We start from the raw sequence: 72089 nt of genomic DNA on the forward strand, positions 1-72089 counted from the left end.
CTTTAGATCGAATAGCATTTCATGATAGATAGGAAGATGCTTACACAATGCCTAAGAGTTTGTTATGTGTCTACCGAGTTTATATTGCAGATTTTCTAACCAAATGGTTGTCTTCCGTGCGGTTTGACACTCTTTGACGGTTTGACCCAAGCTTAAGGTTGTTGTGTACATTTTTGAAAGCTTTAGAAATGCTTTTAAAATAATTGCCATTTCGAATAGAACACCAACTTCATTAACTCATTTTATGTTATGTGACCCATCTTACATGGACATCAAACCTATTTTCTCCAGTCTAGGTCTTCAATTTGGAGTTACCTAGTTGGCAAATTTCTAGTTTAACTTTTAAGTGCAAATCATGTGAATAACACAATTTTAGTTACACGATTTGATTACATAGCTATTTATGTTTGATAAATTTTTGTATATTCTTTAATGAGGGAAGCCATGTTTATTACCGGAATGATGACTAAATGACTTTGTGTTAAAAGAAGTCAACTAACTATTTTGATTATATAGAAAAGTTAGGAACAATTAGTCAATCTAATCAGTCAAAATAAAAATGATTTTGTGAATTTCTTTTTATTTCAAGTTATCAAAATTAGAACTATCTTAGATAAAAAAATCTATCATGCATGTAACAATCAAGAAAACTCCGCTAGAAAGGAGTAAAATTCCAATTGGAAATTTGCTGGAAATTTTTGTTGGAGAAAGTCGACCCCTCAAACCGTTCCCTGCCAAATTCACTAGCTTTTTGTTATAAAATTGTCGCAAATGGCTATTTTCTACGCATTTTGACAAAAACTGACGTAAGATACCGTCCAATTTCTAGTAGTGAAATATTCTCTTTAATAAAAATGTGTGTTTACATTGTGTTCGTGTTAGTTTCTCTTCCCGATCTTTTACATTATTGTTGCTAGTAACATCTATTTTATGTTAAAAGCTAAATATTTTAATACTTTTTTTATTTTCAAAATTAATTAGAGCTTCCGATGCGACAAAAGAAGATCAGTTAACATCACGAGACATGATTGAAGTTCATTCACTAAGTTGATTTTGGTAATATTCACCGGGTCCTTTTGCTTCTCATTTTGCTTGCGAGTCCAAAACTGAGGCATAAAATCACAAGGTTGATGGTGATATATGTCTACTTTCATGCATATGGGTAGACCTTTTGATTGAGCCCTTTCAACACATACAAGACAACACTAATCTTGAATTTAGCATACATATATTTATAATATGGATCTATTATTTGTATTCTATAAATTAACTTAAGTTAATGTTAATTTTTCTTTCTTTTATATGCTTAAAAAAGGGTTATGTTTAAAATCATATCCACTATTTTCACTGAAAATATATGTTCTATAAAAAGAACGAGAACCACATAATGCATGTAAACGTAAATAAGAAAACATGATCTCGAACCATCTGAAGATGAAATGCGAAACACAGCTCATTTGTGCATCATGCCAAAAAGGATCTAGCATTCCCATCTAGTTCCTCCGACTCTCACAAGGTAAAGTGTCCAATTATAACATATATGATCTTGAATTCCCATCCAAGATTGAAACCTTTTCTAAATGAACAAACTCATTAGTTTCGACAAATATGGATGAATCAAGATTGACATATGATGAATCTTCCTGACAAATTTAGACTACTAACTATTCATAATAATATTATGCATATTTTGACTTCAAAAGTCAACCTTGACATTTTCTTTTGCACCTGTATAAGCATAGAATGTGGATGGACCGGTTGTGTTAAACTGTTAATTGTTTATAACTTATATTATTATTATTATTATTATTATTATTATTATTATCTAAGTTTGAGTAAATTACAGATTGGTCACCTGATTAAAATAGAGTTAATTATATAAATGGTTCCTTTGGTTATAAGTACGTATTTTGGTTGTTTTACTTAGATTTAATAGAGAAGTAAACGAAAATAAAGATTAGACCCGTATACTTATTACATAACTTAATTACAACTACCATCTATCTTAGCCGAAACTTTAGAAATTAAACCATATGTATAGCTAAAAGTGCACAAGAATTGATCATATCTACACATTTACATATTTTTTTGGTTACTATTTATATGTGTGAACTATTATAAGTTATACAAACACATATATTATTCAAATAAAATACCATAAATTAAGTTCCTACGTTCTAGAGATTCAAATACAAGATTACAAGCACATGTCTACAAAACGACATAAGAAAAATTCTAACCTGATGTTCCTAATTCTTTTGGTAGGATAGGAAAAATCCAAGAATAAAACTGTAAGCTAATTAGCACGAACAACTACCCATATAAATTATGTATTTACATTGTACTAGTTTTCAGAAGGGAATTTGGACATCCCTTTTCATTGTTTGATCAATTTCTTTAATTTTTACCAATCGAACACTATACAACATGTATTTTTATATTACTGATACAACTAAATCAATGGTTTAAATAGATTTCTCGAACTTCTAGCATGATCATATATGTACGAATGCGATCATAATTTATGTGTTTTGATGTATAATTACATAAAAAAATCAGGATCAATAAATAAACAAAACATTTCTACCTATTAAGTGTAAATTCAAATTGAGAGAGAATTTTTTTTCAATAAGAACTATTATGCCGGGTTTTTATTTGTTAAAGTTAGGCATTTGGGCCTTAAATAAATTGAAGTACACCCTTACAAACTGATGGATTAAGTGGTGTAGCAGAAAACCAATACATAAACACAAATGAATCTCTCGCATAAAATATGAAGGAAACAAATTAATCAAGAACGCCACAATTTTGCGTGGTTAGGATTTAGTGTGAATGCGGTCCACGGGCTGCAAGTATTTTATTAAGCATGATATCTAGAAAGATTACGTTTGAAAATCATGTTATATAAGTAGATTAGATAAATAACTGTGGTTTGTAATTTTGGCCTTAAGGAAACATTCTTGGATCAAAATAGACCCAAAGTCTTCTAAGACTTCATCAATCCCAACATAACATTTTGTACATTGATGCTCAATATTTTTATAAAAGTGATAGATCGAAATTCGAATACACTGCTTTTATATTTTCTAGGAATATAATAATTTTTCCAAGAACTCTTCCTTGTACATGTATATATGTACGTATGGATGGATGTGTCATAAATATATTTTTAATATTCATGACATTATACATTGACAGCACATACTCCACAGAAACCATCTAAAACATTCCTTTCTGTGCTTTATTCAAGAACAGTGGAAAGTGAAAGGAGGACATCTCTCTCTCTTTCTCTCTCTATCAGCCATGGACAGTCCACACTGACCGCAGGTATATAACTGGATCTTTAACATTCTTCATCACCTCCACCAAATTCACAAAGAAAAAGAAAGATAAAAAAGGCTGAATTATTCATTTTCATTGAGTTTATGATCATATGAACAAAACCTAGTTATATAGTTTTCTTTCAGTATAGTTTCAAAAAGGATTATGATTATGATCCTATACAATTAATTAGTGTACATGTAAGTCTCCACTGATCATCAAGTGTCTTTTCTTCTTTTTCTCTCACTTGTCCATCTTATCAACATGTATATTACACTTTACTTTACCTAATTTATAAAAAAATGTATATCATCTTCACTTTGTTAATTTTGATGTGTTTCTTTTTCATCAAGATTGGATTTTTATGGATTCTGTAAAGCATAAAGTGATTGCCTTTGTTTTGTTCATTTGTCTGCAAATCTTGGAGCTTTTATGCATCTTTATCTTTTCTTTATCCAAATTATTTGTTGCTTTTTTACCTTTACCTTCTTTTTTGTGTTTAAATAGGCCATAGTGATGAATCCCATGGAAGAAATACTACTACCCAACACCACAAGTTCAAGTAATAATAATAATAACAACAACAACAATCTCTTAAGTTCTTCATCTTTTGAAAGAAGGGTTATAAGGCCACAAAAGGCAGCAGCTGTAAACTGTCCGAGATGCGATTCGACGAACACGAAATTCTGTTATTACAACAATTACAGTCTTTCACAACCAAGATACTTTTGCAAGACTTGTAGAAGATATTGGACTGAAGGTGGGACACTAAGAAACATTCCTGTTGGTGGTGGATCAAGAAAGAACAAGAGGTCTTCATCTTCTAGTACTTCATCTTACTCTTCCAAGTTATCTGATCTAGTTGTATCCTCCACATCTACAACACTACTGTCTCAAAACCCTAGGATCCATCATGATCAATATGGTCAAGATCTAAATTTAGGGTTTCCATCCACTAATAATAATTTCAAGAATGTTTCTGAATTTCTTCAAGTTCCCAACTTTGATGCAACCCGGATTGCAAATACTATGCCAGTCTCTATTCCGGACCCGAATTCGGTTTATACACCACAGGGACAGTTGATGATTCCCATGCCGGAATTCAAGATTCCATCTCTTAGTTTTTCTTTAGATGGAATCGGAACTGGTGGCGGTGGTGGTGATTATGGGAATAATATTCATGGTGGGAGGCTCTTGTTCCCATTTGAAGAAGTGAAAACAAGCACATCAACAACTCATGATGATGATACTCATGGTGGGCAAAGTAAAGATCAGAATTGTGATTCCAATGGGTTCTGGAATGGAATGATGGGTGGTGGCTCATGGTAAAGAAATTAATATATATATATATATATATTCTTATATTAATATATAATAGTTTTAAACTAAAGGTGTGGGAAAGTTTGAACCTTTTTTTTTCATTTCAAAATCTTGATTTTTCTAGTATCAAAATGGTGGCTTGTTTGGATTTCTTGAAAAAACTGACTTGTGTTTATATGTCCTATGTAATTAATTTGGGTTATTAATATAGGATCTTATTAGGAGATCCAAGATTATGAAGAACAGATTCATTGCATCAAGAAAGCTAAACACCAGGTTTTTCTTGGGTAGAAGATGGAAACCCTAATGTCATATTGTTATTGGTTAATTGGGCTATGGGGTACAAATTTAATTCATTATGTACAACTATTGTATGTATGTTGTCGAATCTCTTGATATATATTTGTATGCATTTCTCCTTAATTTCAAACCTTAATATCTCTCTCTCTCTCACTTCATATATATACGTATATAGGAGATGAGAGGGAGAGGCGATATTGTATATATGAATCAGTTAGGGCGGATCTAGGGGGTATCCGGCCAGGGGTGCTTGGATACCTCTCAACTTTCACGACGAGGTGTAAAATTAATGCATATTTTTTTCTTCTCCGCTTTATATATTTGGATGTTCCTCAGCAAATATTATGATACCGTTAGGTTCACTTTTGGGATACCAATGAAATTTTCTTCTAAATCCGTCCATGTGAATAAGTGTGCAGTGTTGCATACAATTATGTTTTAGCCATTTAGGTCTAGTTAGACCAGATAGATGGTGTTTGTGTGCATGAAAGCTGGCATTGTGAGAAAGTGTGCATTTGATGAAATCAAGATGAATTGAAGTGACACTGCTGTACACATACTTTGGTGTGTATGTGGGGTAGAGACAAACAGTAAGATATACATGATGATTCCCTTGAGAAATCACATGTAAATGAAGGAACAAAAGTCGAAACTGCGATAAACCTGCTACAACTGAAAGTTTCAACTGCTTTATTCATACATCATCCATCTTACTTTGCACGTTACCAGTACTACTATCACATTATAATATAGTTAAACATTCACCTACTTTTTAACTTGTATATGTTTTAAAAGAATGAGAGGTTGTTTGGTATTTTAGTGTCCGTAATAGTATAAATTCTGACTCATTATGTCTTTAAAACTTAACTATTAAGAGGTTTCTTTATAAAGTGTAACCAAACACATTTAACCTATGACTAATTCAAAGTCTGTCGTTCCCAGCAGTCTTTGAATCATGTTCGTCGACTCAACTATATATTATAAGCAACAACGATTTGCTTGCTCCAGCGAAATTAGCACGGAGGCAGCCCCATGGATAACCAAATGTTACAGATTGTCTAAAACCTAGAAATCGTAAACCAACTAAACCTTAAAGCATTTATCATTTCTTCCGTCCTGCCTCTTGCCTACTTTCACCGGAGCAAACTAATAACCGGAGACGAATCACTACCCAACGATTTGAGAACGTACGCCATCGCTTATCTAAATCGACATCTTGCTTATTGTAAGTCGTCATCGTCGGAGGCGACTGTTTTGGAATGAACCAAAAGGAATCAGTCTTGACGGATTTTGCTTCAGACTTTGATGGGAAGACAAGTTGTGAACACGTGACAGTTTATTATTGGATTGCAAATCTTGTCGGTGTGGATTACAATATGTTGCCTAAGACGAGTTTTGAAGAGATGTTTTGGAGATTTTAAACTGTAACATCCCGTTTTCTAGTTTCGGTTAATAAATGAAAGAGTTAAGTGCCATTTTAGTACATGTGGTTTGTTTAATTACGCAACTTTGGTACCTTTTTTAAATTTATTGCAAATGGCTACCCGACTTTTCTAAAACCTACAAATTTAGTACTTTTTGTAACCCCGTTTATATTAGTCCGTTAAGTCAGGGGCTCTTTTGTAATTTCATTTTTTATTTTATTTTTCCTTTTCTTTTAAACAACTCAATGTAATGTTTTTCCTTTTCTTTTAAACAAGTCCCGTATAAAAAAAAAACCCTAGAACGTTCCCACTTCTAATCCTTTATCACCACTTATGATTGATCAATGATAACCACTCGTCATCGCAAATAACATTATAATCTTGTTCAATCGATCGACAATAACCACTCTTCATCTCCGATTATGACCGAATTGTGGGTTATTAGGCATGAATCGTCTCACTTTGATCCTGTTGCTGAATACCGTTAGTAAAATATCAAATTCTTGTTAAATCATCTTGTTGTTTAATCCTCTGCTTTGATCCTAATATGTTTTTACTTTAAAATTTCAGCAAACAATCTGTACAACTTTACAATAGAGCTTCACCATGGTGGCAAGTTTAACAACAATCCAGGAGGCAGAAGATACAATCTGGGACATGTTGATTTTATCGATAAGGTTCATTCTGAATATTTTTCAGTGATTATTCTAAAAAATATGGTAGAAGAACTAGGTTATTTAGAAGAAGATGTGGTGGCATACCATTATAGGGTACCTGGACAAGACTTTGATGTTGGTTTAAGACCATTGGGTTTTCTAGATAGGGATGTTATTGAAATGCTTGAACATATTCAAAATACCAAAGTTATTGAAGTATATGTTGAACATTTCAAAACACATCCTAGGAAAAAGTTGAGTGTTAGAGGGGAAAGTAGTGATGATTTGAATGTTGGATATGAGGATTATCAGTTTAGCAGTGATGAGGGTATTGTTGAGAATGGTACTGATGGGGTGATGAAGGAGATGATGATTGGAGTGACGAGGGGTGTGATGATGGGAATGATAAGGGGGATGATGTTGGTAGTGATGAGAGGGCTGATGTTGGTAGTGATGAAAGAGGCGGTGAAAGTGAAGATTCTGATTATATGGTAGATGAAGATTACCTAGATGATGATATAAATGTAAATATGGATGATTTTAGGGCTGTTGTGGAATTTGACATGAGTGATGAAGGTGAAGAATATGAGAAAGATGATGACTTAGATGAGATTGATTTAGAGGAGTTTGATAGTATTAGTGGTGACGATACACCATTGCAACAAGCTCTTGGGCTCATTAGGAAAAAGAAAGGGGGTACACAAGACGTGGATTCCCCATTTTATGTTGGCCAAATTTTTGATGATAAAGATTCTATAAAGTGGTTAGTTAAACAACATGCAATTGACTCAAGAAGGCAATTACATGTTAAGTTGAATGATAACCGTAGATATAGGGTGATTTGTTTAGGTGTGGACCCAAGCCATGTTAGGCGTAAAAGTAAAGGGGATGAGACAAAAGAAATTGGGACTTCCAAAAAGGAGGGTACATCAAAGGGCAATTTTGTAAAATCCATTCCTAAAAAGAAGAACCAGGAGCCTACTTGACCTTGGGTTTTACATATATCAAATGTTAGACAACAAGGTAGTTGGACTGTCAAAACCTACTTCAAAGAGCACACTTGTTTGCAAACTAGAGATGTGAAGTTGTGTACCATAAGTTGGTTGGCCAAGGAGATTGAACCAACAATTAAAAGTAATTCAAGCAATAATCCAAAAGACCTGGCAGAAGACTTGACAAAGAAATTTCAGGTACAGGTTACCCCACATCAGATGTGCAGGGCTAAGGCCATGGATGAGAAGAAGGTACTTAAAGATTTTGAGGCTCAATATGGGAATCTAAGGGATTACACCGAAGTGCTTGTTAGATCTAATCCGGGTACAACAGTGAAATTAGACGTTGAACCTTGTTGTAACCCTAGCAGTGCAACTAGGCAGTTTCGAAGAATATATATATGTTTTGGTGCATTAAAGGAAGGGTTTAAGATTGCTGGAAGAGATCTACTTGGTCTTGATGGGTGTTTTATGAAAGGGCCCTTTCCAGGGCAGATTTTGACAGCTGTTGGAATAGATGCAAATAATGGGATTTATCCGGTTGCATACTCATTGGTGGAGGCTGAGACAACTACTAGTTGGACCTGGTTTTTGGAGTGTTTGGGTAATGATTTGGATCTTTATTCCAATAGCAATTTCACCTTCATAAGTGACAGGCAAAAGGTTAGTTTACATGCATATGATTGTTTGCTTAATTTATGTACATATAATAGTTTGCTTAGTTTACATACTTTTAATTGTTTTAGGGCATAATACCAGCTATACAAAATGTGTTTCCAAGTGCTGAACACAGGTTTTGTGTAAGGCATATACATGAGAACATGAAGCCAAGGTGGAGAGGTGTGATGTACAAAAACATGTTTCAGAAATGTGTTTTTGCAAACACACCACAAGAATTTGAAAGATGTATGAAAGCAATATTGACTACAGACAAATCACTCCATGATTGGTTGAAAGAGATTCCACCCAAACATTGGTCAAGAGCTTTTTTCAGTGGTATGTACTTTTTCATTAGCATTAGTGTTGAATGAGTTATACAAGTTGTCTGATGTTGTATTTCCTTGAATATATTACAGTTAGGCCAAGTTGTGATGTAGTATTGAACAATTTTTGTGAGGTGTTCAATAGGCAACTGGTTATTGCAAGGGATAAACCTATTATAACTTGTCTTGATTACATTAGGGAGTATATGATGAAAAGGATGGTTGCGGTGCATAAGGTCATTGCTAAGTGCCAAGGCCCATTAACACCGGTTGCAACAAGGTTATTTGAGAAAATCAAGACAGAAGCCAATCTATACACTGTAATTTGGAATGGAAATACCATATATCAAGTAACTGGTCCTACCAATGAGAAAAGATCTGTAGATATGGAGCAAAGGACTTGCTCATGTCGAAGATGGGAATTGACTGACATGCCATGTAGGCATGCGGTGGCTTGTATTTATAACATGGCCATGAATGGACAAGCTGATTGCATACCAGAGAGGTGGGTGGATGAAGCATATTGGTTAAAGACTTGGAAAAAGGTGTATCAAAAAGCCTTAGACCCAATTAACAGTAAGGACTTATGGCCAATCTCCGCATGCCCGACTACCTTAGCAGCCCCAAAATATCATAAGCAGATAGGTAGACCAAAGAAAAATTGAAAGAAGTCTGCCGAGGAGGTTTTTGAGTTAAGTCAAAACATTTCAAGAGGTGGTAAATTGACAAGGCAAGGTAATTCTGTAACATGTGATATTTGCAAACAGATTGGGCATAACAAGAGGTCTTGTGACAAGAGGCCTAATGTTGCTGGGAACAAAGACGGGACTACCAAGGCAAAGGGAAAACAAGTTGGGGCTGCTAAAGCAAAGGGAAAACAAGGTGGGTCTGTGAAGGCAAAGGGAACACAAGGTGGAGTTGTTAAGGCACAAAAGAGGGGTACAACACAAGATGGTAAGGCACAAAAGAGGGCTAGAACACAAGCTGCAGTTTAGTTTGTTTACTATTAAGTGTTTGAATGTATGGTATCAAACTTATGCTATTATATCTATGTTATTAGGTCTATGTTTTATGTTTTGGATGTGTTGTAGACACTTGACAAATGAATATTTTGATGGTAATATGGTATTATGTTTTGGTATGATGTAACTATGTTTTATGTTTTGGCAAATCTGAATTTGGTTTGATTTGTTTTGGTAAATTCATTATTTGGATGCTACTGGTTTGCATAAAACCATGTCAAAGTTGTTGTTGCTTGCTGGTTTGTATAAAACCATGATAAAGCTGCTGTTGATTTTTTTCACCACATTATCTCTTTATAATTATAGATATAAGATAAATAAACATTGCTACTTTTTAAATCTCTTGTCTACTTTTCTCTTTATAATTGTAGATATAAGTTGCAGGCCATTTTTGTTACGGTTGAAAAAGAAGTCTGCATTATTTGGGTGCAAGTAACCAAGCATTAATCATATTCTTCTATATTCTTAAATCTCTTGTCTACTTTTTAAATGCAATTTTGTTTTTCTTGAAAGCCAATGCTTTGGCTACATATATCTGTATGTAGCACTAACTTTGACTTTCTGAGGTCAAATTGACCATAATAAAGTGCATTTAAAATGCCAAACATTTGAGAAGTCAGTGTACATTATGCATATGCAGTCCATCATAAACAACCAAAAAAGTTAATACACAACCAAACAACACATTACAGTACTTGCATTAAAATACTTGCATTAGTTATTTAATACATAGACTACAAACAATACCATTACTTATGAGATAGATAATATAAAATGAAAAATAGCCAAGAAATGCATAACATTTGTTTCAGCCTCTTGTTCTCCATTTTCATTTTTCTTCCAATTGCTTCAAGGTTTGAGTTCGTCTTAGTCATGGTTCTTGCAGCTTCTTTATGTTCGTTAATCAACTTCAAAAGGCCTGGTATAATCGCAACCGCTCTTTGACACATTGGAGGATCGAGCCAAAGAACAAACCCATAGTTTCGTCCCTTTAAATATCACAAGAATTAGGTTAGAGATTAGGTTAGAGATTGAAGCAACATACATGAATTAGGTAAAAAAATTAACAAAATTTACCGGCCTAGCACAACAAAAGAATCGTCTACCAGGATTATAAGATGTCCAAGAGGTGCGAATGATGGTTGGCGAACCACATGAACAAACCACCATGATCGACGGATTTGGGGAGAAATGGTTTGATTTGTGGATTAGGGTTTTTATTGGTTTTATGATTTGGGGATTTAGCTTTTATGGATATAAAGGAGGGGAGTTGTTTAAAAGAAAAGGAAAAATAAAAAACGAAATTACAAAAGAGCCCCTGACTTAACGGACTAATATAAACGGGGTTACAAAAAGGTACTAAATTTGCAGGTTTTAGAAAAGTCAGGTAGCCATTTGCAATAAATTTAAAAAAGGTACCAAAGTTGCGTAATTAAACAAACCATAGGTACTAAAATGACACTTAACTCTAAATGAAATTATGAGTTATTATGAGTCGGGCTAGTGTTGGGTTAAATGGATATAGGTTATGGACTTGGGCTATAAAAGAATGAAGGAAAGACCATGGGCTTAAGCCCATGATCAATAATTATATAAGTCATAATTACCCATTTATTTCATTCATTCACACATGTTCCATACACCACCAAAACACACTTAAGCTCTCTCTAATTTCTCTCCTTTCTATAGCCGATCCAAGATAGAAAGCCGATCCCGATCCAAGGCAATAATAGTATGATGTTGTACGAACTTTAACCCGTTAGATTTAGTCACGAAACGACGAGCCGACACCGTTAAACCGTTAAAGTCACGAGACCCGGTGGAATCGGGTATAAACCGAACTTAAGATGAGCTTAGGGGTCGCCCTAGCTCAGATCTGGATCGAACGGGACGAAAAACGGTGAAACACGGTGGAAAACGAGCCAGATCTCGTTTTTCCGGTGAAACCACGTTTTTCCGGCGACGGCGCCGGAAAGGCGGCGGGTACAAGGAGTATTATGTCAGAGAATGTTTGACCTAACCCTAGTTCGTTAATGGAGAGTTAACGAATTAAGGGTAATTCGTCTGATGATTCGTTAAAAGAAGCCTAACGAACTAGACTTAATTCGTGTTCAAGTTCGTTAAGGATAAGATAACGAACTAGCTCCCAATTCGCGTTGATCATTCGTTAAGAGAGATAACGAATTAGAAGATCCAATTCGCTACATGGACTGGTTCGCTATATGGACCGATTCGTCAAGGGTCCAGTTCGTTATAAGGTCCAAATCGTTATAAGGACCAGTTCGTTATGATAAGTCGATTCGTTAAAAACCAAGCAACGAACTAGAAGTTTAATAAAATGACAGAACAGTCCCTGGACTAAGAAAAGAATGATTTAATTACAAAGAAGCCCTTGAACTTTTAAGCTAGCAAGCTCGACCCCAGCCACGGGCTCTGCACCTTGGACCCTGCTAGGGGCTGCTGCCCCTAGAACCCCGCTGCCCCCGGACCCCCGTTCGTTGAGGGTAATAATTAAACTAGAAGGACGATATGAGTAGTGATAGTTAATTGATACGTGTAATTGTTATACAGTTAGTCGTGCACAACTCAAGAAAGGAATAACCATAAACGGTGAACGTAACCGCATTCAGGTGAGTTTCTAGCCCCATTCTTTGTTATGTTTTCGGGGTTGTGTTCATACTCGATGTGATTAGTTAATACACTTATCCTAAGTGATAAGTGTATGCATATATGTATTATGTGTATGAATGATTTCTTGTCGGTACATGAACGATCTTCGGATATTACATGTACTGTCAGATAATGGTTTGATGTTATATGTATGTTGTAAGATGAAGAATGAATGATGTATGTACGTGTGAAACTTACGATTATGTATATAGAAACGTATGCTATGGAGGTATGGAAGAAAGGGTGACCGGACCCTAATAATATCCGAGGATGGAGGGTGACCGGACCCTAATAATATCCGAGGATGGAGGGTACCGAACCCTAATAATATCTGAGGATGAAAGGAGACCATACGCTAATAATATCCGAGGATGGAGGGTACCGGACCCTAATAATATCCGAGGATGGAGGGTACCGGACCCTAATAATATCCGAGGTATGTAGGGTGAAATGCCCTTTATAATGTAATGTTAGCTATGAATGTGTATGGACGAATGATGAACATGTTATGTATGTAATGCGTACCTTCAGGCACGTATATGTGTATGTAACGTAAGTTATGTGATTAACTAGAACTCACTCAGCGTAGCTGACTTTTAGTATGCACGCAGATTAACAGATTGAGACAGCTGGTTTGAGATGGACACATGGCATAATTAAAGAGGCTGACATCTGAAAATTGTCATGATGTTTGAATGTTATAATTTATGTTATGTTTTAAAAGACAAATTATGGATATTTGTAACGAATGGTTGATGTTTTATATTATTCTGTGAAAAATTTAATTAACTCTGATATTTAGAACTGCGTTTAGTAGTAAATCCAACGTCCAAAGTATGGCACCGGTAACGGAGCTTTACATAAACCATGAAGGGTTATAATAAGATTCTCTCTTCTCATTTGGGCTCTTTAAAAAATTTTCTATTAATAAAACAATGAGATTTTAGGGTTGAACCTTGTTGAGTTTAACTAGTCATTGAGATTTTAAAAACAAAAGTAATATATTTATTATGTTAGCTCAAATGCAAATACATCTAACGTGCTAAACAAATAACTTTTATTTTTTGAAATGACGACTTTCTAGCGTACTAAGCCACCGCACATTCTAATTTGGAGAGTTTCGTTGCTCCACTTTGGTCCGACTATGCTTTCTTAATCGGGTCCACGCTGGCTTTCAGAGTTTGGCTTGGGCGTTCATTCGGGAAACCATAATGCCGGCTGCCCCTTGACTGTCGTTGTGTCACTACAAGTAGGGGTGTTCAAAAGAATCCGAATCCGTATCCGAACTATCCGAAATTTCGGATATCCGAAAATTCGGATTCAGATAGCATTTTTGGGGTTTTTCGGATAGTTCGGATATCCGAATATTTAATTTAATATATTTTTATTTTTAATATATATTCCAACTTCTATTAGATATAATGTACATCTAACCCTAATTTCTAATCTGCAGCCACTTCTCTTCTTTGGTCTCTAAAACCCCATCTCCAATTCTTTATTCTACTATCTCTTTGACCAATCGACCACCTCCATCTCCAGTTCTCCACTCCATTGTTGTCATCTACTCGTCTGTCACCATCTCCAGTCGGCCCTCACCTGTCAACACCACCTTCACGGCTCCACCATTGTTTATACATTCTCCATCTCAATAATGGGTTGTGTTTTATTTGTATTTTGAACCATTTGAATTTAATTTGTTATCACGGGCTAGCCTTGAATTGCATGCTACCAGCAGCTGAGGCAAGTGAGGTGATCCAGAAGGTGTTTAACCAAGCACGCCAACAAGGTCAAGGTGGAACATAGCCGATAATGCTTTAGAAGAAGGCTCAGATGCTCTCAAATGTCTACATGTTGAAATTCCAGCAATGCTCAATCATGGTTTAGGATCTTTAATATAAGAATGAAGATAGTGTTATATAAAATAACTTCCACTATGAAATGGTAGCCTGCCTCTCAAAATCATTTTTTAGACAGAAGGGTACCTCAAACACATGCAAACTCGTAAAATAAGCTTAATATGTAACACATTAAGTAAATCTCATATTGTTATGTTATATTCTCTCTATAGATCAGATACTTGACAATGAGAAACAATCAGTCTCAAATATTTCCTCACACATTTTAGAGTAATGATTGTGTAGACCATGTAAATAACTACACATATGATCCACTTAATATATATCCTGGAGAAACAAATATAGAACAAATATATTGTAATGTATTACATATTTGTGGCAAGACCTACATTTATAAATACATATAAATGAAATTAATCCCAAGAACACAATTCAGTCCACCATTCTTATTAAGGGGGTGTTTGTTTGGCCTCTTAATGGGACCATTCAGATGTTAATATCTGAATCGGTCAGATTAAGTGTGTTTGGCTTGTTCAAGAGTTACATCTGAATGATTTTTCTAACCTCTTATTCGCTCAGACACAAAATAAGTCTGAATGAGAAAGAAGACCAAAGTACCCTAACCTAATTCTTCCCTCCCAAATCACGATTGCTCCTGCTGCCCATCATCATCTGCACATCGCTCCTGCTACCAGCCCTTTGAAGCAAGAAACCCACCCTTCGAATACATCTGCTACATCGATCTCAAGTCACTCGAGGTAAAATTTTTTCTCCAACAGCAATTTGCGAATGTTATTTCTAAAATTGATGAATCGTTTGGTTCGTTCTTTGTTCTCCCATCTTCTAAGCATAGGATTGGTCATAACTATTAAAGATTAGGGCTTATTCTGTGTTTATTTATTAAGTTTTTGAGATTAGGGCTTACATGTTTAATGTTCTTGAATTTGTTGAATTCTTGCACTTACATACTTACAGTTCTTTAATCTTGATGAATTCTTGCACAAGCCCATTTTAGAGGTTAAATATTGTTCCAAAACTATGTTTTTTCTAACTATTCTTTATCATAATCAAGCTATTTGATTGTTACTTTTGGATGGGCCAACACTTGAAAAATACCAAAAGATGAAATTAGTTATAGCAGAGTTATGATGTTCAAATCCAGATTGTGCAAATTTTCTACAAGTAACCATTTGGTATTGGTATGATTTCAAGTTTCTATGGTGCTTAGGTTTCAAGATACCAGTCGACCGAGCGAAAGTGAACAGCTCCGAGCAAATCTTCTAGAGAGCGTACCCTTTGTTTCTACTCTTTCTCTCTTCTAAAAATCACTCAAAAACGAAAAAAGAAAAAAGATTCTTTTTTTCTAACCATTATTAAAGTTTAGGGATGAGCAAATTCCACTACATGAATATCGACTTTTAACCACACATGTGGTCTGGGCGATTTGCCACACTTCGGCTTAAATGTGTGGCTAAAAGGTCTTTGACCATGTTTGAAAACCTTCCAGAATGTTTTGGCCACACATGTTATTCTTCATGTGATCATTCTATACCTACTCAGGTACTTTTCGCCACACTTTAAAAGAAACTGTGACAAAATCTAACTACATTATAAAAACGTGTGGCGAAATGTGACCTACAGTCATAGTTTGTTTGATCTTTGATACATGTGACCAAAAACACATGCATTAGCCACAAAATGTGACATTTAACTAGCCACATGTTTTAGTAGTGTGGCCAAATGTGACGAACGGCTACTGTATTGATAAGAGGTGTGTCTAAAAGGTAAAAGATATAGCCACTTATATTACGTTGTGTGGCCTAATGTCACATTTGTTAGCCACATTTTTAATAATGTGGCGAAATATGACGAACAACCATTGTATTTATTAGTAATGTGGCTAAAACGCTTAAAATATATGGCCACTTATACGAGGTTGTGTGACCAAAGAGTAGTTTAGTTTTATATGGCTAAAACGCTTTATTTTTCGTTTCATCACCTTCACCTCCTCCCAATTACAAACCTAATCCATAAACATCGATTGAAGCTCATTACTCTTCTTCATCACTTTGATTCTTGCTCCAAACTTCATCAACCATCCTGCGATCAAATCTAACGGGGGTTTTCAACATGATTAATTAGAACCCTAGAGATGTCAAAAAATGTTAGGGTTTGAGTTTTGTTGAGATCAGTTGGTTGACAGATTCGTTCTCGCTTATTGATTGGTCTGTAACTCGATGTTAAACAACAATTATGTAACATCCCAAATTTCAAGATTTTTATAAATATGGATTTTAAACCAAAGAGGGGTCAAAGAGAAAATAAAACAAAAGGGCGGGTGATGTATATTTTTGGATGTTCTGGATGTATGTGTGGACAGAAGAAGAAAACAAGCAAGAAGAAGAGAACGAGCAAGAAGGAGAACAGATGATTTCACTTCTCAAATCGATTATCAAATCGAGCATTAGAAAATATATAATCATCGTCTAGTAGATCGATTACTGGGTAAGTGTTTCTAACCCTAAAGTTGGGGCTTTGTTATCTACACTTCATGCATGATGATCTAGTACGTGTTTTATGTGATTATTGATGAACTGATAGTGATAATATTGATTATGTGATCTATTACTAGTTATAATTGTTGATTCTATCATAGTAGTGCCAAACTGTGTTCAAGAGTATACCATATTTGATGAACACAGTTGATAAATTAGAGATCTTTTATGGATGTGGTTATATGATTATAATCTGTACATATAAGTTGATTGTTGTAATGCATGAAACATAAGGGTCATTGTTAAAATGTGTTAGCAAATAGGCATTTCAGATCGTGCATAGAGATTTAAAGTAATGATTTCAAATGAATGCACACAAGGTGTTTGTGAAAATGTCTCAACCAACAAGGAATTAAAAGAGTTGTTAAGATGTGAAATTCATATTACTGCTGTCAATAAAATTCATATAAAATCATAGAAAAATCGGGTGAATGTGTATTATACATGTTTGAAAACCTCTTTTGATGTACTAGGTTTCATCTTTGAACACGATAAGCTAATTCAGATATAAAACGGATCAAAACAGTAGATTAAAATGATGACAGCATGCTGTTGAAGTTAAATTATGTTGCTGTCCTATTCTTTGAATAATCATATAAAATAGTATAAAAATCCCGAGAAAGATGTATTTTATATTCTTGAAAAGCTCCTTGAGTCTACTACGTTTTATATGTGAACATGAAAAGCTGTTTCGGATGAAATATTGTTCAAAACAGTTAGTTTCTAGAGCAATACAGCATATTCAGCATACTGTTTTGACAGAAAATAGGTTGCTGACCTGTTTTGCTAAAAATCACATATAATAAACCGTAGCTCTGATAAAGGTGAACTTTATATGCTTGGAAACCTCTGTGAGTTTACTACATTTTACTTTTGAGCATATTAAGTTAGTTCTGATTTTCAACTGGTCAAAAGTTTAGGTGAATAGGTGCTGCACAAAAGGTGCATTCCTGAAAATAGTTTTTTTCATAATAATAAATGGTATGCGCACTTGTTTAGAAGAGATTATGATATAACTGCTTTAATGTAAATTAATGCCATAATGTATGAAGTTGCTAAGTAGAGCCTAGTCGTATATGTACTGATTTAACCGTTAAAACGGGGGAAGTGGATAAATGACTTGAAAATGTTTAACTGATAACTTGATGAACACATTGATGATTCTTGGCTTGTTAATTATTCGGTATGAATGAGAGTGGTATGAAAATATAAAGAATACTAATGCCGAGTGTCCACATTATGTATTCTAACTTGTTGAAAGTTGACTTTAACAAGCTAGGTATGTTGAAGCTTGGAAGCCAACGAGTCAAATGGATGAAATGTAATCAAGCTCCTATGAACAAAGGTAAGTTTATCTTACATTTATTTTAACAAGTTACAACTCTTATTAGTATGTTTTGATTTATTATGAATATCAAATGGATACGGGCCGCCTTGACCCATTAATTGAAAGTTGATTCTTTTGACTATACTTAGTGCGTAGTGGTTGTTTTAACTCGTTACAGTTTGAAGTTTACCCTACCAAATGTCTAAGTGGGAATTACTCGTGTCTAGAATATAAATAGTACTAGCATTGTGTAGTACGGTTTGATTTGGGTTTTGGACCAGCTTGTCGATTATAATAATAATATAGTAACTAGATGAAGATTTGACTCGTTGGTGAATATTAAATTAGTAGCATGATTTAATTAGAGAAATGATTCGTTAAGTTGTTTAGACGGGTTGTAAATAATATGTTGAAAAATTGTAACCGTTTCTAAAGTTGAATTTTAGTTGAGACGTGAAATAGCATTAAGATTAATTTAAATGGGTTGTAATTATGTTGATGAGTTCTAATCATGCTGATTAGAAACAGGTACGCGAAGCTTATGATCAATCGGGCGAGTTAAGATACATAATAAATTGAATCTTTGGAGTTGCATAACGGTAGCCGACATAGACTACGTTGGACCTGGTTTGGCTTAATATTTTGACTAATGTTACTCCGGGTTTAATATCTTATTTATATACAATATTTAAATATTGGCAATAACTAATATTTGGTATTGGATTACTTTAGGCGAAGCCAACAAATGGAAGCGAAAAGCCGAAGATCAAGTGCTCGGATTTGGACACCAATACACATCAAAGTGCAAGTTTCTAATATTGATAATGAATTATGAATAAGTTTTAAAATATGTACTATCTTTGATTAAAAGACAAGTTCCTACGGATATTATACGTGATGTTCGGATATTATATGTGATGTGTGGATACATGTTAGGAGTTTTGGTACTGTTGACATTACTTATTATCACTAACGATTTTTTTTAATTGAGTCGTTCCGACCCTGACCTGTTTCGACCCTGACCCGTTCCGACCCATAACCCATTTCGACCCAACCCAACCCATTTCGACCCAACCCAGCCCATTTGCCACCCCTACATTTAATGTATATTGACGGGTTAGGCGAGTTGTACCTCTTAAGACACAATTTAAAAAAATATTCAAAAATATTAATAAAAAAAATCATAAGTCAAATTATAAATAAAAAACGGAAAAAGTAAAAAAACTAAACATTTCCTCCGTTGTCCTTGTTCAAAAAAAAAATCGACCCGAAACCCGTTTCGACCCGTTCCGACCTTGACCCATTTTGACCCGGACCCGTTATGACCAGAACCTTATGATAACCCATTCTGACCCGAACCATAACAACCCCTTTTTTTTAATTGACCCGTTTGGACCTTACCCGTTTCGACCCATAACCCGCTCCGACCCATAACCCGTTTCGACCCAACCCAACCCATTTGCCACCCCTATGTTTAATGTATATTGACAGGTTATGCGAGTTGTACTTCTTAAGACACATTTTAAAATTATATGCATAATGGTCCATTAGAGATTTCAAGGCCCAATATGATCCATTAGGACATGCATGAGTTGTTTTTGTCTATTATGGTCTAATATGACTCCCTATAACACGATATAACCCTTAAATATCTAATGTTACATATCACATGCCATAATAGACCACTAAGAGATTTCAAGCCCTAATATGACCCATTAGAGCGACTATGACATGAGAAAGGCTATAATGGGCCACTAACACCAACAAGGCCCAATAAGACCTATGATGAAAGTATCACATGTTATCTGCCATTAACATCTAACTATGACTAATGATATTCCTATGCAACCTTCTTAGAGCAACTATGATGTGATAAATGCTATAATGGGCCACAAACACCAGTTAAGGTCCAATAAGGCCCATTGATGAAAGTAAGACATTTTGTTGGGCGTTAACTAAACTATGACTCACTAAACTCATATTCAACCCTTTTAGAGCAACTATGATATGATAGAGACTACAATGGGTCACTAACAACAATCAAGGCCCAAGACGTCTCATTAATGCAAAGTATGACGACCAACTATGCCTATGGCTCACTACACTCATATACAACCCTCTTGTAGCAACGGGGACATGATAGATGCTATAATGGCCACTAGTACCATTCAAGGCCCATTGATGAATGTATGACATGTTTTGGGCATTAACATCTAACTATGACTAATGATAGTCATATACAAACTTCTTAAAGCAACTATGACGTAACCAAGGGACACTAACATCTAACTATGAGTCTATGACTAATGATAGCCAAATAAGGCATATTGACGAAAGTATGGTGTGTTTCGGGCGTTAACACCTAACCATGACTAATGATACTCCTATACAACTCTTTTAGAGCAACTGTGACATGATAGATGCTATAATGAGACACTAACACCGATCAAGAACTAGTATGACCCACTAATAAGCGTATGATTTATTATTGGGCGTTAACACTGATTACTACACTCTTATACAACTCTTTTAGAGCAACTACAAATATCACTTGTATTTATTTTATATGTTTTTATATTTAAAATACAATTTGTTATATTATTTAAGGTTTAATTAGTTGTTATACACACACACACACACTAACAACTCTTTATTTTAATTAAAAATAAAAATATTTAATTCTATTTATTTCTTATTAATTTTGCTTCCCTCAAAATTTCAAATTAAATTCACCTATCTTTTCTTCAAAAAATTTTAAATTACCCTCTCATTCTTAAATCTAATTTCATATTAACCTACATTTTTGTCTTTCTCTTCATTACTTCTTATTCTTCTTCTTCTTCTTCTTCATCTCTCTACATCCACCATCTTTCATCTTTAATTCTCCAACTCACTCAATTTTTAACCAAATCCTTTGATTCTGGGCTCTACTCTTATTATTTTTGCGAGAGAAATTCACGTATGGTGTCGGTTTCCATCAATTCTATCTCGATTTTTGCCGGATTCATGTTGAGTGTGAAGAACCCTAAAAACCAAGTTTGGGTATTTTCAATTTTAAGTGCTATTCTTGTAATTGAAGCTTAGTACATCTTTTTTCATCACTAAAAAGGTATGTATTTCACTTGTAATTGAAGCTTAGTACATCTTCTTTCATTGCTGACAGATTCGTTTTTGTTTATTTATTGGTATGTAACTTAATGTTAAACGATTATTATTGAACGGTTGTTGATTCTAGGATGTAGTACTATGAGTCTAGTTTCCAGAAAGGTAAAGTTTGTAATTTTTGGACGAGTTTTGAATAGTTTATATAATTTTACAAAAACACTGGTCAAAGCTAATTTGGTGAGTTATATTCTGGTCTGTCTTTCCGACACCATAACTCCCTAATGACAAAACCAAACGGGTTGGTTCCAGTTCTGAAAATTAGTATTATGAGCTTTGAAGACAACCCAATTGGTCTTGCACAATTTGGATTAATGAGTTGATAGAACCATTAAACAAGTGTTTGTTGTGCAATCTGCTGAATTGTTGGTACATATCTTTAATGCTTGAATTATTGTGAGTTTTGTATGCATGAGAAAAATATAATAAAAATTGTTTGAGAAACCTAATTCAAATATTCTACTATGGTAAATTTTGTAGAATTTATACTTCATCTTGTTATAGTGAATAAAATAAGTTTGTACATGTTATAATCTGTCTCGTGAACTAAGTGATCATAAGTTAAGTTGTATGATGAATGTTTGGTTGATTTGCCATGATACGATGTGTGAATACATGTTAGGACTTTTTAGTACAGTTGTCTAACGTGATTGTGCGTGAAGGTCGTTGTGCTATGCGTAGATTCAAGTTTTTATTTTTATATTTTTTACCCTATATATGTATCATATATTTTTCTCTCTTTATAGGGTTGGAACACAGAAAAATGGCTAAAGAAGTCCGCGAGTGGGAGAGACAACCGCACAAAAGAGGGTAATGATGGCTGTATATCTCAGCATACGGGTGGTTCAATAGGGCTTGATGAGCATCATATCCGCTTGGTAAGCTAGTTTTATTTGTAAATTCAATCTTAAAAAATTAGGTCAAAAATTATAATTGTTTGTGCTTTAAAGTTTATTACATTACTTCTTATTAGGAAAAAGAACATGGTCGAAAAGTTAAGTGGATTGAAGTATTCTTAGATGCCCACCTCAGCAAAGAAAGCAAGAAAAAGTATTGGGTGGGCGAGCTCAACATTAATAGCCTTGTTGGATTTGACTTTTGTACGGAAAAGTCAGAACACGCATTTGTAAGTTATCTTTATCATTTTTCGTTTTGTTATATAATTAGGTATAACATATCAACCAGGGGCGAGCAAATGAAATAGACCGTTTCATATTTCATATACATGTGGTAACATAAAAACTGCTAACACTATAATTTACTATACATGTGGTATACTCATAAACGGGTTGGTTCGGTTTAGGGTTTAGCCACACAATACCTCACTATGTGTGACGATAACCTCCAGTGTCTATACTCACAATACTAGCAAGTTCACATTTTTTGCCACATTGACAATAGCCTCCGGTGTCTATAAGATATGATTAGCCACACAATACCTCACTATGTGTGACGAAAAGTTTGACAATAACCACACTTTAAATTAAGAAAAACATTATGTGTTACAAACGGTAAGACAATAGCCACACTATAATCTACAAAGGAGTGTTTTAATGGCAAGTAAACATATTTAGCCACTTTTAATGTAATATCTAGTGTCTATATAATATAATTAGCCACACTATTATTAAATTTAAGTGGCCATTGCTTTGCTATATCCACACGATATATGTCACAATGCACACTTAACACAACCCTATTGGCCACATTATTATAAAATTCATGTGGCTGAAACATTAATTCATGTGGCTCTATACGTGCAATGGTCACTCATAGTAAATAGTCATGTGGCCATTTTCTACCGTTTAGCCGCACTTATTGGAGAGGCTTCTTTATGGCCAACAACTAATGCCTGTACCCTTTAGCCACACTTATTACCACATAAGGCCACTAAAAACTGTGTGTGGCCATATCATACCCACGGTGTCGCGGCCTTTGGCCACATATGACCTGAACCAAATGTGTGTGGCTAAAGGCCTACGAACACACTTTTTTCGTGTGGCTGAAGGTCAATATTCACGTAGTGTTCAGTATTGGTACCGGTACCGAATCGGTACAAAAGTTTTGAGTTTTGGTATCGGTTCCAAGAATTTGCGATTTCAGGATCGGAATTTTTGGTACCGATCTCATCCCTAGTAAAGTTGTAATCACTATAAACCAAAATGAAATTATTGACAGCTGAAATTGAACAAAACCGAACTGTTACTAAATATTTGATTACGATTATGCGTCATGCATAATCTTTTATACTCCAAATTATGCATTTTCGTAAGAAACCTGAGAAAGTATGTTATTATTGATAAAGATAGTTTTAAAAACCTGATCTTAAAAAATTTACTCAAGTTTTTATGCTCGATCTTGAACAAAGTTTACGCACTTGGAAGAAGAAAATCTTTAAAGCTCCTACTGTATTTATATGATAATTAGATGACATTATACTATGTTTTATAGCCTTTGGCTCTAAACAACTCCACACATTATTTGAAGCTGCTTATGAAAAGATGATAGTTGTATAGCATACAAATTAATGAATGACGAAAAATTGTATTAATATGCTGCTGGTAAAGAAGTGATAAGACTGGTGACCCGTTAATACATGTGCAGGTATGACTTATGAGTATGTATTGAGATGTGCTAACTTATATTGTTTTAGCAACTAATTTTTCTATTACAGGAAGTCAAGATGGTAATATTACTTCTATGTGTGAACACTTATATTAGTTTGACGGGGATTGAAGTGATTCAAATCTCGCACAAATGACCATATGGGTTCATTACACATCCTTATCAACTTCAAGGTACTTTTTTCATCGATGTATTTACTGTTGCTTTTATGTTTAAAATCTAGTTTTTTTAATCCTAATATGCAGGTAAGCAGGTTATATTGGTCAATCATCTTACTATGTTTTTTTAATAATGTGAGTTTGATGTCTCTTGGTTTGTTGTCAAAGATATCAAGACCTGTGTGCTTAGGGTAAGCAATTATTGTTTTTATATTTTAAAAAAGTTTGGTTATAACATGCTTTGTTTTATAAAAGAATGGTAGGGTCAAGTCTGGTTACTCTGGTAATTCAGGTGGCTAAATCAGGTTTTAGTTATAAGACTGCTGACTACATATGATAATTGATGCGTATTACAAATGCGATAGCTGTTACCAGTTAGTTTCGGGCGGTTAAAACGGGTTTTAGTTATGAGATATACATATAATATATAATTGATGCGTATTACGAATGTGTTAGCTGTTACCAGTTAGTTGAGGCAGTTTAATAGGGTTTTAGTTATGGGATTACATAACCAAATCGGGGTGCGCCACATCGGACGCATCACGCATCACAAGCAATAAACCATCTAAATTTTGAAACATGTCAAATTCACTTCGGGTTTTGGTAGCAAATGGATTAAAAATACCCTTTATTATGAGGGTAGATGGTCGGGTTAGATAATTTGAAACGGGTCAGCAGTTAGCTTCACTACAGGTTTTGTGATTTAATATAAGACGTGTAACTGGCTGATTAGAATCCATGGCCACATTTGACAATGTGCCATTATTTGTCATAACCTTTTGTCGTGTATCATTGTTTGTAGATTTCGTTTGGTCTAATTGAAAGGTTGGTCGAAAGCTTATAAATTTGTGGGTGTTGTGGGCGACTTTGATCAAAGAGTGTCAAAGGTGGGGACATGAAAACCAAGATAGCTTGAAGAGCAGTGAATCACGTATGGTTATGAGATTTTAGTATTTAGTTCACTCTTTTCGCAAGATGATGAGAGGAAGAAAATAACCAAGAAAACCTGGACGAAAAAGTGTTGTTAACTGAAATATTGGCATTTTGAATGATGAAAACAAAAGAAAAACATGTTACCTATGATCAAAGGTTTCCGCTTTAGCACATTTATGGTTTTTAACAAGCATATATAGCTTAAGACATATTTGATGTTTAGGGGTTTTGTTTACTTGTAAGTGTACTGTAAAGTTATTTGTGTTAGTGCTTTGTGAACTATTTTAAGATGTATTTGGGTTGATTATAATAAAAGTTGTTTTAAGATGTATTTTAGTTGGCTATAATGATTGTTTAGTCATTTAGTACAATTATTATGCTCTCTGACTAAACAGCTATATTTCATTCAGCACGAAATAGTTCAGATGGGTAAAATAGTCATTCTGCACAGTCATTCAGAGGTTCAACCAAACAACAATTACTGGTTCAGCACTTACTGGCTCAGAGCCTCTTAATCATTCAGACCTCTTAATGATTCAGTATTTAATGGTTCAGCACTTGCCAAACAGCCCCTAACACTAGAAGGAATTCACAAAATCCCGAAACAAGTCTAATATCTGTTGGAAATATGAATTATCAAGCATCCCTTTTATTCTTTCAATTTGATTCCAAATATATGTTGGATTCATGTGTATTTATTTATTTTATTATGTATTTTGCATATGGGCTTAATTGATGGTTCATGGGCTTGGATGCAAGTGAGTGGGCTATGGGCTTGTAGGTTGTTAAGGTGCTTATCTATACATACTATTAAAGTAGGACACAATTTCCATATGACACCATTCTAGGGTGTCCACATAGGATGCCACCTCACCTCCATGTCATCCATTTCCTTACTTAATCATTCCAACTCAGCAATTAAACCACATTTAACCCATTAACCCATATTAGCTTAATTTCTCACGGGTCTTCATTATCCATTAACCCATTAACCCGTAAATTCAAATACTGTATTTAAGTCTAAATTCTTCTGCTTACACTTTTCACAAACCCTAATGGCCGCTCTTAGCCTCTTATTTCTGCTTAATATTTCCGATCCAAGGTAAATTACAATAAATTAATTTCCGTCAACCTTATTATTTTTTCCGGTTATTCTTTCTTATAAGTTTTATATGTTTATTTTCAGATATAACTGATTTCAAAAAAATCAGTTTAGGTTGGTGACATGATACACGGTCATGAAGGTGATATGTGGACGTTTTAAGTTTTTCCAGTAAGTGTTGCCGGTTTATTTTTCCTATCATGTTTATAACGATGATTTTTTTATATTTGTTTCAATACTTCATTTAACTTTGTTAATTAATCAAAATATGAACTTTCATGATTAATAGAAGTTTCTTTCTCTTTTCCGGTATACCATGGTCATTCTTACAATATCGTTTTTCCGGTAACACCTTTTAAATTTTCCTTCTTTTTAATTATTGTTTAAAACTCCATAATATATATATTAATTGTCTAATTTATTATTTCAGGATATTGTTCGACTCATCTATACTAATATCGCTTTTCCGGTATACCATGGTCATTATGACAATATCGTTTTCCCGGTAACACCTTTTTAATTTTTTGTTTTTTAATTATTGTTTAAAAGTCCATAATATAATTATTAATTTTCATTTTTATCATTTCAGGTTATTGTTCGACTCATCTATACTATTATCGCTTTTCCGGTATACCATGGCTATTCTGACAATATCGTTTTTTCGGTAACACGTTTTAAATTTTCCGTTTTATAATTATTTTTTAAAAGTCCACAATATAATGATTAATTCTCATTTTTATTATTTCAGGTTGTTGTTCGAGTCATTTATACTAATATCACTATGGATGAAGACCGAAGTATTTGTATTTTTATTAAACAATCATGTATAGATTTATTTTATTCATGTATTACAATATTTCAATTTCAAATATCATAGTTAAAAGTTAATAGTATTTGTTTTCGTTTTTATAATAAATTACACCATTAACTATTTCATTAATTCTAATTATTTAGTATGATTTTCCTAATTTGTGGACATAACCGAATTCGGTTTTATACGTTGACTTTTCTCAATTAATTATTTCCTAATTTCCGTCACTACCATCTATAATAAAATTCTAATTATAGAATTTAAACCCTAATAAAATAATATTATACATTAACTTTCCTCAATTAAGTATTTCCTAATTTGTAATTATAACGAAATAAAAATTAAATTAAAATTAGGTTAAAATTATTACTCTTTTTTCAAATTTAATCTATAAATCTATAAATAATAAATTCCATAATTCAAATCATAATAATTTATTTAAAATTAAATGTTCTTAATCTATAAATAATAATACATAATACGGACTAACAACTTTACCAATTATAAATAAGTAAATCAGGTTATAGAATGTATCTATTGTATCTCTATACATTTTTGGTATATGATTTGAATTATAATTTTAATTCATAATAAATATGAATATTAATTGTTTGACTAACAGGTTTTCTTTGTATTCGTTTAATATACCGTCAAAAATGAATTGTTTCCTATTTAACATGTTTCCTTTTTTTTGTTTCTAACTAACAATTCAAGGACATTAATTCCTAAAATCAATTCCACGAAACATCATAAGTTAGTCAAAACTGATTCAAATTACATTAATTCTGGTTCTAAATGTTTAAACTTATATTATTCTATGCAATTCAAATTTTACATATTATTTAATATATTTTATTTGATTTAAACAATATATGTGAAATCAAGTTTAAATTTAGTCCAAAACACATTAGTCAAAATAATAATGTCCTTGAATTGTTATATCATATCAAGAATTATATTTTCCCATTATTCGAAATCCTTTCTATTTATATTCAATTTAACATAAATAACTCAATAATTTACACTATATATTCGTTCATTTCTTAAGCTTTCTAATCACCTAGAACAATTATAACCTCCATTGTTTTTCTTCATACAAGTTAATGTCAGTTTTCTTTTAATATTTTTTGATTTATCTTTCACATTTTTCATTCATTATACGTTACTAATTCATTGTGTTCTTATTTCTTAAGGTAAATGGAGTCCCAGAAGTTTACTATGTTACACGAGATTGATGTTCTTAGATCTACTCCATCTACCATTAAGGTAAAAGTGTTGAAGGTTTGGAGTGTCAAGGATAACATTAAACCTAATGAAGATTTCTTGATTGAGATGGTTTTTATGGATGAATCGGTAATGTTTAGTTTTACCATTTATGTTTATTATTTTTTATCCCTTTTGTTATTATTTCATAATTTGTTGTTTGTTTTTAAAAATCCAAGGTAACCGAATGCAGTCTACAGTATTTAAACAAGATATATTCCGTTTTAAACGTTATTTAAACGAGAATGCTACACTAACTATAGTCAACCCTAGCCTTGGATCTAATGCGTCTAATTACAAGGTTATCGACTGCCCTAATAAGTTAGTGTTAAACTCCAGTACCCATGTTAATCCTTGTAGCCAGTTTGATGGTCCTACATTTGGTTTTAAGTTTTACTCATTCAAGTCAGTTATTGATAAAGAGATCCCGTTGAAAGCAACTATAGGTATTATTTAAGTAGTTTATTTATTTTTATTTATCAACATTTTTTGTAATTCTAATTTTTTAATCCCATGTCTTCCAGACATAATTGGACATGTTGTTCATGTTTTTAAAGATAACAATTCTAATCTGAGAGATGCAAAAAGAAATGCAAGATTAACTATGGAGGTTTCTGATATCAGGTAGATGTATTTCATTAATTTATATGTCAGTTTGTATTAATATTTCTTAATTGTGGAACACTATAAAATTTTTGTTATAATATTTGTGATATTTACAGCGGTGACAGTGTTTACGTTACTCTTTGGGGTGATTACGTATCACAGTTCTCTAAGTATGTTGTTGACCATTTTGATGAATCACATATGATTATTCTCATGCAATTTGGTAGAGTTAAATACCATAAAGGTTTGCTTTTTATTTTTAATATCTAATTAATTTTTATTGGAGACTTTCTTATTTTAATATCATAATGACTATCTTGTGTTTAAATTTTTAGAGAAACCGTATGTGTCTAATTCCTACGGTTCTGATGTTACTCGTGTGTTCCTCAATGATAGTATTTCTGAGATTGAAGATTATAAAACATGGTAATATTATTAATATATTTCTTTATTTGTTTATTCAATAATTATTTCCTTTACATTTCTAAATCCTTATAAATTTGTTTTGCAGTTTGTTTGAATTTTTAGAGTTCAATGTTGATGGTGTTGTTCGTAGGCCGATTCTTGTAAAGTTGATGTCTACTCTTGATGAAGAGTTTTTGATGGCTACATCATTTTTCAACATTTGTAAAATTTGCACTATATTGCAGGTATATTTTTATAATAATATCTAATTATAATTTATATCTTTTAACATAACGTTATGTTATCTTTTTTTATTGATTTATTTCAGCCAAAGAGTATTATAGTACTCGAGACCATAAAGGCGGTTTGTCCGAATTCAGAATGGTACTATGTCGGTTGCAATAGTTGTAGTCGTAAGGTGATCATTACTGTGGTGGAAGGCGAAGATGTTTATGAATGCAAGAATCAGAGATGTAACAATTTGGGTGTTACACCTACTCCTAGGTATATTTTATATTGTATATGTAAATATTTTTTAATAATAAATGTTGCTATGTTGTTGATTAAAAAAAATATTTCAGGTTTAAGATTAAGCTAAGAGTTCAAGATGGCAGTGGTGTTGTTTCGTTGACCCTTTTTGATCGGGATGCCAAACTTATTATCAACAAAACAACATCTGAATTGCTTGCTACTAAAGATGAGGTTATGTTTTTATGTATTCATATTCTACTGCTTAATGTTTTATTTATATAAAACACTGTTTATGTAACACATGTTTATATTATAAATTTTTAGGATGATGTTGGGCATAGTGGATTTCCCACAGAGTTGAACTGTTTGTTAGAAAAGAAGTTTGCTTTTAAAGTTGAGATTGCCGATTTCAATTTTAGGAATAATGTTGAGGTATACGGTATATCAAAGCTAACAGACGATCAAGAAATAATTTCTGCTATTGAGAAAAGACTAATGCCAGAGTTTATAGTGATAAATTCATATTCCTTTAACTTGTATCACCTACATTATTGCGTTATGTTTTAATTCTTTTTATTATATTTTGTAGCCTTCTGATTCTGGATCCCTAACTTTTGTATATTATAAACTTAAAATTATATATATATATGGAAAGTATATGCAGAAACCCACTCCAATTGCGAAAACCCTGAAAATTCAATTGTATGGTTCTAGAGTGTGCTGTAACAACTCGGATTTCCCAAATCTATAATTAGTAGTCTTAACCCGACCCATTTCGATGTTCGGAAAATTTTATTGTGTTTATCGAGAAGATTAATTATTAATATTTCATTTCATAATTATTTATATAATATATATTATTAACTTTCAAATTATAGCAATTTCTACCCTAAATTAAACTTATACCCAATTATGTCTCCATCTTTAAACTTCAGGGGTTAAACTGTAAATTCAATTAATTAATATTATTTACTTTAAAACTCTAAACCATCTTGGTTCAACCAGCACCCCAAACCCGTACCCGTTTGTGTGAACCCGTAGACCAATGTTTACTTTGAACCGCAATTCTCGTATTCAATATGGAAATTTAATCAAGACGCGTGTTATATACTCTATATTCGGCCAACTGACGTTTGTAATTAGGAAACACGAATCAAATTGTTAATACAATTACTGTCGCATCGAAGCCGTCCTATATAATTCCTAAATTGATAATTTAACAGCATAACAATCCAATTAATTGAGTTCGCAACAACCTCATAGCATCGCAGACGAAAGCCCCATAAGAGATTGTGTTATCATAGCTTCTTGTATCCTATTTTGATCGTTTTTGATGTTGTCTGATGTTCGGCTTCGTTACCCTATCACCAATCGTGTTTTGAGGTAATTAATTACATCAACGTGTTCGCCGTTCTTCGTTCTGCAATAACCCTAGTTGAGGTAGATTGATTCGGCATTGCTTGGAAAACTAGAGCTTGGACGGTTTGCAAGAGAGTTGTTTGGTGGAAATATGTCTGGTAAACTTGAGCTTGTGGTTGCGAGATTTGGTAGTGTTGGGTTAAGTAAGGTTGATCTTGATTGACGGGAGGAGCTTGAGGGACATGAGGTTGATGAGTTTGAGCTTGGTAAGCATGGGTCAAGTAGTAGGGTGTAGTTGTAGATTGGGTTTGATGGGCTTGGGTAAGTTGAGGGCACGCATTACGAAGATGACTTGGGTCCTTACAATGGTAGCAAGCACGGGTATTAGGAACACTGGGTTGAGCAAGAGGGGTAGGTTGTTGCGGGACAGCTTGTGAAGTAGGTGGGATAAGACAGGTGTTAGCAAGATGGTTTGTAGTCACAAGCAGAGGAATTAGTTGGAAAAGTTGAATCAGTTACATTAATGTTTTGAATTTGGGTTACTATCCTAAGGATCGCAACAGCTATCTCCTTGGCGATACAGGCGACCATATGGTGGTCATGAGAATTAGACGATTGATGTTGAGGATGACGGTGGTTTCTTAGATGAGACATTCTATGAGAACCAAAAATGAGGATTTATAAGATGAAGGATAAACTGAGGAATCATAAGAATAATAAAATGCTTAATTATGTGACAATAATAATGTTGTCTAAAGAAGTGAGGAATTGCGTCATGAGGATTAAAAGTAAAAGTTTATAAGATGAGGGGGGGGGGGGTACATTGCGTAAATAGATGTTAAACGATGTAGTCAATAAGATTAATGTGTGATGACTATATGAGGAGTTAAGTCAGTTTAAAAATTTATTTGTTTAAGTTAAATTTAAATTAAACCAACGAAATATAAATTGTGTGTTGGCCTCCCATGAGCTTTCCATGGCAATTTGAATGGCCCAACGAAACTAACGAATAAAAGCAACTGAGTTGGACATCCCATGAGCGTTACATGGCAATTTGATTGTCCCAACTAATTAACGAATTAACAATGCAATGAAGTTTGTCGGCCCAATGAGCGTTACATGGCGTTTTAACATACCAAACTAAATAACGAACTATCGAAATAAATATGGGTAGTCGGAATATCTTGTGAATCACCACGTTTGTGTAACACCCCGGCCTCTCGTACCACCAATATTGTCCGCTCTGCCCACGAAGAGCTCACGGATTTGTTTTTGGTTACCCAAAACGCGTTGGTGATGTTAAGAGGCAGGACATTACTTATGAACCAAGGATCTCTCTTGTCCACGCCCGATGTGGGATAGCCTAAGAGTGGGACGATGTTGTGTTTGCCAACGGTGTTACAAACAACCCCCCTTTGGACTCATCATCCTCGATGAGGCATGTCCCATCATCCCGAGCGGCACAAGAGTGGCTTTGATACCACCTGTAACACCCCGGCCTCTTGTACCACCAATATTGTCCGCTCTGCCCACGAAGAGCTCACGGATTTGTTTTTGGTTGCCCAAAATGCGTTGGTGATGTTAAGAGGCAGGACATTACTTATGAACCAATGATCTCTCTTGTCCACGGCCGATGCGGGATAGCCTAAGAGTGGGACGATGTTGTGTTTGCCAAGGGTGTTACATGTGCCACGTACACCCAGATTATATTGATTATTTTTTAATCAAAGGGGTAGTTAGGTAAATTCATCATATGTCCTTACATCATTTATGTCTCATCTTTCTCTTTCATCATTTTGACTTTCTCCCTCCTCTATCATTTTCTTCAAATCTTATATCTTTTCATCTTTATTTCTCTCTCAAGAACAACCATGGATGCTCATATTCTTTTTTTCATCTTTCTTTCTTATGCTCTCAAACGGATCAACAAATCATTGACCATAACACAAGTTTGTTTTTCCGACCACTATCAAACTTGTTTTAGATCTACGATGAACAAGGATGTCATATGCAAGTTTTGATTTTCAGATCTCCCGGCTTAGATGGAGGTTCGTATCGAGTTGCGGCTAGGGTGTTCCAATGGTACTTGAAGGTGCTTTGAGATGAAGGAGATGGAGGCTAGGGTTCCGATTTCTACATCTTATACCATCTTTAAAGCTTTTCGGATTCCAATTTCCACATCTTCTGCCATAGTCAAAGTTATAAGAGCACCTTTTATAATATATGATTTGTTAAATAAAAAGGTTAGTTATATATATTTTTTTTCTTTCTTTCATTTTCAGATCTAAGGGATTGTATTTTGTGTTTTTTCTTTATTATTTATTTCTTTTTATCAATAAGAATCCATATAAGTGTGTATTTTGGTATTGATTTGTTTATAACATATGTTTTTTTTGTATTGATTTGGTATTGATTTGTATTTTGGTATTGATTTGTTGTATTTGACTTATGAATATTGGTTATGTGACATTTTCGATGTTGTGCAATGAAATGAGTTTGTTAAATATTGTCGCTTTAAATAGTGTCATGCGCTTATGGGCAATCGTTACACCCCGGCATGTTCCGCCGCCTTTAGTCGGGGTGTGACATGCGGTTTTAGTCCAATAGTTTTAAATCTAAGATTTCCGTCCCTGTGATTTCATTTCACTTGCCATTAAACCCGAACCCACTAACCATGTTAAGTCTGGTCATTAAACTCATCAACATGACCCTCATGTTCTCCTCAAATAAAACCCTAACCCTAAATCGCAAGCCTCCTCATGTGAGGGGCTGGGGTGTATTTGGGGAAAAATGACAAAATAGCCCCTCATGTGAGGGTCACAATAATGGGTTTAACGATCAGACTTAACGAGGTTAGTGGTGTCGGGTTTAATTGCAACTGAAATGAAACCACATGGACGAAAATTCCATATTTGAAACCGTTGGATTAAAATCGCATATTTCGATAAACCACACAACAGAGACGAAAATTGCAGTTTACTTTTTATATTATAACTAAAACCTTAAAACTTGTTGGGCTACTTTAATAAAAATAATAATAAAACTCATAATTATTTGTTAAACCCAGTAAAAGTTGATCCTTGAACTTTAATTAAACAATTTTCTATAAAAAATGTTACGCCAGCTTTACCAATAATTGGTTAACTATTATGGTATATCATTTTCAGGGCCAGCCAAGTCAGGTCATCGCCTTGGGCCTCTAATTTTGTTAGGCCTCCAATTCTTTTAAAAATGGGCCACAAATTTAAATAAAGGCCCAGTTCTTTTCTATTGTTAAAAATGGGCCAAACACACTAAAGGAGGAAGGCCCAATTCCTTTCTAATATCATACATGAACTGTGAATGCTTGAAAGGATTTAAAAAAAAGAAAAAAACCAAAAAGGACGGACGACAATCAGAAGCTAGGGCTGCCAGTAACTGAAGCGACCTGGAGATTACAAGTTCCAAGCCTCCAACATTCTAATTTCATCATTGTATCCATTGTGTTGTTGAATATTAAAGATGAAGAATTCTTCATATTCCCCCTACCCCAAATTGATTGTAAGATTTATTTTGAGTACTTGAATCTACAAGTCACTAATTCTAAGGCTTGATTTTGATTCTTAAAATCTGAAATCATTAAGGTGGAACCCCTAATTCGAAGGTGTGATCGGAAGCCGGAAGCCCCAATTTTTAATTTGATTTTTTTGGTGCTAAGGCTTGACTACAATTCCTACTGACCTGAAGCCTTAAAGGTACGCAACCTGCTAATTTCTATTTTGAATTCGTTTATAATTTGTGCATAGTTCCTGATTTTTGTTACTTAGACCTTCTGTCAATTTCATGCTGTTTGTTGGTACTTAGAATTTTAGATTATTTATATAATTATATTAGATACTTAGATTTTTTAAAATGTCAAACAGAATTCGAAAATTTGAATAAGGTCATTCTAAAAGGTTAAAGAAACAGAAAATAGAAGCTGAAACTGTTGCTTTTGCAGAACGTAGCTTTTCAAAATTAAAATTAATTAAGAATTACTTAGGATCTACAATGTCGCAAGAAAGATTAAACGGTTTAGCTATGTTGTCGATTGAAAAAGATTTTTTTTAAAGAACTTGATTATGAATATTTAATTAAACAGTTTGCATCAAATAAAGCAAGAAAAGTAAATTTCATATAAATATATTTACATAGAAAATTTTTATTTAAAAAAAGAAAATTTTAACTCTGCCAACTATAAACTTAATAGTTTATTATCGCTGGTTTCAAGCCCGGGTAAAGGAGGATGGTTTATATCAAATTGTTTTTAAAAAAAGGCCTCAACATTTTCATTCGCTTTAATCCTTCAAAAACGTTGAGACGGCCCTGATCATTTTAATAACATGATATCGCCAATGTTTATTACTATAACACTAATCACCTATTACTATAACATTAATCGCTGTGAAAAATGTTTATGTAATTTGTTCGAACTTTTTTTTCTCCTATAAAATATTGAACACCACAAATATATATATATATATATATATATATATATATATATATATTAGTTCGGAACACAAGCACTTTTACTAGTCTTGTGAAATTTTCAATTATTGTTTTTATTTAATTAATTTTTAATAAATAGAAAAGTATAAATGATTTATTCTTTTTAATATCTTTCCCTCTTCTAATTTCTCTCTCATCGCCCATGAAACTTAAAATAATATTTTCGTTAAACCATTTTAATGACATTCATAGGTGTGATTATAATTGGAACAATACCTCAAATTCTTTAGTTTTACAAATTATAATATGCATTGAATATAAAAATGTGTATTTTCGTAATAAACCAAGACATAAAAACATTAAATTTATAAATATACACCTATTTAGGGGTGCGCAGAAACCGAATTAACCAACTCATAACCAAATTAATCAATGAAACGAACTAGTATAATTAGACCGTACCAAAAACCAATTGGTCGGTTTAATATTTTTAGGAAACCGGCAATATTAAGACATTTATGGTTAACAAGATTTTCTACCCAGTCAAAATTAAAGCGATTATATTTATTTTTTAAAATACTATAGATAATATGTAACATTTTTTAATGCTATGTAATGTACAAATATATATCTATATATATATATATGTGTGTGTGAGATTGAGACCGTGTGAGAACCATTTAAAATTGAGAACTTTGAGAACCATTTTGAACAACAAAAAAAAACCCTTCAATATATATATATATATATATATATATAATCAAAACAAATTCGAAAATAAAAAAGGTAAAAAAACATTCATGCAGTATCCCGATTTCAAAAAAATCTCAGTTTTTGGTCTGACCGGGATATGGAAAGTGTGTTTATTGTGAGGCGTGTTTTATTTTAGCTGCAGTGTGTTTTATTAGATCTAATGGTGAAAACACACTTCCTACACTTTTTAGGAAAAATCTATTTCTTATTATAATCTTGCTCTAAACTAGAGATGTTCAAAACGGTTTGGGACTAGGAACCGGAACCGGTTCCTAACCGGTTCCTATATTCAAAACCCCATTATAAACCGGTTCCAGGCTCGAACCGGTTAGGAAACCGAACCGGTTCTCCCACCCTCGGACCCCTAACCTATCTAACCGGTTCTTACCGGTTCCTAAACCGGTTCCTGTACTGTAACCGGTTCCAACCGGTTACAGTGTAAATTTTTTTTTTTTTCGTTTTTCGTTTGCGATTTGGATTCTAAACTACGATTCGTATTTGTATAGCATGAAAAATAAACAAAACAATTAACATAAAATTCATTTTATTTACTTTAAGAAGTTCAAAAAAAAAAGGTTACATGTTTTAAAATCTTCAAAAACAAACTAACAAAATATTAAACTTATAAATATAAAGTTGTGACATATTATTTCTAGAAAAGCCTTGTTCGTCGTAATTATTGAGCGGCGACTTCTTCCTCGGAATTACTTGTAGAAATGCCTTCTTGTTCGTCGTGCACTCGAACATCAAGTGGTGTTTCATCTTCGAGAGTGGTTACGTGTTGAATACGATCGATTGAGTCCAAGTGATCCTTTAAGCAAATGCACATCTCCACCGACTCCGAATTTAGTCTTGTTCTTCTCACCGATGTAGAAGCTTGGACGGTTAGTAAATCACGGGCCATGGTGGCAAGAATCGGAAACTCGGTTTCCTTTACCTTCCACCAAGCCAAAACATCAAAAATGTCATATTCCTCTTCGGATAAACCGGTAGAGTAATCATTTTCACTATACCTTCCTAGTTCGCTTGAAGGGGTGTTACCCCTTTGTTTTTTAGCCGTTACGTTGCGAACGGTGTTCATAAGGCTAATCATGGGATCTCGTACTCTAGTAGCACTTGAACTTGATGAAGACCCCCCCCCCCCCCGGCATAGGCATGTGTATGTTTGACCCATATTTATTTAAATAAAAGTCATACATAAATTTAAAATTCAAGTTAAAATAATTTTTTGCCTCTGTTGAAAAGTTTGGGTCAACTTCATGCATATCTAAGGCTGAAAAAATTTCGTCTATCACACATTCAACCCCCGTAACATTTAACATTGGGTTTAAAGCGGCGGCGCAAGTAAAAACCGGTGGCAATTCAAGAAAGTATTTTTTTAATTTAAACTTCATTGGTAATATGATGTTTGAAAACATTGGACTTTTATTTTCAAATTCTTTAAGATTGTTAACCATTAAAAATAACTCCGAAAGAACCAAGGGACTTGTCGGATAATACGTTCCCGATAGTTTCGTAGTTGATGTTTTAAAAACTTCAAGAAAAGTCGATAAGTCATTGATAATTTCCCATTTCTCATTTGAAAAGGGGATTGCCAAATCATTCTCGGCAAGACTAGAATGAAACATTTGTAAAGTTTCTCTTTGTTCCAAAGCACTTTGAAACATTGTGCAAGTGGAGTTCCATCGATGAGGTACATCCCAATTAGCTCCCAAAGCTTTTCTTCCCGTATCTTTACAAAATTTTCTATAATCCATTTGTCTTTTTTTACTTTTCTTAAAAACTTCATGTAGCATTGGTCTAAAATCGTTTATAACCGATGTAACCTCATCCGAAGCAAGTCCGTCTTGCACGATTAAATTAATGATATGTGCAACACACCTTAAGTGAAAAAATACACCGTTGCAAATCGGCGTATATTTTAATTTTAATTTATCAACCGCCGATGTATTATTCGACGCGTTATCAAATGCCATTGAAAATATTTTATTTTCTAGTTTATAAGTTTTTATAACATAATCTAAAATTTCAAACAAATTATCTCCCGTATGTGGATACTCAAAGAGTTCGAAAGCAATGGTGCGTTTCATCATTTCCCACGATGACGGGTCTACCCAATGAGCGGTGATACAAAGATAAGATTCAGGTAGACCATGTGGAGCTGACCAAACATCACTAGTTAAGTTTATTCCCGTATTTATATTTTCAAAATATGCAATTAGTACCTCTTTGGCCTTCTTCCACAATTTTAAACAATAACGTTTAAGAGTATGACGACTTACGTGAGTGTATTGTGGTTGAAGCGTATCTCGAATCATGGCGGTTAAGCGAGGGTTGTCGAAGTGGCTAAACGGCAAAGCTTCTTGAATCACAAACTTCGCCATACGATCTTGAACTCGATCAATTTGGTATGTAAATATTCCGCCTTCACTATCCATTTGCGTTTGTTGCGAATCGACGTTCTTTTTCAACGCCTTGCAATACGGTTTTTCGATGTGTTTCTTCAAATTTGAATTCGAAAGTGGGTTTAAATAAACCCCACAAAACTTGCACCGAGCCTTCAATGAATGGTCACTCAATTCAACCAAATCCCAATTGCACCAAATCTCTTGATTACGATTATGAGGTACAATACGAACGAAACTTGGTTCGGCGTTGGAACCTTGACCAACCGATGATTGTGAGGCAGCCATAACAACAAATATGAATATAGAAGAAGAGAAAACAAGAGATTAGAGAACTCAAAACGTTGTAATAGCGTTTTTTTGTATTTCTTTGCGTTCGGGTTTGCGTTTTGAGTGTTGTGATGAACCCATGACCCCAAATACCTATTTATACTAGTAGTGGGGTGCTTGGGGGAGCCAAAAAACGGCTATTTTTGACCCCAACGGTCAAAAAACGGCCAAAAAACGATTTCCAACGGTTTAATCGATCCAACGGCTAGAACCGGTTCGGTTCCGGTTCCTACCCGCCCCCACTCAGAAACGCAAGAACCGGTCACGGATCATCGGGTTGAATCAGATAGGGTCCGGTTCCTACCAAAAGCGGGTAGGAACCGGTTCGGTTCCGGTTCGGGTCCACCGGTTCGGTTCCAGGAACCGGTTTTTTTGATCAACTCTACTCTAAACAGGTATATACATATATGTATATATACTGGTTTCGTACAACTAAGATACATGATAATGTGTGTTTATATATATATATATATATATTATGTAACTGAATATTAAATGATAATATACATATATTTATAATTTAGAAAAACCGAGATTTTTTTATGAAGACGGGATGCTAGATAAACATTTTGGTTTTTTTATTTTTAAAAATTTTTATTTTTAAAAATTTTTATTTTTTTAAAATTGGTTTTTGAAGAGTTTTTTTTGTGATTCAAAATGGCTTTTAAATTTCTCAATTTAATAAGTTCTTTTAGCTAGCATCCTCACCTTACAAACAGACACACACTAGCTTTTATCTCCCGTATTACATGTGTTGTTTTATATTTTTCGATTTTAATATTTATATATTTTTTTGGATTGTAAGTTTACATTTTGTAAGGAAGTTAATAATAAACTTGAAGGTGTTCGGTTCACATAATGTTTTTTTAGAAAAATTTGAATTGATTTTGGAATTGGAATTGACTTTTTGAGAAACTCAGGTTGTGTTTGGTCAGATTCTTTAAACTAGCCCCAATTATATTTAAACTGGGTTCTTTCAACTTACCAGTGAAGATGCGTGACACTTGGGGAGAGCGACGGTGGATTAGCATGGCGGTGGTGTCAGATGACGGAGGAGGAGGACGTCGATGGTGCCGTACGGTATCGGAGGAGGACTTCCGGTGGATGAGCGTGAAGAGAGGCGAGGGCTAGGATTTTACAACATTCATCATCTCCTTTTAAAGAAGCCTTTCACAAGAGATAGGATTTAGTTTCCATTCCAATGCCTACTTTATTGAAACGAACACACAATTTCGTGGGATTTAAAATCCCATTTCATCGAATTCCGGCCAATTCCTTGAAACGAACAAGACCTAAGGGTTTGAGGATGAAAAGATTTCACAAATAAATGAGATGTTATAACCCGTACAAAAGTTATCTGGTTTTTGTGAGACTCATGACCCGCTTATTTTTTTTTGCTATAAAATTGTTTTTTAATTATAAATTATATCAATTTTTTAAATCAGATATTAATTTATAGTATATCCATATTCTATGGGTTTTCATATAAAGTATTTGGTGATATTAATTTGTAATAAAATGAGTGTTATAACTCGTTTAAGGGTTATCTGAATTTAATGAGACTCATTCTCATAAATTTGGCTAAAATGTATTAAAACCTCCATTCACAAATAAAACAATTTGGTTGCTTGGGTTGAGGTGATGACACTACAAGAAAATGAAACTAATGCAACCCTGATAAAAAGTTGCATTAAGCTTTGAAAATGTTGCATTAGGCCTAATGCAAAGTTGCATTAGACCTAATGCAACCTTTTTTCAAAAGGGTTGCATGTAATATTTAAATGCAACATTTTTATGATATAACCTTTTCAAATGTTAGTGCAACTTTTTTACTTTTGACTGCAACTTTTATAATAGTAAAATGCAACCTTTTTTCACATCAAATGCAAACATTTTTCTAATATTTGAGTTACACAAATACAACTTTTTCAATCAAATGCAACTCCATTGTATCATTGTTTCAAGTACCAAAATTTCTATTAAATAGTATCTCAATTGCACCAACACAACATTAACATATATATATATATATATATATATATCGTAATTCAACATCGGTCCAAACTCAAAATAACAATGTAATAAAATAAAGCTGTCAATTACAATGATAAAAGGTAACGAAAACCGACTACTTATCTCTAAAATTCTAAAGTACTCCAACATATAGCTTTTTCATTATACTTCGCATTAGAGCTACAAAGTTTGTTTGTCCGTTGTCGTAATCTTTTTGGAAAGCTTCTAGCTCATCCTTTTCCATTTTATGTTCCTCTTCAATTTCTTATCACGTTTCAAGCAAGTATGTTTTCCAACTTTGAGGCGCTCTCTTTCTCTCTAAATGATGACATAAGCCCCCTCCAAAATCATGTGGAAGTACCGTCTACTCCTTTTGTCAATGTATTTGTAACACCATGTCATAAAATCAGTGATAGACTATATCATTGTTCTCTTTGTTCATTACAACTGGAAAAGGCTCTACCATAGTATTGCCATAGTTTATAGACTTGTGGGTCTTCATTTGTTCCTGCAATATTTGTACAAAAAGTGAAGAAAATATTGTCAAAAATCAAAAACAACTTTATATACCTGAAATCATGCTACGGGTGAACATTAAAAAATGCAAAGGTTGTTTTCGTGTTATCTGTTAAAAAATACACCCATCGACAAAGATTTAAGATACAAACGTGTAGTAACCGTTTATTCTATGAACAAAAAGTTTCAAGCCCAGACTTTAAGGCCCAAATAATGATCAATTATAATGTTTTGAGCTATTTTTAGCTAGGCCCAAATTCACGATTCATCGATTCATAACCTATAACCCTACAAAACCGACTAATCGAAACCGCTATAAGCCTATAATAATTCAGCTATGGTTATCTCTTAACTGACATCTTGGTTATAGTTATGCATGGTCGTCTCTAAGATGTGTTAAAAAATTTTGAGCCGAAGGCGAAATATAATTTTGGGCCTTAAGTAAAAGTTTTTTTTTGTTTAAACATTTAAATACGCTTATTTGGTTATTATTTCGGTTGTTAAAAAAATATATGTCTCAAGTGACACTAGAACCCACAACCTTTTGGTTTAAAGTGATACACATTTGCAACTAAAAGAAGCAAATGGTTGTGTAATTGAGTTTAAAGATTAAAATAATATATTTGTTTACATAAAAATATATATAAATTTATAAAAAAATCAGGCCTAGGCCGGAGGCGGTTGACCGCCCCTCCAATTATGATTTTAAGCCAAACTAACTCATACACACCCTTACACATGTATAGAAAAGCTTACAAATACTAATATATGTGTGAATACTCGCTTTATTGTCTTGATTAGTTTCCGATCATGACCTCTATGATAAAGTGATATTACTCGAAGTTGCATTAAGAACTTGTTGCTTTCCTTCAAATATCATTTTTGTTTGCGAAGGTGTTGCAATCTAAATGCTACATTATAGGCACTTCATGTTTAAATTTTGACATGTGGTTTCAAAGGGGGCATGAAACCATGACTAATGATTTGATAACGAAACAAATAAATAAAATTAATGTGAACAAGATGCTCAAAATAAGAAACTTTTGCTGCTGCATTAGCATTGTTAATTAATGGAAGGAATCATGATTACATCACTTATTTTTCATCACTGAATTAGCAAAATAAAATGCACAAATTAATCAAACCATTTAACTGAATATAACTTGGAGGCGTTTAAGAGTTTCATACGGGTGGGTTGGGCCAGCTGTAATGGCCTTTTGCCATTGAGACACCTCATACGAAGTACCTAGGCATTCTATGTTTGTTGGTCGTTAAAAAAAATGATATACCATCACTGTAGCTTGAGGTCTCATATTTATGAGCCCCATTTTTTAGGGTTTGGCTCTATTTGTTTCACATTCAAATTTTCTTTTCAATCACAACTCACTTAGCTTTCAATCACTTGATGTTTATTTGGACTTCGATGATTCTTTTGTTGTTCGGTAAACATATACAAAAAAATTGGTGTAATCATATTCTCACATATTAGGATCTTAAACAAAATTATTTATTTTGTTATAAAAAGAATCCCAATTAATTTTATAATAAGTTCAGACCCCTAAAAAAGGTTGAGCTGCACTGATACTATTTTGAACTTTAAAATGTTTATCTAGGTTTCAACTTTCAATTATACATCTGCATACAACCTCTCTTAGAGCGGACGAGGTGGTGCGTGATGGGGCTTCCACCAAGCGTGGTAGAGCGTGGAACACCTGATGGGGGAAAAACCGTGGTGGTGATCACGCTTGAAAGATTGAAAAGTTACCGTTGATGGGGTGGGGGTTGGGAGGTCAAAACCATCACACCACCACCCCCTCTAAATTTTATCACTAGTGACAGATTTGGTTGGGGTGAGGTGACACCATGTCATTGGGTGATCAAAGTGATAGAAATACCATCACAATGAACCACCCCCTGCCCCTCTAAGCATAATTAGTTCATCATATTTATGTATCACTCGTTAACGGGTTACGAAGATCACCACCGTACATGACCTATTCTATCGTCTTATCTAGCCATTGTTTCTTCATCGCCTATTGTGGTAATTTGTTATTTTTACATAATTAAGACGTTCCATTAAAAGTTCAGGGTTAAGGTATAATAAGAAGATTAGTTTTCCTAGGAAGGATATAAAATAATCTTGTCCATTCATTTAAGAATTGAATGGTTGAGATTAGATTAGAGAGATCATCAAATGTAAAACAAGGGTAAGGGCATAATAGGGATAACACATTTGTTGACTTTCTCTCTCCAAATGCAAGACACATGTCAAATTCCCCAATCATTTTAAAACGTCCATAACTTTTTTATACGGCATTTTTTTTCAAAACAATTTCACCACAAAAACGAGTGTTTTTTTATCTTTTATATGAGTACCGCATTGCTTTATAAAAATAAAAAAAAATTCGTGGGTTTTTACAAAGTGTGTTTTATCATAATTGTGTTTTACAAAATTGTGTTATAAAAGTGTGTTTTATTTTTTCATAGTGTTTTTTGCATTGTGTTTTTTACATTGTATTATTTAATTGTGTTTTTATTTTCATAGTGTTTTTTCCGTTGTGTTATTCACATTGTGTCTTTTTCATTGTGTTTTTCATAGTGTTTTATTTTCCGGCGAAATTTTCGAAGACTTTTCCGACAAGGTGGTGGCGGTGGGCGGTGGTGGTTGTAGGAGATGAGTGAAAATTTAAGTGGGTTTTAATCAAGTGGGTTTTAATTATGTGGGTTTTTGAAATTAAATTAAGTGGGTTTCAATATTAAGGTAGTAGACTAAAATACCCTCCTTTCTAACCTTCTTAGAAAAACCAAACTTCTTATTTTTATTATTTTTACATAATTAAGATGTTCCATTAAAAGTTCATAATAGTTGAAGATTTGATGTGTCTAGAGTTGGTAAACTCTTACATGGTCGATATTTTTATCCAAAAATCCAAATGGTTAAAATTTACTTAGGAAACCCTAAAGGTTTTATAATTAAATCCAAAGAACAATAAATCTTATCAAGTTTGAAAAGAAAAAAAAAAGGAAAACATCATAAAAAACCAATATACTTTCTGTTTTTTACACAAAAGTCCCTCAACAATTTTTTGCATATTAAAGTCCCTGCACATGTTAAATTTGAACAAAGAAGTGACGTAACTTTTAAAAACAATTGAAACTGATATTTTGAAGCCGTGCATGTTTTTTCCTAAACTTTATACCACGTGAGTAGGACGTGTTCCTTGTATAATGGATTCTTGAGAAGATATAGCCAAAAACATTTTTCTATTCACAAATACTTTTTAATTAGCCATGATTAAAAATGTATAAGATAACTTAAACAATCTTATTATATGTTTTTACATTCAGATTTGTTTGAATTATTTGTACTGTTTCAGCTAACTAATAGTAAGTGTGTTGACTTAAAATCATCACACATATTCATCATTGACATGGTTACTACATTGCTATTATTCAGCAATTTTGCTAGATGGATTAGAAAATTAGGTGGAGTTGTTCAATTCTTTGTAATTATATACATATATAACGCTAACTATAGCGTTGAAAGAAATTATATATTCATACACACTTGGGGAAAATCATTTACATAAGGAAAAAAAATCAATTTCATTGTTTTAAAAGTTACGTCACTTCTTTGTTCAAATTTAACATGTGCAGGGACTTTTACATGCAAAAAAGTGTTGAGGGATTTTGGTGAGAAAAAACATAAAGTATGTTGGTTTTTTATGGCATTTTCCCAAAAGTAAAAAACATCTCTTTTAGTATAAGGATTTTATACACTTTATAAAGAAAATAACTAACCGAAAAGTAAAAACCGGTCCCTTAAAGATGGTTTATGATTGGATTAGAGGATCTTGAAGAGATTTGGAGTATTAATTAAGTAATTATGAGTATCAAATACCAAAAAAAGTAGTATAAAAAGAAGGGTGGTGAAAGTGAAAAGAAGAGATCTTGGAGGGTGTTAAAGTCAAGATTCTCAACCAAGAAAATCAAGATTTTTGTATAGCCTTTAGGAAGGGGACCCTATAATGGAGAAGAAGATTGTTTTATATGAATTCCTCTCATGCCCAATAATGCTTCTTCCCCTACCCTTTTTAGGTTCAAACCTCACATCCCAAACATTCTTTTCACACACAAAAATATTCTGTTTTGAACCATAAAATGTAATAACCCATACATGTTGTGATCTTAGTAAAGTTTATCCATGAAATTTGCTTTAAACAAAACGTATCACACGAGTAAAAGATAGGTAACAAGGACACAAAGAAAAGAAAGAATATTAAAAAACAATATCTTTTGACTATAAACCTAATCTCGAACGTCATGATGTCTTTACTTTGTTTTATACTACACACATACAAAATAATATTATATTATTTGTATATAATTGTGTGCATAGAGTTAAAAATGATAGTTGCGACATGGATAAGATTCTAGTATTTACATAACTTTATTATACACGTATAAGCAAGTTATTGTAAAAGTGTTTTTTCTTAGTAAGTCTAAGAAGACTTGAGGATATGACACCCTGTAAAAGGGAAACTACATGTATTATATACATAATCGGAACTTGTTACTACAACAAAACAAAAATGTAAAGTTGAATGCACCTATCGACACACCGCTAGAATGGTCGAATGTATTGTTGTATTAAGTAGTATTTTTATTAAAACTCATTATAAACAGTGAATCAAAACTCAAAGTTGCACGAATCATTATAATGTGTTAGATATACCGTCATAATTGTTAAGGGTTATGTGCCCACTAAAATCAAGAGTGCATCAAACTTTTCAAATTGTTGCTTTATAAAAATAATATAGCAATATTTATGTCAATTAATAATGTGGTGAAGAAAACTGCGAATTTTATTTAAGTAAAGATTTTTTGAAAGCTATTTTTTAAATTTAAATAAATGTATAACCTACAAATATTTTTTTACCCTTTCCAACATGTTTAACTTTCTATTAATTATAATAATGGAAACAAATAAATCTTAATCGGTCATATAATCCAACCAATTATTGATTTGTTTTTCTTATTAGATTTTTAATAACAATTTTTTATTTGATTTTCCTCTCAACGTGTGAGAATGTGCTCACGCGAGCATTATATACATGCTTGCCAGAACTAGTGAGCATGTGGATGTGTGTTTGAAACAAAGGAAAGAAACCAAACCATTCAAGATTAGGTTTATATTTGTTGGTAGTTATGGCATGTCTATAAGCTTGTAGCTCATATATAATAAGAAATCTGTACTAGATTTGATATTAATTTTAAGATAATATTTTGATTCAGATGTATGTTTTCTATATACTTATTTAACACGTAAAATTAGTTATAAAGTATTACTGAACTATGGTAAAACATAGATCTAATATCGATCGTCATACAAGAATCCCAAAGATAGTTAACGAGCAAGGATCACCTTAACTGAAGGCACGTGGTTTTCATGTATTGTTTTTGAAATATTTTCGTTAACACTAGTCACATTGATTTTTTTTAACTCACACTTTAAAAAATTTTCCCTAGTTATTTATTAAAACATTTCATCAACAACTTTCATGATTAGTTTCACAACTTGAAATAGCTTGCTGTGCTACGAGTCATAATCAAATTCGAAAGTTCGACTCCATCATAGAACTTTGGGAAAATAAATCCATAAGACTGTCACTGGCTTTAGAGATATGCGCTTTACATTTGGATGTTTGCACGTAATAGTGTAAAATTATATGGGATGCTCACTACAAATTTGACAAATATTATTAACAACGTACTTAAAGATGCTTGTTTTCTTACAAGTCACAGCCTTTGTTCAACTTACGGTTTATAGTTAGTTCCTGATTTTGACATGATGCATAATAGAGGATCTAGTGCTCAAGCGACTTTGGATGTATATACTCACGTTGTTGCAAAACAAGTAGCTTTAATGTCAAAAGCTAGCGTACATTCTGTCATATCTTTTAATGATTGGAAAAGGATATATGAAATGATAACTCAAAAGGGAAGAATCTCCTAGTGGTTAATTTGGAACTAAAAACTTGCATATGTGACATGTGCGAAGCTTTCTTTGAACACTTAACAATATATTCATAAATGTTACTTAATTGTGGATTATTGTGTTAATTACCGGGTTATTTGAGTTTTTCCCAATTGCGCATGAAGCATAATGGCTATATTCATCATCTATTAGAGAATTACCAGGGCCTTTGGCCTAACGGTATCAATAATTGAATAAGCTTTTGCCTTTTTAAAGGGATATAGGTTCAAGACATGTCGTTGTAAAACAATATGCAATTTAAGAGAGAGAGAGAGAGAGAGAGAGATTTGCCGTACAAAAATATATTAGTGAACTGCTTTACTGTTCATAACTAAAACGAGATAAAAATGGTCGTCTTGACTCAAGAAAACTACGACATAGAGTAACATCAAAGAAGAGGGAAAAAAAAGCAAACTTTTGTTCAATTTTTAGGCAATGTGATTATCAGACTTTAACCTCTCCCAACCATCTCATCCACTTTAGCCACTAAACACCATTACACCACTGACAAATGGGGTGTCACCCCCTTCTCGTCATTCTAGTGGTGCCGGCGCCACCCCATCCATCATTTTATCTCTATTACCCTTTTATTGGTCCAACCATCACCATCATCTCAATTAACTGAACCATTCACTACACAAGTTTAATAGGTTAGTTAGTTAATATCTCACCACCTACGTGACAGTAACGTAACATTATACTTTTGATTAACTAGCCATCATTCATAATGCATAATCTAATCAGACAAGATTTCCCTCTAGCTTAGAAAGAAGGATAATAATCTTTAAGCGGAATGAGTTTCTTTAATATTTTTATTTTAGTCCAAAATATTTGATTTAGAAACCGAAAGTGAGTCGCATTTATTTGACATTCTTATTTTAGTCTATATTTGATACTAAGACCGATACTAAAATTTTAATGTTTATTTAGTCACTTTATTGACATAACTCGTTTAGTTTACATTTGACAGAATGTATCAAACTATCCAATACGTTAATTTAACCTGATGTCTCATTACATGTAATAAAATCTTACCGGTGGAAACGGTGGTGTAATATGAGGTGGTGGTGGAAGGTAATGATAGATAGGGGAGGCACATGAAAGAGGTGTAGCAGAAGTTGTATACCTAATATCCCTACAAACCTCTCTAGTTTTAGGCCCACACTTATCTCACTTCCCAAGACGCGACCACCAAATTGCACCATCACCTCCCTTCACTTTCTTGCCGGAATATTCTTTTGTCATTCATCATTCCCTTTCAACCTTTCAAACGAGTCATCAACCACCAACCTCACATTTCAACTCTATCAGCAAATATTTAAATAAAATGGTTATAATAACATGTTTTGGTCATAATATCAAGTAAGACCACGCATCTATATATTTAACTAAAATGGTTAAAATACGTGGTTCGAACCCTAGATCATCCAAAATAAGAACTCGGAAAAACACGAAAAAATATGCATGGTCATCTGGCACATCATAAAAACACTTTTTTATAAAAATACCTAAAACCCACCCAATAAGAAATCTTAAAAACATTAAAAAAATTACACCTACCCCCCCCCCCCCCCCCCCCCCCGCAAAAGGGCCATATCCATCCCATTTTTTTCTAGTTCTTAGCCAAGAACTTTATCTAAAATGAGTCCAAAAATTTTCGTCCACAATAAGTATAAACTAATGACATGCAAAAACACCCAAAACAACCCTCAAAAACGCCTTATTGTGTATGCTCTTATATATCTCTCTTGTCACACACTTGACTCATCTAGCATATGCTGCAACTGAACAAAGGATCATCGACTATCGACATCTATATATCAACCATCTTCTATTTTAATGTAATAAAAATTACAGAGTATTAGTATAATCAATCCCATTCAAATCTGGTGATCTTAGAATATTAGTGCTCTAGATTTAATTAATTTAAACAGTTTCTGTGAAACTTAACAGAAAGTGCACTTAGTTGATTTTCCAGTCAAATGTATATATTATTTGGTATACCTTTTAATAAAAATATTATGCTTGAGTCTAGAGTGTTGATATCGAAATGACAGAATAAAATATGGTTTTGAAGAGGTAGGTCCCAGCAGAGCCCAGTTGGTCCCGCAAGACTCACCTTGAACAGGGACGTCTGCGCAAAGGCCATCTGCTCCCGCAGGACCCACCATGCTCAGAGAACCTTACGCGCAGTACACAAGCTGTACACGCAGGGAAAGCCTCCCAATGGTGAAGTACCCCGCCTGTTCCCGCAGTTGCGGATACAAGCCATCAGGGAAGGCTACCCGCAGACAGCAGGGCTACACGCACAAGACACTAGCTACTTCAGTAGTCACATGAAGGAATGAGCAAGGCGGGAACAATCCCGCCTAAATGAGCCAGTCCGTATGATTCTGAAAGATCTTTTGTACTATACCTACCAAGGTATGGATAGGACAGACGATCTGACCAGAACAGCCCAGGAGCCAATCACAGGGTGACAGCTCACCGACAACAGTGCGAGGAGGAGCACCCTCTAGTACTGTTTGTCACTATTAGCCGCTGCCTACTCACCAACCCTTACTGTGGGGCATGCGCAGCCTACAGTTGGTGGAATAGTGTTACTGTTGGCCGTAACCTATTCACCAACCAGCATGGCCTGCGTACAATCCACAGTAGGTGGGACGTGCATAATCTACAGTTGGTGGAATAGTGCAGCCGACTTTGTTACTGTTGGCCGTAACCTACCCACCAACCAGTATGGCCTGTGCATAGTCCACTGTTGGTAGAACAGGAATACTATTCAGCCGGCTGTACCTTCTAGGAAACCTACCTTCGGCTATAAATACTCCAACATCTTAGAATGGTAAGATCATCTGCTATCCTGTTATCTAGCAATCTCTTAATATACACTTATATTCAGAGCAATCTAGTCTGATTCTCACGCCGGAGGGTGGTCACAAGGAGGAACCCCCCCCTTCTCAGTGACGAGCTTACGGTGTTTGTTTTGCAGGTCCCCTGAAGAACAACCGTCTCTGTTGGACCTCATTCCCGTGGGAAACATTACTTAACCCCCAGATTATCTATAATCTGCACCGGGTCACTTAGTGTTTCTTCATTGGCGCCATCCGTGCATAAAAGCTAGAACTAATTTAGTTTTTTCAAATTTTCTGAAGAAATGGTTAACGTTACTCCGGTCCAAAGGCCAGTAACCGACCAAGAAACCCCGGTAACAACCCCAGCAACTGGGGGGAACACCGGCGGTTATACAATCCTTACGAACACTACCCCGACTACCCAAGCCGGGGCAAGTGCAGTAAATATTCCACTGGGGTTCACCGATACCCAGCTGGAAAAACGAACGAGGGTCCCTCGCCAAACACTAGATCAAGTGAAGGCGTGGGCCGAAGCACGTCAAAAAGAGTTCCAAGCCGAATTGGACGAACGCTTGCGCTCAGTTCAACAGGCTGACGAATTCGGCAGTACTCGCCAACACCTCATTATGAACAGCGAGGGCGAGTACTCAGACGACGAGAGGGAGGAGTCCGATACCGACGCAAACCCTCGCCATAAGGCGAAAGGGAAGCGTAAGGAAACGGACTCCCAGCCAAAAAGGAATTTTGGGGAAGCCTTTAAGCCAACAAATGCGGAGAGAAACCCGCGTGACTTCTCCAAAACCTTTAGACCAACTTCTACGAATGCAGGAAAGTCAAAATTTGCAAGGGATATTGTGGAAGCAATCGCCCCGAGAAGTGCCAAACAAATGTCCAACATTGGCACTTATGATGGTCTATCCGACCCAGACGACCATTTGAACAGGTTCATTGCGGGGGCTACCGTCAGCAACTGGACGGAACCCACGTGGTGTTACATGTTCCAGATGACTCTGGTCGGAGCAGCCAGGGCATGGTTCGATCGTTTACCGGTCCACCACATATATGACTGGGCGGACTTTCAGAATAAGTTCAGCCAGCACTTCAGCCAGCAGAGGAAGTATACTGAAGAGCAGTGGACGATCCTCAACTGCGTTAGAGAGGAGGATGAATCTTTACTAGACTTCATCACCTGCTTCAACTCCAAGAAGCTGAGTCTGGGCAACATAAGTGAAGATCTTGTTCGCGCCGCTTTCATCCAGGGCGCCGAGTACCCAGAGCTTATCCGCACATTGACGGGTAAGGACGGCATGCCATCCACATGGGATGCCATCATGACGGCAGCCAAGCGCTTTGCCGAGACGGAGAAGCAGCTGGGAAGAGATCTTCCCCAGAGTACACACCTCTACACGCAGAGGACAAGGGAGAACAACGTAAGGATCGCCCGGCAGAACAAAAAGAGGCGGCTAGGTATTTGGCAGTCAAGGGTAAACTTTGACACCTCATCCAGCTCCCGCCCTCTTGTTGGCGGAAGGGACAACACACACCCTTCAAACCGAAAACACCGGTGGACGCCACTCACCAAGAGCGTCACGGAGATATTTGCCACGGAAAAATTGCCATGGCCAAAAGCCCCATTGATCCGGCAGAAACCTAATGCGGATCAAAGCAAATCCTGTGATTTCCACGGGACAAAGGGTCATGGTACTGAAGAGTGCACAACCCTGAAGGATATTGTTGAGACATTTGTCAAGGATGGAAGACTTGCACATCTCGTGGCATCAATCAAGAAGGGAGGAAGGAATGACAACCGGTACAGAGGTAACGGACGAAAGCCCGTCGACATCAGCATCAACATGGTTCATGGCAAGGTCAGAGGAAGAAAAAGACGAGTGACAGAACCATGCGCGTGGAAGGAAGCTGAGGTGCGCTTCCCGCGAGTGCCAAGAGGCCCCAGCAAAGAAGGCCCCATCGTCATCAAAAGCCAGCTGGGGCATTACATCACTTCCCACACTCTTGCTGACAACGGCGCTTCGTCGACAGTGATGTACAGGCAGTTCTTTGACAAGCTGGATGATGAAGACAAAGAACGCTTGGAAACGGTCTACGCTTCAATGGAAGGGTTTGACGGCAGTACAGAAACCCCCCTGGGTATCCTATCTTTCCCCGTTACTCTTACCGATGGGAATCATTCACGCACAGAAGACGTGGATTTTGTCGTGATGAGAAAGCCACACCACACGTACGACATCCTATTCGGAAGAGACGGGATGGCAAGATTCAACGCCGTGGTATCTTCAGTCCACGGCATGATGGGATGGCCAACAGCTGAGGGTGTAGCGATGATCACTGGCATTCCCCAGGTATGCATCGCATCTGTCTCATCTAAACCCAAACCGAAAATAGCTAAACCAACCATCACCGAACCGGAAAAATGGGCCTTCAATGGCAAATACCCCAACCAGGCCGTTACCATTGGACCAACAATCGTTGATCCCACCCGCACCTTACTCAAACGCTTACTGCAGAAAAACGCTGACATCTTTGCGTGGGCACCAGCTGACATGACTGGTGTACCCCGAAGTAAGGCGGAGCATAAGCTCAAGTGCGATCCGGCTGTTACGCCAGTCGTACAAAAGCGCAGAGTAATGGGGCCTGAACAAACTAACGCGTGTAGAACCCAAGTCAAGGAACTCCTTGACGCAGGCATCGTACGCGTTAGTAGATATCAAACATGGGTTGCAAATCCCGTAATGGTACCGAAGAATGACAAACAATGGCGCATGTGCATAGATTTCAAAGATTTGAACAAAGCATGCCCCAAAGATTGTTATCCGTTACCAGAAATTGATCTTAAGGTGGATTCGTTGGCACCATTTCGCCTTAAATGCTTCTTGGATGCGTATAAGGGGTACCATCAAATCCACATGGCTGTAGATGACCAGGACAAAACCGCATTTCGGACGCCCGATGGTACATTTTGTTATAAAATGATGCCATTCGGACTTAAGAATGCAGGGTCCACGTACCAACGACTGATGGACAAAGAGTTTCATGCCCAAATCGGGAGAAACTTAGAAGTCTATATGGATGATTTGGTCATCAAAAGCCCCGAGCCAGAAGCGATGTTGAAAGACATTGAAGAAACTTTCAACACGCTCAGAAAGATAAACATGAAGCTCAACCCGAGCAAGTGTTCATTTGGGATGGAAGAAGGGAAGTTCTTGGGAGTCATTGTTACTAAAGATGGCTTCAGAGCGAACCCTGAAAAGGTCGAAGCCATTGTTAAAATGGAATCACCTACCACCATCAAACAGGCTCAGACACTGAATGGACGACTAGTCGCACTTAATCGCTTTTTGGCAAACCATGCGGATAAGTCGTTTCCTTTCGTGTCAACATTGAGAAACTGCTTAAAGAAAACGCACTTCCGCTGGACACCAGAAGCGGAAGCAGCTTTTCAGGAGATTCGGTCACGCCTGATCGAACTCCCAACACTTACAGCACCACAAGCGGGAGAGGAGTTAATCCTATACCTTTCCGCAACAGATAGAGCAACCGGGGCAGTCCTGCTAGTAGAACGAAAAGGCATCCAGATGCCAATCTATTATGTTAGCCGTGTACTAACAGACGTAGAAACCCGGTACTCTACCCTCGAAAAATTAGTCTTAGCACTTATACACGCTTCACGCAGGTTAAGACGATATTTCCAGGGCCACCCAATCACCATTCTCACCAACTTCAAACTCTCAAACGTTCTAGGCAAACCCGAATTATCGGGACGTCTAGCCAAATGGGCAATTGAATTGGGAGAATATGCAATTAAGTACAAGCCAAGACCAGCCATAAAAGGCCAGGTCCTGGCCGATTTTATTGCAGAAGTCCCCGCTTCGCGGGAGAAAGAGTGCCAGGAGGAGGCTCAACCCTCCCCAGCACAGGACATCAATGATGTCTGGCGACTCTACACTGATGGAGCAGCCAGTAGCGAGGGTTCAGGCGCAGGGTTAAAATTATCCAACCCACCAGGCCAAGAATATACTTACGCTATTCGGTTGGATTTTCCAAGTACGAATAACGAAGCCGAATATGAAGCATTCTTGGCCGGATTGAGAATAGCGCGTAAGATGGGAGTGAAAAACTTGGAAGCCCACGTGGATTCCATGCTGGTGGCCAACCAAATAAATGGGACGTACACGGCTGTGAATGACACAATGGCCCTGTACCTCTCCCAGGCAAAAACCCTTATGCGTGATTTTAATGATTGTAAAGTCATACACGTCAAGCGCAGCGAAAACAAATCTGCGGATGCGTTAAGCAAGCTTGCATCACTAGCCTTCACCCACTTGGGAAAGGACATCCGCATTGAACTCCTCGAAGCACCATCAGTCCCGCACAAGGAAATTTGTGTCATCCAAACCGGTACAGAAACGTGGATGACACCAATAATAAATTACCTTGCAGCAGGAACACTACCAGAGTCAAAAACACAGGCAAGAAAACTACGCTGTAAAGCACTGAATTATCAACTCATCGATGACACCCTTTACAGACGTAACTTTCTTGGCCCACTCTTAAGATGCGTGGACAACCAAGATGCTGACTACCTCCTAAGGGAGGTACACGAAGGCATCTGTGGAATACACGCAGGTCCACGCGCTGTTGTAGCTAAGCTAAACAACGCGGGATACTTTTGGCCGGGGATGCATACGGATGCGCTGGCATACATCAGAAAATGTAGGTCTTGCCAGCTCTACGCACCCAACACGCACCGCCCGAAGAATGAACTTGTACCAGTCACCTCTTCATGGCCTTTTCAGAAGTGGGCCATCGATGTGACAGGCCCATTTCCCACAGCAGCAGGAAATGTTCAGTTCCTAGTGGTAGCCATCGACTACTTCACCAAGTGGATAGAAGCAAAACCCTTAGCCCAAACTACCGCGAAACATATCAAAAAATTTATTTGGGAATTTATTATTTGTCGTTTTGGACTTCCACAGAATTTGGTGAGCGATAATGGCACCAACTTTGCTGACAAGAAGCTACAACAGTGGCTGAAAGAACTTCAAATCACCCACACCTTTACCTCAGTGGCACACCCGCAAGGTAATGGTGAGGTGGAAAGAGCAAATAAGAGCGTCATCGAAGGCATAAAGAAAAGACTCTTGGAACACAGATCCGGCTGGGTGGACGAGCTTCCGCACGTCCTTTGGGCAAACAGAACGCTGAAGAAGGCCAGTACGGGAGAAACCCCGTTCAGTCTCACTTATGGCACTGAAGCCATGGTCCCGGTCGAAATTGGTTTACCCTCACCAAGGGTCTTGATTCAGCCAGAAGACAATGATGCGGAAAGACGGTTAGACGTTATGCTAACCGAGGAACGCAGAGACTTAGCCGCAGTGCGTGAAGAGAACTACAAGCGACAAATGCAAAAGTACTACAACACGCGGGTAAAACTCTGCAACTTCAATGTAGGAGACTACATACTGCGTAACAACGAGGCTTCGAACCAAGAACGCCCAGGAAAGCTGGCCCCGGTCTGGGAAGGGCCATACATTATCAAAGAAGTCCTGGGAAAGGGCGCATACCGGCTCGAAAGGCTCGATGGCACTCCCATCCCAAGAACATGGAATGGAGCTCAATTACGCAAATGTTATATGTAGATCAATTCCAAACTTGTAAAGAAAAGGCCTAAGAGCCACTTCTAATGGAAATGATTCTCCTTTCACAATGTGTTGATAGCCTTACCTTTAACTTACGAACTTCCCATGTGCCGGTATTCACCGCATCAATGTGTGAAGAAGTAAGTAGTTGCGTGTGGAAGGCGGCAAAACCCGCATAAACACAACGCTAAAAATGTTAAAATGTTCTAAGGAAAACATACACGCAGGTCAGATGTAAGTAAAGTTTAGCCATCCTTGTAAGTGCAAGTGACGGTCTTACCCGCACAATCACGAACAAGGAAGCAAAACTTCAACCTATCATCTACCACGTTCAAAGGTTAACTTATTCTGAACACTTAGAAAATTTCAAAGGAAAAGATGAGGTAAACTTCCACGCAGGTTAAATGTAAGTTTAGCCATCCTACTAAGTGCAAGTGACGGTCCTACCCGCACAATCATGAAAGAGGAAGCAAAATAAACTTATAATTCACCACGTCAAAAAGTTAACTTATCTAAATACTAAAGAAATTGCTAAGTGTAAACATGCGTAAAATAAACAAGGAAAAGGACAAACACATTCTTTATTTCATCGAAACTCGAATATTACAAACATTGCTGGGTGTATACCCGCATACAGAAGAAATACAAAAGCAAATATCTACGCTAGTGGTGGAAAGGGATCTTCTGGATCATGCTTCAGGACCACTTCCACTTGGACCCGCACCATCAGCAGAGTGTGGCGGTTCAAGGAAAGCTCTAAGGACAGCAAGCCCATCATCAGCAGCAGCGACTTCGTTCACCTTCTCCACCACCGGATGCGGGAAGGCGGCATACTGATTCACTGCTTGGTCGTAAGCAGTTTCAGTGTCCACATCAAACAAAGGGAAGTTGGAAGGCGGGATGCCTTTCTCAACGAACCCTAGACCAAGCAGGAAGCCGGCCTTTTCCCCATCCTCATGAGAAGCGTTGAGGGCTGCGCTCATAGCATCATCATAAGACGTCTCTGAAAAGACCCGATGCACAACCTACAAAGAAAATATAAGTGTCAAACACCTTTTCTATGTACAAAGGAAAGCGTGAAGACGTAAAGCTAAACATACCTGAGACAACGCTTCTCGAAGAAGCCATTCCTTGGCAACCAGAGCTTCTTTAAGGGCGGCTTGAGCTTGGGTGCAGGCGCGTTCGGCTTCGCTTTTGTTAAGGTTGGCAAGTAGCACTTCCTTTGCGGCAGCCTCTTCGACGCCCTTAAGCTTCCGCTCGGTATGGTCAAGCACGCCCCTCTGGTCCAGGATCTCTTGAAGCTTCTTCGCATCCTCCATAGCCAAGGCATCATGAGCCTGTTGAAGAGCCTCTAATTTGGCTTTAAGTTCTTCATTCTCCAGGCGGAGAGGCTCAGCAACAGCTTCAGCCTTGGTGGCCCTCTCGGTCGCGTTCCTCGCAGTCTCCTTAGCTAGCCGAAGCTGTTCGTTAACAGCTTGGGCAGCCTTGGAGCGGGCCTCGAGTCGCGCTTGAACCTCAACCTCGAGGGCCTTGAAGGCCTTATCCTTCTCCGCAGCCACTGCGGTTAGTTTTTGGTTCTCCTCCCGGAGAGCACGCGCCTGAGATACTTCTTTAACGCGAGCTGCTTTCAACTTGTCGTTTTCACGACAAAGCAGCTCGACGCGTGGCTGCATCCGGGCCAGGAGAACCCGAAGCTCGTTGGTTAGCCTACCCTCCTGGTAGCTAACCATGGCTTCCCCCAACGCACCATGGGGAGCAGCGTGGCGAGCCCAGTCCACGCACTCCACAGGTGTGCGAAGGGTTGTTCCTCGGCGAATGTTCCATCTTGGAACATACACTTCATTGGAATCCAACACTGCAAAAGAAACAAAGCAGTTAGGAAAAAATGATAAAAAAAAAAAAAAAAAAAAAAAAAATGTATAAAGGCCAAAAGAACCCTACGCACCTGTAGGGTCGATCACGGGCCGATAGCCACCGAACCCATCACCTGAACCTAAGGGAAATCCATCCAAAAGGTCGGGCAGATGGGAAGGTGACAAAGATTGGCGAGAAGCCCTGCGCGTACATGAAGGTTCGGCCGTCGAGGCCGATGGCGGAAGCGGCACGGTTTCCGCCGCAGTAGATGGCGGAGGCATGGTATCCGCCGTGGTCGCCGCCGTGGAGTCAGCAGCAACAGTAACCGCCGGCTCCGTGAAGGATGCTGTAAAAATCGCGCTCACGGCCGGCGGTGACGTCATCTCGGCGGGCATCCCGGCTGGAACAGTCGGCTCAAAGGAATGAGCAACTGGACCAGCGGAAGCAGGCGCAGGCGCCTGGGTCGACACCTCAGGTAGGCTGACCAAGCCTACCGTCTTCGGCGGGGAGGTACTCTTCTGCGCTCCACCCTGGAATGCGTCAACATCCACGCCTGCGTAAAAAAGAAAAGTGTTAGAAATATTAAGCTATGAAGATCAAAGCTGAAGTTGTACTTACGGGTTTTCTTGAGCCTGAACGTACGGACGGGCGGGGACGAGCCCGATGGAGCCGGTCTTTTGATGCCGGTCACCGTCGTCGTCGTTGGTTCTCCGGAGGTAACAGTCGTAGCCTCCGGAGCAGTGGTCTTCTCACCACCGGGGTTCCCCGCCACCTCTTCACTATCTGACTCGGTGTCAGATAGAAGCACCGGATCGGCTGTGGAGGCCACCTTCTCCTTCCCCTTTCCGCCGGCAGCTTTCCTCTTCCGCACCAGCGAAGGACCATCTGCGGATTCCTCAGAAGAAGGGATGTCAGGAATTCCGGCAGCGGGTACATCATTGAGGGATTGAGGATAGAATATCGCCTTACCTGGCCGCCGGTGGCTCAGGATCTCGTGGCCCAGCGGATAGACCTCCACAAACCGATCCGCCGTTTGTTCCAGGATGGGCAACTCGCCCTCGTCTAGAGCACGAGTACCCATCCGCGCGGGACCGTCAGCTTCCCGCGGGTACAGGAGCGACTCCAAATCGTTCCCCTCTGAAAGAAAAGAAACAGTTAGAAGACAAACTCGTATCAGCAAAAAAGACAAGACATACCATAAGGAATAGAGTTCAAACCGTATTCGAGAAGGATGGGAACCTGAGACGCCTCCTTCCACACCCGGCTCATCCCCAACATCACCATCCCGGACTCCGCAAACCGGTAAACCGGAGATTGGACCAGGGATATCTTCGAGAACCATTCCGCCTCCTGGTAGTTGGTGGCGTGAAGGCTCGGAATTGCTTGGCCATTTTTAAACTTCATGGCAAGGGGGACGGCACGGGCGGATATGTAGAAGAACTCCCGCTTCCACGATCGGAGACTGCGCTCGGTCGCGCAAATCTTTAAACCCTTAATACGGGTTGTCAGGGTGTACCACCCCTGGATGCACCTCCAAGTGTAGAAGGTCATCAGGCGGTCCACATGGGGCTCGATGCCCAAAATCCGGCACACCCACTCGAAGTGGCGAATCTTGGCGATCGCCATAGGGTGCAACTCGGTCAGATGAACACCGTGCCTCTCAAGGACACGGTAAACAAACTTTGTCAATGGGAACCTAAGATTCCCATAGACAAAGAATGCTGCATAAACCCCGATCTTGCCTCTGGGGGCATCGTACACGGTCTGATGGGGTTCAGGAAACTCAGGCTCGAGAGAATCGAGCATGAACTTCCTAACAACATACCGGTACTGATCGCCGGGCAGAGCACACTGGCACTCGCCAGCAGTACTCCTATCATCGGTTGTAGACTCGAAATCATGTGAAGACATCTTGCAGAAGGAAGAAGAAAACGATTTCAAGGGAATGCTCGACTGAATAGAGGAGTATTCACCGGAAATCGCTGTAAAGATGAAGAGAAAATGTGAAAGTGTGAATTGGAAAGGATCCTCCACCCCCTTTATATACTAATCGCAATTAATGCGGTGAATTTAATGCGGAGGAGAGAGAAATCGAAGGTGCAATGAAACTATGACGCGTGGCAAAAAGCAAGCTGGCAACAGCTGTCAAAAGGACGCGTGCCAGTAATTTTGCGGCCACGCGCCCGAAAAATCGCGCCCACGCGCCTGAAAAAGCGTCTGGAATGACCATGTACTGTCACGTCACCATAACTTCCTGCACGTCCTGACACAGTCAGAAGAAACTGTCGCACGACGTTTCAGAGGTTTGGACTGTTCTTATCTTTCCACCAACCCTTCGAATTTCAAAAAATTCAAAAAGATTCAAAAAAGTAAGCGGGAAAATACCCCTTACCTTGGCAAACAAGTAACCATAAGCCGGGTGCGGGTACAGTGTTAAGGCAAAACCCTTCACATACCTAGCACCCGCAGGGAATTGAAGCCAAGAATACCTGGGCAACCAAGTAACTATAAGACAGGTGCGGGTACAGTGTTAAGGCAAAAGCCTTCACATACCTAGCACCCGCAGGGAATGGACCCCAGTACCTTGGAAGTAAAGTAACCGTAAGACGAGCACGGGTAGTGTTAAGGCAAAACCCTTCACATACCTAGCGCCCCGCAGAGAATTGAAACCAAGAGGGATCTTCTGAGCAATGCTTGCGGATAGAGGAATAACATCCCCGCATAACGGGAACGTCGAGAATTATATTGTTTGAAACTCCGTGATGGAATTGGTGGTCTTAACATAATTGATCACTATTTTGAAAACCACCAGAACCCCATGGAGAATATATACAAGTAAGACTCAACGCTCCTGACTTGCGAGAAGGTTACATACCTACCCGCATCATACCCAAAGATCAAGCAAAAAAATCGGGAATTTTTGCAAGTGACATTAGGAAACCCGCGGGAAGAATCCCCACGGAGAACCTTAAAACTAAAAACCCCTTTTCAAAACCCCTTGCTTAAAGTCCAAATGTTCACCTCACTTTATTAAACATTCATGAGAAGAACATTGGACTGGGGGGACTTGAAGAGGTAGGTCCCAGCAGAGCCCAGTTGGTCCCGCAAGACTCACCTTGAACAGGGACGTCTGCGCAAAGGCCATCTGCTCCCGCAGGACCCACCATGCTCAGAGAACCTTACGCGCAGTACACAAGCTGTACACGCAGGGAAAGCCTCCCAATGGTGAAGTACCCCGCCTGTTCCCGCAGTTGCGGATACAAGCCATCAGGGAAGGCTACCCGCAGACAGCAGGGCTACACGCACAAGACACTAGCTACTTCAGTAGTCACATGAAGGAATGAGCAAGGCGGGAACAATCCCGCCTAAATGAGCCAGTCCGTATGATTCTGAAAGATCTTTTGTACTATACCTACCAAGGTATGGATAGGACAGACGATCTGACCAGAACAGCCCAGGAGCCAATCACAGGGTGACAGCTCACCGACAACAGTGCGAGGAGGAGCACCCTCTAGTACTGTTTGTCACTATTAGCCGCTGCCTACTCACCAACCCTTACTGTGGGGCATGCGCAGCCTACAGTTGGTGGAATAGTGTTACTGTTGGCCGTAACCTATTCACCAACCAGCATGGCCTGCGTACAATCCACAGTAGGTGGGACGTGCATAATCTACAGTTGGTGGAATAGTGCAGCCGACTTTGTTACTGTTGGCCGTAACCTACCCACCAACCAGTATGGCCTGTGCATAGTCCACTGTTGGTAGAACAGGAATACTATTCAGCCGGCTGTACCTTCTAGGAAACCTACCTTCGGCTATAAATACTCCAACATCTTGGAATGGTAAGATCATCTGCTATCCTGTTATCTAGCAATCTCTTAATATACACTTATATTCAGAGCAATCTAGTCTGATTCTCACGCCGGAGGGTGGTCACAAGGAGGAACCCCCCCCTTCTCAGTGACGAGCTTACGGTGTTTGTTTTGCAGGTCCCCTGAAGAACAACCGTCTCTGTTGGACCTCATTCCCGTGGGAAACATTACTTAACCCCCAGATTATCTATAATCTGCACCGGGTCACTTAGTGTTTCTTCAGGTTTCTAGAACGGATTACATGTGATGCTTTTTATAAAGAGCCTCTAAATCAAATACTAATGATTCAGACTTTACTTTATATTCATATCAACATTTTGATATTGATATGATAAGTGACACAATTTTGTTTTGAAAATTAAAACCTTTTCATAATAACATAAAATATATGAATTAATGTTCATATTCAAGAAATAGAAAGTTATCCAAAGCAAATTTTTAAATAATATACGGAGTATTTAAAATCTTAAGGTTTTAGTTTCTTTTTATACAGTAGTTAAATATTATTTAATATTAATAAAAAAATAAACCAGCTATTTTAATTTATGTTAGAAATAAACCAGTTGATTCGTGTTTGCTAAATGAGATAGTTTATTTCTCACTAAAAGGAATTTTTACAATAACATGTACATTAAGCAGTTGAGTCGACTCTTAAACTCGTATAAACCGGGTCTAGTCTTTTGTGAGTTTTATCTAGAGTTGCTTTAGAGTTATCTTCGGACAGGTTATTTATGTATTTCTATTGTACAATTTTTTTTTATTTAAACAATTTAATACGTTAACACGCATGGTAAAAACATAAAGTAATAAAAGAGAACGCTTGAGAAAGAATTATTATATACAAGTCTATCTTATAGGTAATCATAAATTTAGCAGGTTTTGTTAAACCTTCAAAATCAAAATCTAGAAGATTACGTAAATCATTTACAACTTTTTACGGTAAAAATAAGATGATTTCAAATTTCTAAATTATAACAGAATTCTGGTCCGACTATTGGGCCAAACAGCTTATGACCTTTTGTCAATCGACCTGCTTCGCTTAAGTTACGCTCTTTTTACGCTGTTAGTATATGACTTTTGTATATGATAATATAAATAAAAAAAATAGATATTTAAAAATATGAAGATAAAGTTGTGAAAGCAAAACAAATACTTACAGTTATATTTGTTAAAATCGCATCCCTTTCAAGAACAAAGCCTTCCTTAAAAATCCCAATTTTCTGTCTCATACTAAAACAGCTTTAGTAGGTATTGTGTTTTTAGCTTTGAGCACAAAACAGCTTTTTCTGTAGAATTTTGACGCCATTTCTTTTTTATTATTTAACATATAATATAAACTCCAAACAACATCATCATCATCCTGTAGTACTGTTTCTGGCAGCAGTGTAACTACAACACATAACGAACTGTTCTTTCATTCATTTCTGGGAAAATCATTTACCAGCTTTCTCTTTCTGAATAATATTGTTAACTGTTTGTTTCACTAATTATTACTTTCCCAAAGCACTTACACAGGTGGTTCTATCTCTATCTGCTTGTTTAAAATCCCTCAAAAAAAGATAATCAAGAACACCATTTTATTTTCTTGTTTTACAGGGTTTGGTTCTTGATCTTTTGTTTAAAATGAGTACAATAAAGACAGACTCCGTTGTTGAGAATGTGATCAAGAATCTTTGTTGCTCTTTTGGATGGTCTTATGGTGCTTTTTGGAGCTATGGCCAGCCAAATTCCATGTAAGGATATTATGTAACTTTTACATATTTAGTTCTTTTTTAATTTACACACCCTTTATTCATATAGTTTAATTTTTTGATAATCTTTTTAGTAGGTTTGATTCTTGAAAATCTTCATACTATTGTGACTTAAATACTTAATCATGAATTGATTCTAATTTCCACCAAAAATATATTCATCAAAATTACTGCTTACATATATTCAATTTTATTAATTGGTTTTAATTAAAATTTATCACCTTTTATCTCCATTTAGTATGCATTAACCTTCCACACGCAATTTACTGTTTCTTGAAATCTTGAAATAATTTACAGATTATTAAACCTACAAGATTCTTACTTTAAGGAAGAATTCAAGTCTTTGATTGATAATTTGCTTTTACAAGTTCCACTTGGAGGAGGGTATGCTCATTTTCCCTGAACTTTTTTTTATAAGAAAACAGTTTATCTTCATAATTTTATAATCTTAATAACAAAATTTTCACAACTGAAACTTTGAAGAATAATTGGACAAGCTGCTCATACCAACAAACACATGTGGATGTGCTCAGAAGATCATTACAGAGACCAGATTTTTTCTGGTTCAATCTGGGATATGTTTCTGGTAAATAAATTAATTATTATTTCGTGCATAACTATATAATTTCTTCATTTACACCAAATAAATGATTTCTTTACTTAATTTTCAGGATGATTATGAACTTCGCAGCCAATTTTCTTCCGGCATGAAGGTACTTCTTTCAGTTTAATCCTAAATTTACAAGAATCCGGCTGGGAGGCGTGAGAGGCCTCTGCGGCTACTTAGGACAGATCTCGCAGGCGGCCCAAAATCTTAAAAAAATTATATATGCATAAATAAAAAAATTATATATAAAGGCCCATTTCTTAGTATTGCTTCGGGCACTCGAAATCTATGTATTATTACTTGTACAGTGGTTTTATTATGACTTTTTTCTTTGCAGACTATTGCAGTAATCCCTGTGGAGCCACAAGGAGTGGTACAATTTGGGTCCAGTGAGAAGGTGGTTCCTATTATTATTATTCTAGAAACCCTTTTTAAATTCTTATGTTCCTTAAAAATACTAATAATAATAGACTGCTTTTAAATTTTAATATTTCAGATACCAGAGAAGATAGAATTTGTGAATCAAACAAAACAAATGTTTCAAGAAATTGTAAATTGTACTGGAGGGAATGCAACTGGTTTGACTACTTTAAACGGTCAAAACTGTATCACGAACGAGTTACTCGAAACCAGAGATTTCAATGTTTCGCAGTGGTTTCCGCCATTGAATCCCATCGGTTTAGATGGCAAGCATGAATCTTTGACTGTTTCGGGTTCCGAAGTTGACTTGTTTGGAAACAATGGTGATCTGAGAGACATTTTAGCACCAATTTTGAATGGAAGTCAACCGGGCCTGCAGTCTTTCGGTCAAGTTGACCATACTGCCCTTGGTTCAAAAGAAAGGTTGTTCTCAAAGCTTGGGATTCAAGAGTTTTTGGAGGGTGTTTCTGGTATTTCAAACGCGGGTTATAGTTCTTGCCTTGAGGGTCAAGTTTCAGTGAAAAGAAGAAAAACAGGAAATGATATGTGGGAAGAGAGTCAAGAGACCATGCACAAACCAAACCAGGGTTTAAGGATGGTTGATGGTTATAGCATGAGTGGTTCGAGCACGGTTTTGCAAGCCGAGCCCCCCAAACCTGCCAAGAAAAAAGCTAAACCGGGGACCCGACCCCGACCCAAAGACCGCCAGCAGATCTTGGACCGGATGGCTGAGTTGAGGCAATTAATTCCCAATGGAGAAAAGGTAAAGTTTTCATAATACGATAGCACGTATTTTGACTTTGTGGTCAACGAGTCCTTTCTGGAATCCAATACTGGTTCAGTTTGGGTTCCAGAAAAGACTTGTTTTACCATAAAAGTTAGAAGAATCTTTAATAGTGATTTTGACTGTGTTTTGGGAATCGACAGATGAGTATTGATTGCTTGTTGGATCGGACTATAAAACACATGATTTTCTTGCAAAATGTGACGAGGCAAGCTGACAAGATAAAGCAAGCCGATGAACTAAAGACGAGCGAAGTTAATAATATCCAAGACCCGAGCACAAATGGTGTGACGTGGGCTTGTGAATTGGGAAATCAGGCAATGGTTTGTCCGCTAATCGTTGAGGACGTTGGTGCACACGGTCAAATGCTTATAGAGGTAAAAGAAACACTCACATACATGCATCATTTGTATATGTGACAATTTCAACCATTTACAAACCGTTTAATTTGATCATACGAGTATAGGTCTACAAAATTTAATTTTAATGCACGTAACAAGAATATAGTTTTGTTAATCATAGTTAAGCAGGTTGTAGGTAAACCCGACTCTCACTTGCATTAATACTACTCATTTTAGTTCATGATCTTGAAATGTATTTTGTCACAGATGCTCTACGAAGAAAAGGGATTATTTCTTGAGATAGCGGACATGATTCGGCGATTTGGCTTGACAATCTTGAAGGGAGTCATGGAAGATCGCGGTGATTATATTTGGGCACGGTTCATAGTTGAACCCGAGGTAAAGCATTTAAGTTTCGAGAGTTAGATAAAGAGTATACATGTGTCATGGTTTATGCAAAATACATGATAATGAATATCATTTGCAATAAAATGTTATAGGTTAACAAACACATAACAAGACAAGAGACATTTACATCGCTCGTTCAGTTTCTGCAAACAACGGTGCCAGAAGTGGATAAAAAATGCACAAATTCCTGGAACTCTCTCCTCGACGACTTTCATCTAGATGGGATACAAAATCTTGTGAACTTGGTAGAATTGCAGTATTGTGTAGACTTGTAACTGAGGTTCACAAATTAGTTTTCGAGTGTTCATCTAATAAAGTCGTTGCATTAATTAGTTAGGTTGATAAGTTTAGAATATATCATCAAACGGAGTATGTGTCAAAGTAAACAAACAATTCTAATACAAAGTTGTTATAGGCTTTGTCGTTGAGTTTCATGAATCACAAGATTTAGAGATTCAATAACCAGAAATTTAAGTAGCATGGGCGTCGGTCAAAAAGGAAAAGATCTTTGTTTAGCCATCTTCTATACTTCTTTATGGTTCATTTGGTTTGCAAGGAACTCAATAACGTGTAAAAACTTTCGTTCCTCTAGCTCAAAAACTATCATCGACATTAACATGTAAGCTTTCTTGTGGGTTGCCGTCAATAACCTGGGCTTTATGGTGTTGTTATCCTTGCTCTTATTTTAAATACTTATGGGCCTATTTTTCTTGTTTTGTGGTTTGCTTGTATTCTCAGTTACTTATTTGGGTCTAGTCGTCTAGCTTGGCCCATTAACTTGCTTTTGTTTATCATAAAATATATTTCTCATTGCTATTATAAATGTTGCAATTATGCCTATTAACAAAACATAATGTCAAGTTTATTAATTTGGAAAACATAAGTTTACTAACATTTTGTTGATGGTTAACATTAAAACGGTGGTTAAATGTTTTCTGTGATTTATCCGTAAAAAGTTCTAAGAATTATAAAGTCAAATAGTAACAACTAATAACTAATGATGTTTTCTGTGATATGTCTGTCAAAAATTCTAAGAAACTATAAAGTCAAAACAATAACAACTAATAACTAATTGTTATGAATACACCATAAGTAGTGACTCTTCACATTCATAACTTTTACTTTTCATTATGTTTGTAATAATGTTATAGCCCTATAAATACTGGCTCTTGTTATTGTATTAGATACACATATCAATGAATAAGAACTTTTCTCCTTTATCTACTTCTCACTTTATCTTTATACTATGATTACATACATATTCTATGTAGCTAATAGGTTGTTGTTTTATAACACGTTATCAGCACGAATTGCTTTTGGATTTGAATCATATCATCTTAAGGTATCTCTTTATTCTTGTTTTATTCCTCTCAAATAAATTTCATGTTTTAATTCACACAATTTTAGGTTATGTTGATGTTCATTATTCATAATTATTCTACTAATTCTCTCACACATAAACCAATTGTAATCAACACAGTTTTGGTTTGTGTTAGAGATTTACCGTCAATTCTTGTCTAACTAACTTCATATCATATTATCTTTTATTTATAGTCTAAAAGCAAAATAATACTAGTTTAATTACGGGAATACTTTAAAGCAAATAAATTTGCTCAATTACAATAAGTCATACATAACCAATTGAACATTAATCGAGAGACTTGTTGTTTCAAATGGTTTTCCTTATTTTCTCATTTATTATAAGTTAACATTTTTATAAATTAGTTTTGACTTGTTTACTTGAGCGGATATGTGTTTATTTCCCTTGAAACCGACTATGAGTTAAATGTTTTCATTTCACAAATTATTTTATTAGCACAAGATGATTTTCTAACATTTGAGTCTCAATATCCATTCAAAAGATGCTTAGCGGTCTTCGTTTTCTAGTACACACTATTCTCAACAGATATTTATGTCATAAATATTTATGCTATAACAACAAAGACTTGGTTATCGGCTTTTTCTAACCCATGAAGATTCAAACTCGATTTATTTTTATGAAGAAAAAAAACTATGAAATAATTTTTCGTGTTTGGGTAAAAGCCCTCATACTTTTATTGTATAAACCGTAAAAGAAGTTATGGTGGCCTAGACAAAACGTTAATATATTATTAATATCTCAAGATTATCTACAACGTAAATGTGCTCTTACATTAGTGATGGATAATGAAAATCACAGTTAATTTGTAGAATGAATTTACTAGTTATTTCATGTTACTCTATTTTTATCACTAAATTATCTAGTTGCTTTATTCATATATTAATTTAGTAATTATTGACTTTTTCAATTTTTCTAAGACCTTTTGCGTTAGCATCGAATGCCATTGATTGGCCTTAACGCATCTAATAAATTATTCATGTGTTACTTCATGAATTTAATTCACTGGTCTTTTTTGAAGATGAAGTTCATCGCAATTGATTAAACGTAATTTTGTTATGGCCAAGTTGATATCATAATGGAATTTTTACCATATGGTATGAAAACAATATATTTTTCTTCACGTTGTTTGTAATCTGTATTATAGATTTTTTGGGGTGGGTCCTTTTGACTTGTAATGGTAAGTTCTTTTATTATACTCGTTTCTATGCACCTCAAAGGCACCCATATCTAAAAGATTAGGAAGAAATGATTTAATGTTTGGTGTTTTATCATTTAAGTATAATTGATGTTTTATATTCATAACTATTAGATGTTTCAAATGCATAGTACTTTATTAGTGATTAAAAAGCATCTTAATAACATCTACATAATGTTTTTAATATTTCACATTCATAATCATTCATAGTTATTAGATGATTTTGATGTATCATGTTCATAAAAGTTTAATACTACATGTTGATGGTAGTTTCAAATATGATAATTAAGATATTAATTATGTAATTAATTTTGATCACATATATGAGACAAGTGTTATTAATATTTATTTGGAATTGATTTGCATGAAGATATTATAGTATGATACCAATATGACGTTTGTTTAATTGCTAAATATATGAGAATGTTAAACTTGATTTGTCAATATATAAATGAACAAGTCATCATAATATATGTCCAATAGATGTTGCATAAAAATGAGTGCATGTAATTTAAAGTTACATAGTTTTGATACAATTTATTTGATTTAGTATGTTGAACTCATTGGTTATTTGTGAATATTTTAAAAACCAATATATAGTATAATGAATGCAAATCATGAATTGATTAGTATGCTATGAGTTCAAGAATATAGTTTCATTATTAAATTGTAGCTTTATGTAATGGGGTCAACTTCATTTGAGATTTACATTCTTTCTATATGTAATTGAATATGATATGTATTTGAGATATACGCGATTGATTATTTCGTGATAAATTAATACCTAAATTACATATTTGTTTATAAGTTTAGGTACATTGTCTTCCATATGTCATTACTTTTGAAGTAAATAACAAAATGACAAATGTTGTGGTATATAATAACAAGTTATGAACACGAATGAATTATGGTAAAGATTATGTGATGAGAAGGTTGGAAATATATAAGCATTACCCTTCACAATTATTTCTCAACTGATATTATGTAATGAGAAGTTATTTAAAAAAAAGGTTAACAAAAACAATTTCATTTGTCACACCTCATATATGCTCATTAAGTAGCAATATTATCATAAAGAGTAAAAGAGGTTTGAAATAGCCATAATATGAAAGTTATTTGGTGCAAATCTATTCCTTGAAGTGAATATGATGATATAATGATTAGTGTAAGGGCCATGATCATGTACATAATTGAGAAAATTGTTATGATGCTAGCGTGAAAATTATATGGTGTTAATCCATTCTTTGAAGTGAATGTGATGATATAATGTCCATTTTAAAGATCATGGTCATGTAAGAAATTAAGGAAATTATGATAATGCTCATATTAATAATGAGGACATCAACCATGTTAATATTTAAATTGACCACAAGAAGTGGCACATTAAGGAAATGGTTATACAAGTTATAACATGGATATGAGAAATGTGTTATAACATGAATTTTAATATGTTATCCGCTCGCATTTCAAGTCCTGTATTAGACAAACACGAGTGAAACTAAAGTCTATATGATCATAAACCAGATAGGTTATGGATCATGAGTATATATTAATTTGGCATGACCGGTTAAGACCATCCCGAGTCAGTGATGATGTGAGATAGATAGAAGAACCAGAAGTTTCTTCCCGGTAATTAAACATGCATTTTTAATTCTTGCTCTCAATGAAAGTTAATGTATAACAACTAACATAGGGTGTGAATCCCTGAATATTCTGGAAATAATTAAAGGATATGAATATCCACACATGATACCATTTAGTGTTTTAAAATCGATGCATCGTCTAAATGGTTATCAAATTCGCAACCTGAAGTTTGCGTGACTTGTGACTTAGCTGATAGCAAGCACATTCTTATAGACTATTTTGATAAATGCAGTGATCTTAATTCCCACTTTAGTAATGTTTATTGGAATAAGTGTTAATTTACCTGTGACGAATATTTTTAAAAAAATTGCTTTCGCCGAAGACGATGAACAAACATCTACTATTGATTGAAAATCCAATAATCATGAGAGCAGAAGTTCATATTTGAATGTTGGAACATGTGTTTTTACATGATACAATATTAATTCACATCAAGGCAATAAGTTGTAATACTCCTCCCCGTTACATTTAGTTTCGGTATGGAACCAAATACATCCCATATATAGTTGTTTGAAAGCGCGGTATATATTGCAAATACTACATCAAAATGTACAAATATAGGACTTCAAAGAAGGTTGGGATTATATGTTACAAATACATGAATAAATATTGATCAGTAATTTCTTATAGCCATTAAAGGCAAGATTCACTTAATAACTCAAATGATTGATGTTTTATTTTAAACAAATCAATATTCCCAACATGAGGGGGAGATAAAAGGCAATTGGAGAATGAAAAAATAAAAGAATTGGAATGAATTATCATTATGTTAATTGATCCTCAAACTAAAAAGTGTGAACCGAAAGTTCCAATGATAATTCATTCAAAAAGGTATACGAGTGAATTATTTGACGCATTCACTAACCTAAATAAAGTTACTAGCCAAGTCATATATACCAACTGCTAGTGCTCCAATTAAGATTAGAGTCCTAGAAGGACAACCATACATTGGTAATGAGTCAACCGCACGCCTGAAGCGTAGTAGACTATTCAGTTCCTAAAAAAATATCCTCGAAAATGGAGCAAGTAATAAAAATGGTCAAGTCGAGGTACAGTAAAAGGGTCTCCCGAAGAGACATTAGACATGATGGTTCCAGAAGAACCTAAGGTACCTGAATAAAGAGATCTCAATAGATCATTTCATGTCTGAAAATACGTGGAACCGACAGAAAACCGACGTCGTTGATATTTTTGTATAGCGCTTGAAATAATGAAAAAGATGAGGATCAAGGTTTTGCTGATAAATGAATTTCGAAATGAATAAAAAGAAAAAGACACAAGTGAGACAAAAATGAAATCTCTCACGAATCTAGAAGTTTTGGCAATTGGTCCTATAACTAACGGTTGTAAAATACGTTAGATGCAAATGAGCCTTTGTGCAGAAGTATAATGAGAAATGTGACATTATAAATATAAGACACAAATGGTGGCAAAAAGTATTTTATGAAAAACTCATAAAAAATTATGAGGAGACTTATT

General features: G+C 35.8%; 4 protein-coding genes across 5 annotated transcripts; all 4 read left to right on the top strand.

Moving 5' to 3' along the window:
- Positions 1-3195: 3195 nt before the first annotated feature.
- Positions 3196-5029, top strand: LOC143531305 (dof zinc finger protein 1-like). 2 transcript variants are annotated; one of them, XM_077026631.1, is made up of 3 exons: positions 3196-3327; positions 3829-4646; positions 4853-5029. In XM_077026631.1, the coding sequence occupies exons 2-3, from the start codon at positions 3838-3840 to the stop codon at positions 4878-4880; spliced, it is 837 nt and encodes a 278-aa protein (XP_076882746.1). In that variant the 5' UTR covers positions 3196-3327; positions 3829-3837; the 3' UTR covers positions 4881-5029. The 2 variants fall into 2 exon arrangements, with proteins under 2 accessions (XP_076882746.1, XP_076882745.1); XM_077026630.1 differs by lacking the exon at positions 3196-3327 and adding an exon at positions 3671-3706.
- Positions 5030-8250: 3221 nt separating this feature from the next.
- Positions 8251-9991, top strand: LOC143531261 (uncharacterized). The gene is made up of 4 exons (XM_077026593.1): positions 8251-8676; positions 8760-9009; positions 9090-9541; positions 9764-9991. The coding sequence occupies exons 1-4, from the start codon at positions 8251-8253 to the stop codon at positions 9989-9991; spliced, it is 1356 nt and encodes a 451-aa protein (XP_076882708.1).
- An 18423-nt stretch (positions 9992-28414) lies between these two features.
- LOC143531262 (replication protein A 70 kDa DNA-binding subunit A-like) lies at positions 28415-30573 on the top strand. Its single transcript, XM_077026595.1, has 10 exons — positions 28415-28570; positions 28674-28926; positions 29005-29104; positions 29203-29330; positions 29422-29512; positions 29598-29736; positions 29820-29995; positions 30073-30193; positions 30287-30465; positions 30552-30573. Exons 1-10 carry the CDS (start codon positions 28415-28417, stop codon positions 30571-30573), a joined length of 1365 nt encoding a protein of 454 aa, XP_076882710.1.
- Positions 30574-63209: 32636 nt separating this feature from the next.
- On the top strand, positions 63210-66765 carry LOC143531306 (transcription factor bHLH157-like). Its single transcript, XM_077026632.1, has 10 exons — positions 63210-63594; positions 63676-63812; positions 64128-64214; positions 64314-64416; positions 64502-64543; positions 64775-64834; positions 64934-65620; positions 65785-66018; positions 66250-66381; positions 66483-66765. The coding sequence occupies exons 2-10, from the start codon at positions 63703-63705 to the stop codon at positions 66663-66665; spliced, it is 1638 nt and encodes a 545-aa protein (XP_076882747.1). The 5' UTR covers positions 63210-63594; positions 63676-63702; the 3' UTR covers positions 66666-66765.
- The last annotated feature ends 5324 nt before the right edge of the window (positions 66766-72089 follow it).

The sequence above is a fragment of the Bidens hawaiensis genome, unplaced genomic scaffold (assembly GCF_021521415.1).
Source record: "Bidens hawaiensis isolate Kalapana, Puna unplaced genomic scaffold, B.hawaiensis_p1.1 tig00009139_1, whole genome shotgun sequence".
Classification (NCBI taxonomy): Eukaryota; Viridiplantae; Streptophyta; class Magnoliopsida; order Asterales; family Asteraceae; genus Bidens; species Bidens hawaiensis.

Bases quoted from the DNA above. Each gene is read 5' to 3' on its own strand.
- LOC143531305 (XM_077026630.1), top strand. From the start codon at position 3,686: ATGGATTCTGTAAAGCATAAA. The intron at 3,707-3,828 runs GTGATTGCCTTT...GTGTTTAAATAG, and splicing joins TGGATTCTGTAAAGCATAAA to GCCATAGTGATGAATCCCAT. The intron at 4,647-4,852 runs GTAAAGAAATTA...TTATTAATATAG, and splicing joins ATGATGGGTGGTGGCTCATG to GATCTTATTAGGAGATCCAA.
- LOC143531261 (XM_077026593.1), top strand. From the start codon at position 8,251: ATGGATGAGAAGAAGGTACTTAAAGATTTTGAGGCTCAATATGGGAAT. The intron at 8,677-8,759 runs GTTAGTTTACAT...TAATTGTTTTAG, and splicing joins TCATAAGTGACAGGCAAAAG to GGCATAATACCAGCTATACA. The intron at 9,542-9,763 runs GTGTATCAAAAA...ATTTGCAAACAG, and splicing joins GGTTAAAGACTTGGAAAAAG to ATTGGGCATAACAAGAGGTC.
- LOC143531262 (XM_077026595.1), top strand. From the start codon at position 28,415: ATGGAGTCCCAGAAGTTTACTATGTTACACGAGATTGATGTTCTTAGA. The intron at 28,927-29,004 runs GTATTATTTAAG...CATGTCTTCCAG, and splicing joins CCCGTTGAAAGCAACTATAG to ACATAATTGGACATGTTGTT. The intron at 29,737-29,819 runs GTATATTTTTAT...GATTTATTTCAG, and splicing joins AAATTTGCACTATATTGCAG to CCAAAGAGTATTATAGTACT.
- LOC143531306 (XM_077026632.1), top strand. From the start codon at position 63,703: ATGAGTACAATAAAGACAGACTCCGTTGTTGAGAATGTGATCAAGAAT. The intron at 64,215-64,313 runs GTATGCTCATTT...GAAACTTTGAAG, and splicing joins CAAGTTCCACTTGGAGGAGG to AATAATTGGACAAGCTGCTC. The intron at 64,835-64,933 runs GTGGTTCCTATT...TTAATATTTCAG, and splicing joins AATTTGGGTCCAGTGAGAAG to ATACCAGAGAAGATAGAATT.